At 37.1% G+C, this 72,089-nt stretch overlaps 1 protein-coding gene across 1 annotated transcript; it reads left to right on the top strand.

Moving 5' to 3' along the window:
- Window positions 1-13,902: 13,902 nt before the first annotated feature.
- Window positions 13,903-42,504, top strand: LOC121314183 (protein disulfide-isomerase TMX3-like). The gene is given in 17 exon segments (XM_041247194.1): window positions 13,903-13,994; window positions 14,130-14,181; window positions 14,779-14,818; window positions 15,760-15,883; window positions 17,913-17,958; window positions 18,378-18,458; window positions 19,864-19,963; window positions 20,265-20,342; window positions 20,718-20,784; window positions 29,869-29,904; window positions 32,621-32,639; window positions 33,849-33,941; window positions 34,204-34,257; window positions 34,908-34,964; window positions 39,271-39,400; window positions 40,518-40,586; window positions 40,859-42,504. Coding segments are annotated over 17 exon segments (1,356 nt in total). The 5' UTR covers window positions 13,903-13,963; the 3' UTR covers window positions 41,138-42,504.
- Window positions 42,505-72,089: the final 29,585 nt, after the last annotated feature.

Below are 72,089 nucleotides of genomic sequence, written 5' to 3'. Positions count from 1 at the left end.
TGCTCTATTTTCAATAATTCAGTTGACATTTGTTCTATGTGCTATGTGTGTTTATCCAATGATATTGCATTTTCTAATCACTTGATTGCACTCTCAAGTTTGCTAAATAGAAAGTATGGCTAAAGACAAGTGTTCGCATGGGGAAACTTTGCAATTGGGTTACATAGAAACATTCTTAATTTTAGAAAAACACTAGAACTGGTACCTAGAGTGATCTCATCTAAGCTGCCAGATATAATTGGGTCAGAGAGAACACAAAAGGAGTATGTAAATATATTCTATTTAAAGACTAAAACATAAGAGTATTTAACAGACTAATTGAAGAAAGTGATATACCATTATTTTCAGATGTGACTTGATTCAAGTGACTTTCAATAAAATCCTGTTTATCCTAATGGTTAATGCTTTCATCAAATAATTAGTCTAGGCCATATGTGTCCTATTTCTTTTTTTTCTAAAGTAATGAATTGTAAATCCCAATCCATTTCTTATGCTCTCAATCCACGTCTTATTCACCTGCCCTATATTTTTAACAGAATTTCGGTCAACAAATAAAAAAATACTAGGTGATCTCTCAGTAGATAAGGATTAAAATTAACCACTACTAACAACAATACAAGACATGGATTAATAGTTCATTATATTAGACAAGTTAAATAAACCTCAATGAAGGGTAAGGGGTAGTCAGTGTGATATGAACTTCAAACTGCTAATTAAATGGTAACCATAATTAGCATGGTGGGAGGGACTAAATTGTATATATATATATATATATATATATATATATATATATATATATATATATATATATATATATATATATATACAGTGGCTTGCAAAAGTATTCAGACCCCTGACCAATTCTCTCATATTACTGAATTACAAATGGTACATTGAAATTTCGTTCTGTTCGAACACTTAAACTCAAAATCAATTATTGTAAGGTGACATTGGTTTTATGTTGGGAAATATTTTTAAGAAAAATAAAAAACTGAAATATCTTGCTTGCATAAGTATTCAACCCCCACACATTAATATTTGGTAGAGCCACCTTTCGCTGCAATAACAGCTTTAAGTCTTTTGGGGTAAGTATGTACCAGCTTTGCACACAGTGTCGGAGTGATTTTGGCCCATTCTTCTTGGCAGATTTGCTTCAGGTTGTTCAGGTTGGTTGGACGACACTTGTGGACCGCAATTTTCAAATAGTGTCACAGATTCTCAATGGGATTGAGATCAGGACTTTGACTTGGACACTGTAGGACATTCACCTTTTTGTTCTTGATCCATTCCAATGTTGCTTTGGCCTTGTGCTTGGGATCATTGTCCTGCTGAAAGGTAAATTTCCTCCCAAGCTTCAGTTTTTTAGCGGACTGAAGCAGATTCGCTTGCAGTATTTTCCTGTATTTTGCTCCATCCATTCTTCCTTCAATTGTAACAAGATGCCCAGTCCCTGCTGATGAGAAGCATCCCCACAGCATGATGCTGCCACCACCATACTTCACTATAGGGATGGTGTGTCTTAACGCTTTGAGTTTTGGCCACATCGCAGCTGGGCCACTCTCATGCTTTCTGGCAAACTCCAGACGTGCTTTCAGATGCTACTTTTTGAGTAACAGCTTCTTTCTTGCCACCCTCCCATACAGGCCAGTGTTATGCAGAGCTCTTGATATGGTTGACTGGTGCACCATTACTCCACTCCGAGCTACTGAACTCTGTAGCTCCTTCAAAGTGATTGTTGGCCTCTCTGTGGCTTCTCTCACAAGTCTCCTTCTTGTTTGAGTGCTGAGTTTTGAGGGACGGCCTTTTCTTGGCAGTGCCTGGGTGGTTTGATGCAGCTTCCACTTCCTGTTTATTGATCCAACTGTGCTCACTGGGATATCCAAACACTTGGATATTATTTTGTACCCTTTCTCTAATCTATGCATTTGTATTACTTTATCTCTAACTTCTGTAGAATGCTTTTTGGTCTTCATTTTCCTTCAGATTCACAGCCTTACCAATGATCCTTCTACAGTGGGGTTTTTATCAGGAAAATGTGACAGCAACTTTAATGGTTTACGGGTGGAGGCCAATGGTAAGGTAATTGTGTCCTCGTTAGGGCAATTTCTTTCATCGGTGCAAACTGGGAGCTTCCACAGCACAGGGGTTGAATACTTGTGCAAACAAGATATTTCAGTTTTTTAATTTTTTTTTAAAATATTTCCCAACATAAAACCAATGTCACCTTACAATAATTGATTCTGAGTTTCAGTGTTTAAAAATAAAATATCAAACAGAATGAAATTTCAATGTACCATTTGTAATTCAGTAATATGAGAGAATTGGTCAGGGGTCTGAATACTTTTGCAAGCCACTGTATGTCACAAAGATGTCCAGGGTGGGGGACGTCAGACCAGAAACAGGAACCAGGAAATAAATGACAGAGAGGTGGAGTTTGGTGGAGCTGAGCAAATGGTCTCACTCAGCATTTAATCAATGAACAGACAGTCAGAAAATAAACAGTTGTAAGACAGACAGAAACGCAGGACACGGCACTGGTAGCCAAAATAAACAGACAAACAAAACGGACTAACACTAAACAAAACACGGTGAGCTTCTATTTTACTTAATACTATTACAATTACCTCCGTCTCCAATCCCGTTCTCCACTCACCAAACACACAACCCCGAGTGAGTGAAAACATGCAGCTTTTATGCAGCTGTACCGAGACTCGATTGCTAATCAATCATTCAACTGGAGTCGCGGTAGAACTGCATGTGAATTAATAAAGTGGAATTTCCCGTGCTCATATATTATTACATTTTACTTGCACGTGAAGTGCTGTGCAATCCTCGTGCCTAAATACAAATGTACATTTTAAACACTCATGTTACACAGACCCGTTTATATCCTGTGTACCAATGACTATACACCAACATTAACACACACCATAAAATACACACAGGGGCGGGCTCTTTACCACAACACATCACTATACTGGACTCGAATTTAACATGCAGACTATTTTTGAAAAGCAAAAAATGGTTCAAAAAGTGTGCCTTAAATTCAAAGGAATACAGTGTGTGGCTTACCATTCACTGCAGTTGATCTGAAAGGCATCTTAAACCTGAGATCAAAGAGACCAATGAATACAGAGAGCAGAGGGAAAGCAGGATCGTAGCATTTTATCAGGAGCGCTGGCTTGCTTTCAGACTCCTATAATATATACACATATTTTGTTTTCTGTTTTGTAGTAATAATATAATAAGAGAATGAGCATTCAGTTTATTAGAAGGGGTCTCTCTTGCCCCTTTAAGGATCTTGCCCCTTTGTGGAGGAACTGTCAGCCTGGAATGATTCGGGAGCTGAGGCCTACAAGCTTGTGGAACTGATCCCGCCTGCTACCACATTGTCAACGGTGCCAGAGGTCACGTAACCCTTCCCTACAGTCATGCTCGCTACACCATAGGGGCTGACATTCTTGCTGTAGGGATAACAGGTGTGCTGGGTAACTTTCTGGTGATTGATGTTTTTTGCAGGAGTAAGAGCTCCAGCGAATATGTGCATTATAAATCTGGCAATAACTGTCACCCAGGCACCCATATTTTCACAATGCATATTCTTAGAAAAGGGCTGTGAGGTCTATACGTCTTGTGGTGCGCTCTTTGGGATCTTCTCTTGTTGGTGACTGCAGTCGTTCATTACTTTGTAATCACACAACCACTTGCATCCATCGGTGTGATGACATGGAAACACGTATTGCTTACCCTTACTGGGGTCTGGCTCTATTCAATTGCCTGGAAAACACCTCATGCTAAATGAAATCAGTAAAAAATCATTAAAATGAAATAAGGCATCTGGTGTCTTTGATAAAAACATTTGTACATAATCTCCTGGTCACTCTTCTCAACTGTAGCACACACTGCTTTTGCTGGTTATGCTCACAGCCTGACCCCCTACATGAACTAAATCCCTGCTATAATTGTCAAGCATCTACCATCCATAACCCAGTCTTTTATATCATCACCCATCCAAAATACAGGATGGTGATGTCCAGCTATATCCCTTGCCTGGGGTGCTCCCAAGGGTTCCCCAAAAAGAGGTAGCTGCTCAATACGCCTCTCCACTGTCACTGTCTTCTGACCTGAGCACTGCAAACCCCTGTCTCTCCACAGTTGGCAGGTCTCTATTGAGGTTGGAAAGGATGAGGCTGAGGTTGCATAGGTCAAACCAGAATCCAAACTGAAATCAATCTATTGAGAAGGACTCTAGTAATGCCAATGATATCTCTGGTGAAAATTAACCAGTCAGAGAGTAGTTCTCTTTTTGTTACCGGGACCTAATTTGCATGCTTTGGTTACATTCTGTTATCTCATTATTAGTGATATTGGAAACATCTTGTGTCCATCTGTGCCACACTTTCGTGTGTGTTATTGCTTACATAACCCCAGCATCTCCATTACTGTAAAGAAACTGTTTTACTGGACTAAACAGACCAATATTAAACCACTCATTCCAAAAGTGTGTCTGTGTGTGTGTGTGTGTGTGTGTGTGTGTGTGTGGGGGGGGTAGCAAATTTATGTAAACATATCATACTCACTTGATAATGAAAGATAAGACCGCTTATTCTCATTCTTACCATTTCATGGCTGTTTTAAAATCAATAGCATTTTAAATTTAAATTTAGACTGACATAAAGGGGTTTTCAGTGCTTTGTATACGTTAGCTCCTGTGAATCTTGAGCTCTTCTGCCAAGTACATTGGAATAACTTAAGTCAAGAGATATTCAGATAATTTATCTTGTGGACTGTCTGAGAGCTTCAGGGTTGAAAAAAAAAAACCTCATGCTAAATGAACTCTGTATCCATGAAAGGCATTTGGTGTCTGATAAAAACATTTGTTTTTTTAACTCTACCCAGTTTATAAAGATTTGGCATTCTTTAGTCAGTGTGTGCTAATTTACAGTACACACATCACCACACCTGTCTCTTTAGTCTTTAATCTATTTATCAAAGCTTTAGACCATCAGACCCATAGGTATCCAACTGTATCCACAGTTTAACTTGAGTTAATTGAACAACCGATCGTTTACCAGATGCAACTGTGAGCAGCTAAGAGCTCAGCAGGCTCTTTTTGGTTTTAAAAGATAATAAAAGGTCATAACTCATAATGCTTCTTTAGAAAAGTTTTTGTTGTGGTTTCAACAAAGAATTCCTATGGAATGCAGACACATGTGGACTTCTTTAAGAGCTCAAATGAGAAATATGAGATTGGATTATTTTTTGGTAGTGTTTAAATAATATAATTTTGTTGGATACTCTCTAGCCCTCCCTGTATTCATTCATTAACCGAGTCAGAGCATGTTAGTAAAAGCTGTTGGGGGGATGTACTATTTAATATACTTTTCTGGTCCATTCAGTACTTTTTTTGTATTAGGCTTTCTTTGTAAGATTGCAACAATATAAGCATAATACATTAAATACTATATAATTGTCACGTGTCTATACTGCAAATAGTATTCCCAGAAAATGACTTACCTTACATGAAGCCAGTGTATTTAAGTATCAAAATGTGAGTTCACTTGTTATGGGGTTATTTTTATTGCAGGCACTGTAGTGGAATATCTTGTGGGTGACTCACACATTTCCTTGCATAAGATGCAGGCATATAAATAATATCCTACATTATGCTTATCCTAAAATTAAGTTAGTCATTGTGCATATTAGCACCTATGGATTATATTAGACATCAGTGTAAATTAATTAAGACTGTGCCAGTGTCTATTAATCTTGGCTTTTGTGGAACCACTGATAAAAAATAATAATTAAAAAAAAAAAAAAAAAAAAAAACATTTGTAAAACATAAAATGTAGCCTAAGTAGTCACATTTAATAATTTATTACTCCGTAAACTGATGAGGCAGTAACTAAAAACCATATATATATATATATATATATATATATATATATATATATATATACACACACACACACACACACACACACACAGTGCCTATAGAAAGTCTACACCCCCTTGAACTTTTTTCACATTTTGTTGTGTCAGTGTGTGACAGAGAGCTAGAGGATCTGAGGTGTAAATCTCCCTCCTGACCCAAGAGGGCACTAAGCAGAGGTACTTGCACACCTGTACTGAGACAGGCTGGCTTGTAGAGAGGGGCGGAAAAGGAAGTCAGTCATCTTGGTGCAGGGCGGAATGACCATATTAGGAGAGAAGATTGCTGTGATGAGCTGTGCTGCATTAGACAACTGGCAGGTGTGCTGAGTTGTGCTGATCATGGGGTGGAGTCTCCTGGTATATAAGGGCTGCCATTTTGCAAGTGCAGGGCTTTTGGAGGTAACACTGAACCTGGGTTGCTGAGCCGCGTGTTTGTTTGTTTGGTATGTGTTTTTAGTTTATTGTCAGGACTGGGGTCAGAGTGAGTCGTCATGACAAGGAGTTTCCACATTACTGCTAGCACTTTCACCTTTGACACCACACACCCTGCACAACTGAACTGGAGACGTCAGCACCTGAGCATCTGCACTTTCCACCACCCTGAAAATGCACAATAGAGCTGAGAGGGACTCGCTCTATTGGGACATATGATTTATAGTTTTTGCTGCTTTGGACTGCGTTCCCATAAATAAAACACACCCACTACCATTGCTGGTATTGGGGTTATTTGCACCTGTACCAGTGACTCTGTGACGTCTGTTTCACCACCACACCCACCGCACCGTCACACAGTGCCTCAGAGTTTCATGAATTTAAATAAGGATTTTTTTTCACTTATCTACACACCATACTCCACACTGTTAAGGGGAAAAACTATTTTATTTAGAAATAAATCATACATTAAAAATACAAAACTGAAAGATCATAATTGGATAAGTCTCCACCCCCCTGAGTTAATACTTGGTGGAAGCACCTTTGGCAGCAATTACATCTGTGAGTCTGTTGGGATAGGTCTCTACCAACTTTGCACACCTACATTTGGCAATATTTGACAATTCTTTTCAAAACTGTTCAAGCTCTGTCGAGTTCCTTGGGGAGTGTTGATGGACAGCAATCTTCAACTCATGCCACAAATCTTTGATTGGATTTAGGTTGGGTCTCTGACTGGGCCACCCACGGACATTTACCTTTTTGTTGCTTAGCCACTCCAGTGTAGTTTTGGCTGTGTGCTTTGGGTCATTGTCATGTTGAAAGTTGAACTTCTGTCCCAGTTTCAGCTTTCTTGCAGAGGGCAGCAGGTTTTCCTCAAGGACTTCTCTGTACTTTGCTCCATTCATTTTACCTTCTATCCTGACAGGTGCCCCAGAACCTACCAATGAGAAACATCCTCACAACATAATGCTGTCACCACCATGCTTCACAGCAGGGATGGTGTTCTTTGGGTGATGCACAGACATAACACTTTGCATTTAGGCCAAAAAGTACCACTTTAGTTTCATCGGACCACAAAACGTTTTGCCACATGGCTACAGAATCTCTTGGGTGTTTTTTTTGCATACTTCAAACTGGATTCAAGGTGGGCTTTCTTTAGTAATGGCTTCCTTCTTGCCACCCTACCATACAGGACAGATTTGTGGAGATCTTGGGATATTGTTGTCATATGCACACTTTGACCAGTCTTGGCCATAAAAGCCTGTAGCTCTTGCAAAGTTGCCATTGGTCTCTTGTTAGCCTCTCTGATCAGTCTCCTTCTTACTCAGTCATCCACCTATAGGAACTGGTGAATTTATCCTGAAATCATGTGAATCACTACAATTTAACATAGGTGGAGGCCACTGAACTTGGTGTGTGATTTTGAAGGCGACTGGTTACAGCTGAGCTCCTTTAGGATTGCTATTACAGGGGGGTGGACATTTTCCAACCAAGTTATTTCAGCTTTATTTTTTATTAATTTTCTACAAATTTCTAGAATATTTTTTTCACTTGGAAGTTGTGGGGTAGAATGTATAGATAAATGAAAAAACACAATTTTAATGCATTTTAATTATAGGTTATAAGGCAACAAAAGGTGAAAATTTTGAAAGGAGGTGTAGACTTTCTACAGGCACTGTATATATATATATATATATATATATATATATATATATATATATATATATATATATATATATATATACAGCCATAATATTTGAACTGAAAGGTACATTTGGGCATGTTTCTTTTGGTTTATGACTCTTTTAAAAATCTGATTCTCTGGAATACAGTAATTGCCCGAGGCCACTCCTGAGGCTTGTTAGAGTTGCTCATCCTCATCCAAGGTTCTGTAGTGAATGTTTTGTTTTCCACAACAGCAGTGCACAGTAGCCAATTGACCGCTCTAAAACAGCAATCCTCATAAAGATGCCTAAGCTGTAAAACAATGAAATGTCTCCTGCTTCAATCTTTTCAGGAACTAGGAAATACTCCACTAATCTCCACTATTTCATGTAGCTCTGACATCAATTTAATACAACAAAAATAAATGTACTAATCCTTTCCATCACTGATATTGTTGAAGATCTCCAAGATTATGTATGTAGTGTACTGTAGTATGCTACAAGATTCAACAATATCTGGAGTCACCAAACCCTGAAAACACATCTAGCAAGACGTTAGTCACAACCTTACAAACCATTCCCAAAGTTTTGTTTGCTAGGTGAATATATTGTAAGGGCTAGCGTTGCTGCCTTTTTTGGACTTGGATTAACATGGGGAGAAATTTTTCCAGTTTTGCTAAATGTAGCTTGTATCATTGACGGAAAACTGACTTTCGATCCTCAAATTCATTTGGTTGCTAATACACTCTCTCTCTCTCTCTCTCTCTCTCTCTCTCTCTCTCTCTCTCTCTCTCTCTCTCTCTCTCTCTCTCTCTCTATATATATATATATATATATATAGATAGATAGATAGATAGATAGATAGATAGATAGATAGATACACACACACACACACACGTACACGTTTTCTTACAGAACTGTAGCTTCAGCAATTCTGATCCTTATAGAGTACAAACAAAACTAAAATACCAGCACTTTATGTTAATGATATAAAAACAATTTAGGTCAAAATGTTTAGTACAGTACATTTTTTTAATACTTGACAATACGTAATTCCTCTGTTCGCACACCCTAGGCACAGGTGTCATTGTCCATCAAATCAACAGTACGAAGGTCACTCTTGAACTCAGGACTTACAGGATGTGTTGCAGTAAGAATAGTTCTGTAAAGAAAGGGGAACAAGACTAAAAAGCTAAAATATGCACAAGAACACAGAAATTGAACTATAGAACAATGGTAAAAGGGGCTTTGGACTGTTGATGGATGGACAACAACACCTGTGCCTTCTGTCAGTTCTGTTGTCAATTCAACACTTGTCTTCTTTCTACCCCTTAAGGACATTATCTTCAAGTATTGCTCGTCCTTATAATACAGATTTTTGGGTCTTCCTGTCCTGGGTTTGTCAATTATAAATGATGTTTCTCTGTGCTTGTTGATTATGCTTCGTATACCACACCCTAAAAATCGAGTGATGCAAGCTACTTTACTCAATGTTTTTCCTTCTTTATGCAAGTCAAGATAATAGTAGAAAACACTAGTGGAGGTTTTGAGTAAATTGTTGACGCTCATAATGCATCAGAGTAGAAAAATGCAGAGTAGAAACATTTTTTTTCTAAGGATGGAAATGTAGTATGTCTGGCAAGGGTCTGAAAAAAAAATGTAACCCTACTGTCTCAAATATTTTCTAGCATCTTAGACAGTGTGGTAAACGTTGTAATAAAAAGCTTGGTTGTGGGGTGGCATCTTTGACAAAAGGGTTCATAAGAAATAGTCAGAGCCGTTTATTTCATGTATCGGTTAAGGCAGGGGTGTCCAATCCTGGTCCTGGAGGGCCGGTGTCCCTCCTGGTTTTTGTTCCAACTGTGCCCTAAATGACTTAATTTGACCAATAATTGGTCCAATTAAGTAATTTAGGACACTGTTGGAACAAAAACCAGGGGGGACACCGGCCTTCCAGTACAAGGATTGGACACCCGAGTTAAGGGAAGTCTGACCATTGCAAATTTAAAATAATGTAGTGTCTGCACTGCCACCCGCTGGTAGCTTATCATAAATGTAGAATTATGCTGGATGTGTATGGGTTACATAAACTACAGTGCTCACATAGCACACTGTAATTCATAGTGATTACAATTTACAAATAACGCTATTGCTATGGTGGTAATGCTAAAAGCATGCTTATATGTAATTTTCTTTAAACTGTTATCTTTAATTAAAAATAAAGCCCTCCAGAACTGGAAAACAACTTTGACTTCTTGAGACAATATTTTTTTTAACACTGATCTATAGTAAATGCCCTGTCTACAGTTTCCATACTTTGAAATAACAAAATGCTAGAGGCTAGAAAACGTAGCTTAGCAACAGCTTATATTTCCATGTTTCTGTATATTCATTTGGTTTTGCTTATTCCGAAATGCTTCTGAGAATATTTTCACACTTTGTCTTTTTAGATAAACATCCTCACAGGCTGCTGCTGAAAGATAATGCACATTTGCTGGAGTTTGTTGTGAGTATGTCCAGAATGATACCAATATACTTTCCAAAGTCATTTGTACCCTGTTTACACTAGCCACTTTTAAGCCAGGTTTAGTTTTTTTTTTTTTTTTTTGTGTGTGTGTCTGTGTAACCGCAGTCGTCCCAGGTCTAGCCATCTCAAAAGAGGCCTGCTCCAGATGGGGGCTCTGTGATAGCTTTGGTCTGTTTTTTGCTCTACTGTGAACGCATTGGTCCCCAAGTCGGCTCAAGTTTGCCACGTACACTCGTAGGATATGCCCATTATCAGTGTCAAAAAAACAGACAACAGCAGCAAGAAGTGTGGGTTTTTACTCTGACAACAGAACCAAAGAATATATTTGACAGAACTCTAGGAGAGAAACAGATGCAGAAGATTCCAAAATACAGGCTTTTATATTTGTGCTATAATGTGAAAAGACATTTAAAGTGTATAATTAACGTGGAATAAATGTGAAAAAAAGCCTAGTTGCCACAAAACGTTGTCAGAAATATTATTTTTTACACATATCTACAAACTTAACCTGTGGTTGTATTTTGATGTGTATCAATATGAGGAAATGTTTGGTTTTGCGGGTACCTCTATCTAGAATTAAACGCAGTGCAGTAAAGTCAGTAAAATACACGTTTTCCTTCACAAGGTGAATACAATAAGAAGTAACATGCTTTTAGACCACAACATAGCACACTTTTATATGCATCAGGGTACTAACAATTATATACTGTCATTTGAAAACTAAAGTTGCAAGCTTGTGGAAGTGTAATCAGTTGAAATGTATATGATTTATTTGTCACAGTGTATCATGGTAAGTGTTGTGATGTGAATATGGGGAAGATGTTTTAGTCACCGTTTGCTCACCTGCTGACGCTGACGGTTGTTAAAGACAACAGGTGACACCAGACGCTAGAAAGCTGGCGAGATTCATCAAAACAACATGGACGCTACCATGGAGACTGTCAATGTGGAGTGTGGGGAGACCAAATTAAACATTTTAGTCGAGTCTGTTGGCAAATCGTTTAGTAGACAGAAGTCCTACTGAAACCTATTAATTTATTAACTGTTCTCTTCCATTTAAGTAGTCAAATCTAAAAGAAAAGACATTTGAATTGAAGTTGATGGAGTTTGTAAAGCAGACACTTTTTAAAAAAATTATCTAACCATGGTGTTTAATGTCACTGCAATTAAGCCACACTGCTTAGCTTAATAAGAAATACATAAAATAATAATAATAATAATAATAATAATAATAATAATAATAATAATAATAATAATAATAATAAATAATAATAATATAAATAATAATAATAATAAATAACACGTCAAAACGTTTGCATGAATTTACTATTACTATCTACGATTACTGTAGCGTATTGGGCTACAAACACTTTCTTAAAGGTAGTCTGGTAACAGGCGTTACTCAAATGAGAATTTGTTCTAAAGGGCTTTACCTGATTACAGAAAAAGAATGATTGATTCATTGATTCGTATTTCAGGTGAATGTTTAATAATTACCAAGAATCCATCTCCGCAATATTTCCGTGCCATCAATCATTAATGTAAACAAACGTACCATTATACTTTAAACATTACAAATACGCCTGCGTACTAATAATACAAACCAAAAATAGTATTTATAGTTTAACTCCAGTTAGTCTTTGTCAACTGGATGACTACTGCCAAACTCATTGACCTGATATTTATGGGTGATTTTTTTATTTTGATCGTTTTCGGCATTTTTAATCAGCTTGAGTAGTAAAAACGCACTGGATATTTGAGTAAACTGCATCTTCTTTTCAGCACAAACGTGACACTAGCTGACAGTGTGCCTCGTTCACCAGATTCAGTTTTATTGAACAAGTATGTTTACTAAATTGAAAGCAAAAGTGCACGAGTTGATGCTAATATTAGATAAGTGTATTGATTTGGTTATCAAACAACCAAAAAAGCCTTGTATGTTTTTGGACACTGTAAGAAATTATCTGACATCATAGACAATCCGTGTTTTTCCGCGTTATTTCGCATTCCTCGGATTCCTAGGATCCCTGTTAATTAAGCACATAAAACACAGAAAAAAAGTAGCAATTACAAATAGTGTAGTTGTATATTGTTACAATGGGGAACAATATCAGAGGTGATTGTGATGTCACAACATACGCTTCTGATTGGGCGGGTTTTTGTAAAACAGTAATTGGTAAACCTGATTGCCAGTTGCTAATGTTCAGTATGACTGGAAGTCTTTCTGGTGTCATTGGAATCGCATGTGTATTTTTGCGTTTCGGTCCCAAGCTATTTGAACAGATCGTCATACCTTTCACCTAGAAATTGCTTTCTTTCTGACAACAGCAAGTCTGTCACAGCTTTGCCTGTCGCCGCAACACAACGTTTCCATCTACAACTATAGGCGCCATACTAATGTCACCAAACTCTTCATTTTAATCCAGTCACTAGTGCATGTATTTCCGCCTCACTAGTTTCTTTGCTGCGGTGAATAAACTTCAAGGGGACATGGTAAACAACTGAAAATCGCAGATGCTTCTTTTTAGCTCTTAAACTAACGTTTCGCCTTTGTTGTATAGCAGAAATAAGTCATTTTCACGTGTAAGAAAAGAAAAAACGGGTTACTGTAAATTTACATAGAAGAAGAGTTGTCACTGATGTGTAAATGTATGCAATACCACCTGTTTCATTAAATGTCCGCACAGCACAAACCAAGAGGAGAATTTGAAAGTGTGCACGTAAAGAAACGGGTTTACACGGGCAAGTTGCCGGGACCGATAATACAAGTTTTCGATGCTTTTCTCCATTTCTAATAGCAAAATAAAATCATAATTTGCATTTAACAACGCCATTGAAGTAGAAACACACAACAAGTTATTTTTACAGTTCAACTCAACCGCAGACAATGACAAAGAAAACGTATTCACTGATAACTCTCTAGGGTAAACTGACGTAATGCAAGAGTATCTTTATTTAGTATATTTTTATTTACATATCCAGCTATGATCCTATTAAAATGAATTAAACAAACACAAAATTGCATAGACCTTTACCATCATTTGAAATTAGATGCAATTCGTATGTTTTATAACAGCTGACTGACCGGAAAGCTCGAGTCCACCAGTTCCTTTGGCAAACTATTTTTTCATCACATTTAAATTGGTAGCGCGTACATATACTGACACTTTGTGCAATTCTGAAATATAATCATTTTCTTTAGCACTCTATGAACCTGCTACACACCCTTCCTTGCTAAACAATTTCTGAAATATAAAGAAGTTACATACTAAAATATTCTGCCACAGAATTTCTACCTGCAGCCACTCCGGACAGCTCTTCCTGTGTCGATGACGCGACATCTGCGCATGCTTGGAAACTTGGTTTAGTTGTCCGTTTCCTGCCCGACGCTTCCTCCTTGGTAAAGATGGCAGTGAAGCTCACTTTGTTCTATGCAGGTACTGTGTTAAAACTGTGATTTTCTTTTCGTATGCCTCTTCTAGTTATGTGTATATACATCACTATTTCCGATGTTCCCTTTCATTTTTAATTTCCAGTTCCATTGAAATGTATTTTATCTTTAATTTGTGCAGTCGCTGTGTGCACCGTATTGGTCTCGGGTTTTGTAGAAGAGCTGGATGACTCGTAAGTAATTCGATTGATTATTATTATTATTATTATTATTATTATTATTATTATTATTATTATTATTATTATTATTATTAGTAGTATTAGTATTAGTATTATTTTAAGGCGTCTTGTGTGTGGTTCTGACTGGAGGGCAGGGGGAGGTGATAGGATGGGCGTCATAACAAAAAGACGGGTTAGTGGTACCCGCAGTGACGTGTTTATTTAAATTGTCGGTAGCGGCAAAAGTATTATTTTCAGTTTAGGTTACAGACATTTTATTTCATGTCATCAGGCCAAACCCACTGTTACAGTAGTTTTGGTGTTGGTTTCTAGCAGCTTGCATTTTTTTTTTTTCAATCTCAGTTACCTCGTGTTAGCAACTGTGATAATGACTGCAGCTTTATCACATAATTTACTTTGCTGCAAGTTCGTTTGACATGCTCTTGAAAATATTTCTGCTGGAACTACACACTAGTTGTTGAATAGCAGATTGCATCCTCACACACTCTGAAGCCATGGGTCAGCTGTTTCAATTTATGTTCTATTTAATATGATAATTAAATCAAATAAAATACACTGATTGTGTATTTTGTTTATGCTTTGTTTTTTCAGCTTTAAGGATAAAAGAATGGGTGATACTTGGATAGTAGATGTAAGTATACAGGCTATTCCCAATTTTATCCAAAGTAGATTTATTTCAGAGAACAGGAAACACGTTTTGTCGTTGCAGTTGTCCCAGGTATATTGGGCCTACTTTATATTATCCCAACAGGAACTCTACTCTGTCCATGTTTGTTTAAGAAATAATCGGACATGCGTTCATGTTTTTATACTGGTGATACTAATGGGACCATATCTATTGTACTGACATTTTCAGAGGAGATAGCTTACTGTGCTGTCAGGGACATGAGTATTGTGCAAAGGGGAAAAATCTGCTTTGAGGTTCATTTGAGTAAGTCTGGTAACTTAAAAACAACACATCAACAATAATAATAATAATAATAGAAGATTCAGTAAGGCTATATATTGTAGTTGAATATTTTCATACAATATACTATACTTTTACATTCCTAAATGTTGCTTCTGATTTTTTTAGAGTGGTCTTATGAAGTCATATAAAATATTAGATGCTTCAACCAGTTTATTAGCTACTGATAACATTTTTGTAGATTGTTAGCAACCTCATTAGATTAAGAATCTCGAGAGATGCCTGTTCATAAACAGTTCTAATGAAGTCTATGAGGTAAAGCCATTCTATTGAGAATTCTTAGCAAGAACCGGGGCGTGGTCTCAACTTTCTGTACAAAACTCTTATGTTATTATTCCAACTCTCCTGAATTTCAGTTACTGTACACTTAAGTATAATGACATCTTCCTAATCTGCACATGTGTAACTGGAAGAAACACCTGGCCTAGGGATGCAATCATAATACAATCATATATATATATATATATATATATATATATATATATATATATATATATATATATATATATATATATATATATATATATATATACACACACACACACACACACACACATATATACATGTTTTATTTATGCTGTGAACAAAATATGTCCTCCTTTTAGTTCTATGCACCTTGGTGTGGCCACTGCAAGAAACTGGAGCCAGTGTGGCATGAGGTGGGGGCTGAAATGCGCAGCTCTGGATCACCTGTGCGAGTTGGAAAGATAGATGCTACTGCTTATTCCAGTAAGGATAATTCTGTCTCTTTGAATCGTTGTATCTGTTTAATAACTAACTGCCCTCAAAGTTTGTATGCATCACACACAAGAATGTGATAACTATTCTTTCTCTAAATCCAGTTCTAGTGGATGTACTGACATGGATTGTATTAGTTTTATTATTTGGATTTAAATCCTGGCCCATGGAGGTTTCATAAGAAAATGAATTATTTACTTGGTTGACAATATATTGAGATACGTAAATGTAAATCTAAATTATAATTGTTAAATACACTGCTTTTATAATATTAAATAATTGTGACAGTTTAACAGTTTAAATAAATTAATTTTATATGAAAAAATAAGTATTTATCAGCGGTTCTCGTACACTAGTAATTGCCTTCATTTAAAATAAGTAGATTTGACTAAATGTCACATTTGGGAATTTATGTTCCATGAAGTAGTCACTGGGCCAATTTCTTAATATGTTTTTGCTGGGAATCGTCAATGTGCTGTAACGTATTCATTTCTAAGCCAGTATTACTCCAGAGAATTAATTAAATGGCTTGACTAAGGTAAGGTCCCTGCTGTGTAAAAAGGATGAGATTTGCTTTATTATTTAGTGAAACAAATGGAAGGGGTTAAATCCTTTTTAATGAGACTTTTAAATATAGTCAAACTTGTTTTTTGACAAAGCATATTGTGTCTGGTATTTTGTTAATGTAAAGTATGCACATTCAAGGTGGGAGAAATCACATTGTAGGCTGATGGCCATTTGGCCACTAGCTTTCAAAACATGGTGGCCAAGTGACCTTTTATGGTGGCCAACATTTCCAAACGGGCACAGTAAGAAGAGATGTGTATATGTTGCACACACATTGCTGTTGCACGCTTTGTTTTCATGTAATGGGTGTTTTTTTTTTAATTTTCTTTAGATTGTGGGAGGGAAACTATATACAGTACAGTCGATGTGCCAGGGAAGTATATTTGTGTATAAAATGCCAGGTAACTATATACATTAAATGCCAGTAAACTATTTACATTAAGTGCCAGGGAACTATTTTCTGTGTGCATAAAATGCCAGTGAGTGAAGTATAAATGCCAGGCGATAAAACTATATTAATCAGATGCCACGGAAGATAACTATATAAAAAAATCTAGGGAAGTGAACACATTTCTTTATTTTTTAGTTACTGTCATAGACTAGCTGGCTAAAATACTAACACTGTGTTAGCTCCTCCTCCTCCTCTTTTACATTCTCATTTTCAAGAATTTGGCAGTTGTGGATTTTCCAAATCCAAATGCGAATATATTTGACTGTTGCTTCAGTTTCTGTGACATTTTAGTTAGGGTAATTAAGAGATATTTTGAGTGTGTTTTTTTTTTTTTTTTTCCTGTGGTGTCTAAGCTGATCAGCCGAGTGAGCGAGTCAGGGAAACTCAATGGCCTGTAGTGCTGCAGCACTCATACAACACAGAGCATGTTGTGTTTTTTTTTTTTTCTTTAAAAAAAAAAAAAAAAAAAAGCTGTGTAGTTATTTTAACCCCCGTTCCACGAAAGGATTGGCTCAGAGATCAAAAGGGTGGTGCAGATTCACCTATCTTGCGTAGCAGTTTTAGCTAGGGATGCACGGATTTTGTGTTTTGGGGTCTGATTCAGAGTATCAATATTGCATTGCATCAGTAAATGGCAGATTATTAATACAATTGTAAACCATCACTTCACATTGTAATTTGGCACTTGACAATGTATTTAATTTTTAAACTGAAGACATCACAAATTTTACTTATTGTATGCATTTTGATACATTCTGCTACAAGTTAATTTAGCAAAACACTGGTAAATCAGTAGCATGTGACATGTTTACTAACTTTAAAAATGCACAATAAACATTCACTGATGGGTGGATTTTCATCTTCCGATTTTACCAACAAATGCACAGAAAGGTCAGCGTATACAGTACATACACATGCTATGCAAAAATGAGTAGTCAATTATAACGATATGCTCCTACTAGTATGTAAACATTCTGTAATGGTTATGCATTTGTTTTCTAGGTGTTGCCTCAGAACTTGGAGTACGTGGTTATCCAACTATAAAACTGTAAGTATAATTGTACCACAAGTGTTGAGAGTTAAAGCATTGAAAAACTTTTTTTTGTATATAGAATAAGTTGGTGTTTGTTGGTTGTTTATTTCTTATGCAAAATTCATGTTACACCTGAAGAAAAAAGCTAGTGTGTGTAGATAGATAGGTAATCTCTATCAGTTATTTTAATAAACAGAATCAACTCTGGGTCTAAGTTTGTAATTGGATAATTCAAATCCAGTGACAGAATGACTGGCAAATCACCCTGTTCTGTGGTGCTTGGTATAATGAAAGCAACACCACAAACTGGAAAATTGTTTCATTTATGTTTTTTTTTTTTAATCCCATATTGTACTTGTTATATAGCTCTATTTTATTTAATAAGTGATTGTAGGGTTATCCTTTAAAACTGACCATTTATTCTATTCCTAAAGGTTGAAGGGAGACTTGGCTTACAATTACAGAGGACCAAGAACCAAAGACGACATAATAGAGTTTGCTAATAGAGTAGCAGGGTAAGTTCTCCCTCTGATTTTGTTGTTTTTATACAGATTTTTGGTTAGTAACATTATATTTTGAAGAATATTTAAGAAATGATGACCTGAAATGGATTCTGCCCTACAGGAAGTCAACAATATGTGTGTTTCATGATTATAAATAAAGCAGCTTTGAAAAGGATCTTTATATATTTTTTTTACCAGTCTAACTTTTTCTTGTTTAGAAATATTAATGAACATGGTAATAATTGAGCTAAATAAACAGGGTGACATTTACATAGAAATACTCAAATAAAGTACATGTATTCCCTTCATACAGAGAAAATGGGTCAATAGTAATTTATGAACATAGGTTTGTCAATATAAATGAACAGCTGTAATGTTGAAAAAGATATAGCATCGGGGCTCCTGAGTGGTGCATCCAGTAAATGCACTCCGTGTGGAGTGCAGGATGTGCCCTACAGTCTGGACGTCGTCAGTTCGAATCTAGGCTATTCCTTTGCCGACTGAGGACGGGAGCTCCCAGGGAGCGGTGCTCAATTGGCCGAGTGCTGCTCCGGGGGGAGTGAGGGCAAGGTTGGCCAGGGTGTCCTCAGCACACCAGCGACCCGTGGTCTGTCCGGGCGCTTGTGGGCTTACCTGTAAGCTGGCCAGGGCTGCTTTGTCCTCCGAAGCTGTAGCGCTGGGTGGCTGCATAGTGAGTCTACTGTGTGTAAAGAAGCGGGTGGCTAACGGCACACGTTTCGGAGGACAGCATGTGTTTGTCGTCGCCACTCCTGAGTCAGGGCAGGGGTGGTAGCAGTGGGAAAAATAATTGAATATAACTAAATTAGAGAAGAAAACAATTTAAAAAAATGTCGACCACTAAATTAAAAAAGAAAAAAAAAAGATATATAGCATAGCTGTTCAGTAACAGTTTTTGTCAGGTTACATGTGATTCCATCTTGAGGTGAAATCTGATTTAACCCTAATTTTATATTTAAAAGAAAAAAAAAGTTTGCAGGGCTCGGTAATCTATTTTATTGTATGTAACTCAAACAGAATCCTGTTGCATAATGTATACTCAATCTAAATGTGATATTCTTGAAGTTAATCACATATAAAACAAATTTGGTTAACAAATTTACTGAAGTGAACTTTAAAAAAAATATATTTCTTTTTAATGTGAATTACATAACTTGATGTTATCAGCATTAAGCCTAGTACTAGGAATTTTTTTTTCTTAATTCTTATTGACATTCAGCTGCTGTAAATGATCTAAAATGCATTTAAAGTGGTGCTAACCAATACTGCAAAATCACATTTCTGAAATTACATCTCTTGCTCTGTCAGTATAACCGTAAGCATTTTGATCACATTAGCCTCATTGCAACCAATGTATTGTATATATAAAAATAAAAATCTTAATTATGTTCCCTTTCAGACCAGTTGTGCGCCCACTTCCCAGCCAGCAAATGTTTGAACACGTGCAAAAGAGACACGATGTGCTTTTTGTTTATGTTGGTGGAGAATCACCATTAAAGGTTTGTGTTGTGTTTTTTTATTATTATTATTATTATTTCTGCATCAATGTATATATGAAAAACTGTCCTTCCTAAAATAATAAAACTGGTAGTCAGCAATATTTTTTTAAAAGCTGGAATCGATTTTACAAATAATAAGTAGAAGAAACTAAAGTTTTGTGTTTGCCTCTTTTGGGTGAATAGCTTAACGTGTCATTGTTGCTGAATCGCTATCAAAACAACTGTGTGTTAGTTTCTCCTATGTTTTAAAATAACTTTTGACTGACGAAACTATGCCAATGATGCTGCACCTCTTTTTCAGGAGAAGTACATTGAAGTGGCATCAGAGTTGATTGTGTACACATATTTCTTTTCTGCTTCAGAAGAAGTTTTGCTTAAGGTATGTATGTCCGTATACAAAAAGCACTGAACTCAGTAACCTATCTCACCACAGTTGAAGTCTTTCAGTGTTGTGTTTGATAACACATCCTTTTTGTTGTTTATTTATCTTTAAAAGAAACACAGCATTCATTTTGTTTTCATGTTTGTCTGTTTTTAATGCAAAACATGGCAAGCTGGATTATATTCGAATGTGTTCTAAAACTCTGTTGCAGTTTCAGTGAGCATTATGTTTTGCTGTGTGAAATGTGCAGGAAGGTTGTTTTATTATTATTATTATTATTATTTAAAAAGCTGCCATTACAACTCTCCCAGTTTTAATCATTTTAACTGCAAGGAGGAATAGTTTGCTAATTATTTTAATGTTGTGTTCTAGCATGTGACATTGCAAGAGTTACCTGCTGTGTTGGTCTTCAAGGATGGAACGTACTTTGTTTATGATGGTGAGTTTATATTGCTTTATAATCCAGGGCTGGCAATGGCACTTGAAACAAGCAATGTGATTGGTTGAGCAAGGTTCCAGATGTCCGTATATTGGATGGATACGGACAGTTGGAGCCTTGTCATATATTCTAAATCACTGCACAGCCTCACAGAATTTAAAGTATCTATTGCCACCTTTCTTAGTTACAGATGTACACAATAATTATGAAACTGAGTGACCAGTTACTTGCAAAAATCCCAAAAGTAGTAAACAGACGTGCCGATTTGCATGAAGTACAAGTAAATGAACTGGAAGATAGCAAAAAACTAAACAAAAAAAATCACTGCCTTTATATTTGCTCACTTCAAATAATTAATTTTTAGTGGTTTGTAAACGCTACAGAAAAACAGACAGTTCTGCACGATATCCACCACTCTCTTAGACAGACCTTGAAAAATGACTGCAATCCGAGACGCTGTTGAATGTATTTTTTTATTCCTCCTGTCTGTTCTGCTCACTGTCAGTGACAGGAAAGAAAAAAAACAAAAAACTCTGTGCCGTCTCAACTCCGCCCCATGGAGCATCTTTTGAATGGCAATATACACAATAGTAAGAGTAAAGATGTACTTTTGCATGTTTTAATAAAATTAATTTACTCAGCTTAATTTAGTGTGTAGTTCAGTATAAATGGGACTACTTTCATGGCATAAGGATATTTAATTTAAAAAAAAGAAATGTTTTGCCCTAAACATGATTTATGCTTGCTTTCTTTTCTTCAAATCAATTGTTTTTTTTCCTGGATTATAAATGCAATAAGGCCCTTCAGGGTGTCCGTATTCGTTGAATATATAGACTTCATGGGGGTTCGAGTTTGTCTCGTGCCGCACAACGTCCAGAGGCGTCCATATATTGGACGTATACACACACACCCTGGTGGGCCGTATTGCATACTGGTACCAGTTTGGTGATGGGGATGATACGTGCAAAATCTGAGTTACACATAATTTAAAGATGTTAGAAGACAACAATGGCAGCCTGTGCGTGAATACAGGCAGGATTGTCATATTAATGTTTTATATATGACTACTTGTTTAACACAAGAAAAAATGTAAGTGTTGATCAAGCTCTTAAGAACAGTAACCGTAGTTCAAAAAAAGTATGAAAGAAATTACTTGAATTATTTCATATTGGTATGGGGAACATTTTTACTGAACTAAACTCAATTTTGCTGCAACTACATCATGGTTTGGTGAAGAAATAATAAATAATATATTCTCTTAAGTGAATGAACTAGATTTAAAAACAAATGTGTATACATGTTACACAAGGCACTGTCATAGAATTTAGTTGCTTCAATTGTGTTACTAGGTTTCTTTCAATACTACTGTTAGTGCCTCTATAGTGCATGTCACTGTACAGAAGCAACCAAGCAGCAGACTTGATACCTACATAATGTCATATCACCAAACGTGGAACAGTACACTGGACACAGTACTACACAATACACTGATCACAACACAATTTATATAATATACATGTGATATTTGTGCTGGTCATGATGGACTTCCATGTACTAAAAATATTTACTGTATTCTGCGAGTCAGTGCCCAGGCAGGTGTGAAGTTATCATAAGGTGGAGGTGGCGTTGACTCAGACGGGCAAAATTACAGCCAATATTGCAGAGGGAGCAGTTTTTACATTAGATAGATAGATTAAGTTTACAATCGGGCATGCTTAAAATTCAGAGGTAGAGCACAGCACTCAGTCACGATAAAGAATCAAGAAGTGCAGTTAACATATTTACTGACTGGTGAAATACAGTTCAAAGCTGCTGCAGTATGTCAACTGTTTTGCCATTTCTAATTTTTCACAAAACACACATTAAACCTAAAAGCTGCAGTGTCTAGTGCAAAACCACATAATGAAAAAAAAAAACACATTTGTAGGTGAAAAATGCTGAAATAAAAGTCGCTACATTTAAAAAAAAAAATGTATATAAACACATGACATTTTTGGTCCACTAAAATAAAGGCCTTTACATCATGTCTGCAAGTAAGAAATTGCAGTGTCCATTGTGAAACCACAACACGAAATAATAAATTAACATCCAAAGTAGCACTGTAGCATTAAAACGTTCAATAGAAAATAAATGGTTCCTGAGTTACAAGCTCTTGAAGTGTCTAAAATTAAAGAAAAAAAAAAAATAATCAAATATTGATTGTTGCGTAATTAATCAGACTGCAGAGTCTGTTTCATCTGATCCGAAACCAGCGAACTCCACGTCTGCGTTATCTGACCCAAAGATAACCCTAAGCCTGAATCATTCAATGCCCAGAGCAACTACTTCTAGGCAGTTTTTTCTGTTCACCAGAGCCGTGATTTTTCCGCTCGAGCATTATTTTGTACATTGTTATTACCAGAAGTCTTTATTACCACTTACAAACTGTCAAATTTTTAAACCCATAGTTGAGTTTGGCCCCTTAACCTGTGTGTGTGTGTGTGTGTGTGTGTGTATATATATATATATATATATATATATATATATATATATATATATATTTATATAGTATTATAAATATATGTTATTAATTATTAATAATTAACGTTGTTTTTGCTTACTCTTGTTACAAACAGTCAGTAATCGACTATAGTTTAACTAAATTGAGTGTAATCACATATATAGTTATTCTGTTTGTGACACGTGCACTTATATATAAATTTAATAATACATTTTTTATGTCTCCTAAGGTTTTAGAACCTATATCAATAGTTACGTGTAATCTTATTAGACCTTGTTTCGTTCGAAAGCTTGTTTCGACCAAAGCTGGACTTTTGGGGACATTGAAAACCCCTGTGTTTTTTGAAAATAAAATATATATATATATATATATATATATATATATATATATATATATATATATATATATATATATATATATATATATTTGCATTTGATTCTTTGTGCTTCATAAGCCGGAACTGCTAGAAAAGTGAATACCCGTGCTCCAAGGTGAAGTGCCCTACAGTTTAGGTATTGAAAGGGTTGTCTTTCCTCCAGGTTACTATTGTTTTCCAGCTGAGTTCAACATTGAATTGTCAGATGTCATTTGTGGCGTGACATGCATTGATACTGTAAATAGTGTGGACTTGTCGTTTATCTGTTAGTAATGGTGGCATCCATGCCAACTAAAACCGCAATACTTCCCAGTACTACTTTTAAAAGAAGCTCACTGCTTCATTTACTCATAAATAGGGTGTTTTCCTTCATCACTTCAGTGATATTTCCATTCCACATTATGTGGGGTGGAAGTTGGAAGTTAAGATTTTGTGCATCCAGCACCAGTCCAAATACGAAGGGACTCCAGTAGTCACTGTTAGAAAGTGTTACTGAGCAATGTAGCACTCTCAGTACAAACTCTATACTGTCCATGGGGTCAGAACATATTATATCTGTTTGTTGCACCTGGCCATTATCAAAAAACATTTTTCTTCGCCAGTAATCCAACAGGACATGGTTTTGACATTTGATTTGAATGACAAACACTGTGCTTTTTGCGTCGTCCTCGAGCACCTTGATGGACAAAATATCCAAGTCTTTTGTAATAGACATGAGATGGACCGCCGTTGTTTAATGCTAAAATGAAAGAAAAACAAAGTGGGAGCCAGTGTTAGTTACATTATTTAGTCTAACTAAAAAATTATTTTAATTGTTTGTCTTTTTTAGTTTAGATACCAAAAGTCTGAAATGTGTTCTACTGCAAAATATAAAAGTGCAAATTACTCATTTATGCCACAGTAGTAGCTTCAATCGGTTAGTCCTAGATACAGTTTTGAAATGTGTGTAGTTTTGACATTTCTAACACTTCTTGTACTCGCAATGGTAAGTCAAGGATAAGAAATCAATCGTAGACAAAGATACCTAAAATTTCTAGCACACCTTGTAATACTGTAGAGGAGTAGTTCCCAAACTGGTCCTGTGGACCCACTGTGTCTGCTGAGCTCTCAATTACTTAACTAACCCTTAAGTAAACTGATCATTTGCTTAATTAGACCTTTTTAATTGTTTTCAACTCTTAACTGTTGCATATTTCAAGTTAGCTATAAATATTGAATATGCAACTGTTTGTGCTGAAAACAATTAAAAGGTCTAATTAAGCTAATTTTGTTGCATTATACAATTGAAACAATATTTCAACACAAGTATCTCAACAATTTTAAAATTTAAACAAGACATTTATTGTGGCTCTGCTTCTGATTTTGAAACGTTCTCTAATCACATGCAGCCCTGTCAGCTGTTATCATAGATATAGACTGCATGCTTAACTGGTAGCTTGCACAAAATTGTGTTATACTACTGCATAAAACACTGGCGTCTGCACTGCCTTCAATTGTAACCATCTTTAGGGCTAGTAATTGTTCCATTCTTGGGAATACCAAATTATGTTTTTCAGAAATGGCTAATTCCATTTGTGCCCACTTTATATCAACGTATTAATATTTTAATATGGTATTTTGAACATAAATATTATATTGCTAGTTAAAATAAATACCTTTAATAAATATTACCACTATTCTTTTTTTTTTTTTCAGTCAGACTCTTGTTGCTGTAATAGATAGTAACACACCTGAAAACACTTCAAACCTGTCATAATGTTCATAGACATCACTTGGCTCATTGCTGGCATTAAAATAAGCAGGAAAACCTAATAATTATATTACAACAGTTCAGAAAACCAAATGTCCAGCAGAGTTGTGAGAATTATATTTACAGTCTTCCACTAACACAGTAGTTCAGTCTACAAATAAATGTATTTTGAAAAGACCTGTTTAGCTTATTGCTGGCATTTACAGTGACAATAAAAAAAAACAAATGAAATGGTTTAGTAACAGTCCAGCAATGTCATGTAAGAGTAATCCTATATACAGCACTCCACAAAATAAGTTTAACGTTTTACTGGCATTATAATAATAACCAGGATAAAATATGAAACACTGATAAAGGCATGTTGACTGATTTGTTGCTCTAAAACAGGTGGTTGACTGCTATGTATTACCTGATTGGTAATTTAAATAAAGCCCCTTTTTAATGTAAACGTGTAATTAATCCTCTCAATTATTTCTACTTACTTTGCTGTGTCTCCAGTGTCTTTAAAGAGAGGCGTGTCTCCAGACAGAATGTCTTTATAAAACCAATGGTGTGTGGTGTAGTGACTACATCCTTTACACAGTAAAGTGATCAAGTTCCTTTAAGGATTGTAGAACTAGAAAAATAGCTAATTTTAGCTCATTTCTTTGTCATCAGAAAACATAATTAAATTTAGAAACAGCCATGGTTTAAAATTGCTAATTTATCGCTTCATTTAAAGGCAGGTAGTGTGGAAAGAAGTAAACTAAACAATTATGAAATACGCAATTAAGTTACCTTACTTCGGGAAAGCTCCGCCTTGACATCAGGTCTTAGTTTTTCAGCGTAGAAAAATGCAGTGCTTTGCCGTTGTTGCCGTCTTATTTGCTTTCTTATTCTCTACGTGTGTACTGACTGGCATAATCGTAATGGGATTGCACTCGATACTGAACTAATCATCTTACCGAATTACCAGCGCACTAAGAGATACTAATCGCAAAATTTCTTATCCTATATAATCAGATCAGAACGCACTTCTTAGCTCCTGTCCTACTGAAGGTGCTTTTTTGTTTCTTTCGTTGTGCAGCTGACATTTCAGACTGGACGAGCACATGCTGAATAAATTTCTTACCTAAAAAAGATTGAATTGTTGATCGTTGTTAAATTTTTCATTTAAAATGTGTATTGGTTCGACTATGTACATGACAAAGACATTTTTGAAGTTTTCTTCAGCAAGTAGACTTCCTCGTTTTTTAAAAGGGAAATAAAACAAACACTGTCAGTGTGAGTGTTGTGATTTTTATGTATGTTTACCAGAGTATTTATACATCTAAATAATGCAGGAAGATTGTGCTTCATTGATTTTAGTATTCAGTTATACGACGAGTTAAAAACTGTAAAGCAGCACCGAGCAGCACTGTACAGAGGCAGAATCGCCAGACACCTTGTCCACCCTGTACCAGTAGATTCGCTGGTGCCTGAGCGAGCTCTGCACTAATGTGACGTGGGAGGGAAATCGGAGAATCAACTGCAAGACAGACACAAATATGCTTACGTTAATGCTTTATGTGGATGGTCTCAAAATAATAGGTTTACCTTGAGAGGCTGGAGTCTCAATTTGAGATTGATATTTATGATAACTTGCGAAAGTTAGTAAACGGAGTGCGAAGGTTGTTGCAAGTTACTGTGAAAAATGCGCACGTTTTAGCCTTGGAGGGAACATTGCCTATGATTCATGTAGAAATGGCTAAAAAATGGGGGGGGTAGGGGAGGCAAACTAAATTTTACCCCTGTATTTTTTTTCCCTCCGTGTATAGACAGTATTGTTCGATGTTTTGTCATTCGGAAGACACCAAGTCCGACCATGGAATAAAAAGAAATAAATAAATAAAACAAAAACAAAAACAAAAAAAAAACTAGAGTTGCTAACAACTATAAAGGCTTCCAAAGAAAACATGTTTCAATCATCACAAATCGCTGATACAGCTTGCTACGTTTCCTATAATTAGTTAATTGACTACTCAAGTTGTATCGGTGCATAGTCTTACGCTGAAGTTTAAGTGCACAGATACAGCTGACTTTGTCAATTTTGGTAAAAATCTTGGAATTGTGGGTTAGTAGCCAATTGAAATGTTGTTCATTTTTGACCCTTAGCAGAGGTCAAATGTCATGAGTAATGACTTTTTTTAAATTATTTTTTTTATAGCACATATGACTTCCTATATGTGTTCTGTATGAACTGTGACTCTATCTGTGATCCCTGAGGCGCAAGGAGACAGTTTTGTTTGAGGTTGCGTTGATGACATTTTTTCATAGAGCACATATGACTTCCTATATGTGTTCCATTATAACTATGACCCTATCGGCACACCCTAGGAGATCAAATTTAAATGTTAATTCCAATATGGCCGCCAAACCATGTGATCAATCTGATTTTGATTTTAGTGGTTATTACTTTGGTATGGGCTGCACAACTGTGCCAACATTGAAGAGCATATTTGCAACACTGGACTTGTTATGGGTCATAAAAGTTGTTTTTTGATGAGCAATATGGCTGCCAAACCATGTAACCAAAACACGCCATTTTGAAATTGACACTACTTTACATTACCTTCTACGATTGTACTCAGTTTCATGTCTCTAGTATATTGCATTGTGGATTTATACTTTAATATATGTAAATATAGCCAATTGGTATTTTGCTCGCTACATCAATGTTTTTTAACTAAAAAGCCGTGATTTTACAAAACTTAGAAAGGACCTTGTCAATCCTCAATTTTGGTGTCGATCAACATTGCGGTTTCAGACAGGATCTTTGAATATTTTGCGCAAATTCAAGGTGGCGAGCAAACCAGCTGTCCAATTGATTTTGTTTCAAAGTATTTATTTTTATAGGCCATTTGTGCGCTATCTGCTGACATTGTCAGATCTCCATCTTAAGTTGTTTTTGTCGACCCAAGAGTTTTGAAAATTGTGCATTTTTGAAACATTGTCCTGCTGGAAAAACCAAGAGTTGGGGAACATTGTCAGAGGAGAAGGAAGCAAGTTTTCTTCCAGGACAACCTTGTACTTGGCTTGATTCATGTGTCCTTCACAAAGACAAATCTGCCCAATTCCAGCCTTGCTGAAGCACCCCCAGATGAGTCCAATTTTCAGCTTTGCCCAACACCTGGTCGTCTAATGGTTAGAAGGAGACCTGGAGAGGCCTACAAGCCACAGTGTCTTGCACCCACTGTGAAATGTGGTGGAGGATCGGTGATGATCTGGGGGTGCTTCAGCAAGGCTGGAATCGGGCAGCTTTGGCATGAATCAAGCCAAGTACAAGGTTGTCCTGGAAGAAAACTTCTGCTTCCTTCTGCTCTGACAGTGTTCCCCAACTCTGAGGATTGGGTTTTCCAGCAGGACAGTGCTCCATGCCACACAGCCAGGTCAATCAAGGTGTGGATGGAGGACCACCAGATCAAGACCCTGTCATGGCCAGCCCAATCTCCAGACCTGAACCCCATTGAAAACCTCTGGAATGTGATCTAGAGGAAGATGGATGGTCACAAGCCATCAAACAAAGCTGAGCTGCTTGAATTTTTGCGCCAGGAGTGGCATAAAGTCACCCAACATCAATGTGAAAGACTGGTGGAGAGCATGCCAAGACGCATGAAAGCTGTGATTGAAAATCAGGGTTATTCCACCAAATATTGATTTCTGAACTCTTCCTAAGTTAAAACATTAGTATTGTGTTGTTTAAAAATGAATCTGAACTTATTTTCTTTGCATTATTCGAGGTCTGACAACACTGCATCTTTTTTGTTATTTTGACCAGTTGTCATTTTTTTTCACAAAATCAACCTTAAACCCTCCCTTTACAAAGTCATCAAATATCTTATTTTTATTTTTACAAGGTAAAATGGGTTCGTGTATGGATATTCATCATTTTGGTCTCTTTTACTATTAAAACGTCACCAGGAATTTAAAAAAGGTCTCGACACTAAAAAAAAAATATAGATATATATATTATATAATATACAATAATAAATCAATAATAATATAATATATATATATAAATTTTACAGAAACAACAGTTGTCATTGTTTGTGTGGCCACATGTCCTGTTTTCAACACAGCATTTTTCCTTACGGTATTAGAAATGTAGTGATTCAAAATTTAGTTTTGTTGAAGTTCTGATGCCACCTTTTGAATGTAAGCATCAATCTCTCTCTCTTTTCTACTTTCACCTGAAGAAGAGACCTCCTGAGGTCTTGAAAGCTTCTGATTAACCTATCCTTCGGGAGATATGCGTAGAATTTTAAACACATAATTGCATAATATTAAGAAAAAACTGTTACATATTCAGTATATTGTAATTTTACTTTGTATATTGTATTGTATAAGGGAATACAATTCTAAAACCTCAAATTTAAATATCGTTTAAACAAATAAGTATCCTGAAAAATACATATCTGGTAAACAAGTTCCCCTCTGCAGGCTACAGTGATTATTGAGAACTTTTTGCGTGGATTAGTGGTGGACACGCCTCTGCTTTTAACATTCCCCGACAGATGAGTAAAGAAGTAGTGACCACAAAGTACTGAAATAAAATTGTTTGACATCGGTGTTCTAAATTTAGTTACACAGAACGCCCCAAAACACCACTGGAGTTTAAAATGTACAAATATAAAAGGATTTTACTTTTTAAACACTGATGCTAGGACACTTTTAGATTACGTTTTTCGTTTATGTTCCCAAATATATAATTGTATTGTAATTTGCCACTACACGTACAAGACAAAGCTATTTTAAAGTGTCTCTAACAAAGTGGGATTTAAGTCCCTACCTGCCTAACGTTAATAATAACAACAATATTATTATTATTGTTGTTATTTATTATAATACAATCAACGTACTTTATATATTCATTATGTTTCCGCATAAAATTTATCAATATTTTTTATCACTCTTTATGGGGTTTACAAACGTAAAGTCGTCACATAGTTATATGTCATACACCAAAGAGTCCGTATGTAAAGTGACTTTGTTCACCATTGACAATCGAAAATCATAAAATGTACAGATTGTTTATATTTTACCCTATTCTTTTGTAACGATTCATGTTGAACAAAAAAACCCCACCAACACAGTTTCAAATCAAGAACTAGTTATTTTGCCCCAGTAAAAAAGGGGCCAGCTGGTGATCTTCAACAAATTAGCCAATAGTTATCATTTATTGTTTTATTAAACTAGGATCATATGTTCTCTCTGTACTGCTATATTTTTCAGAATTTTTCTTTTTGGTCTTTAAAGGCATGCAGTAGTTAAGCTATAAAGAACTACTGTCATTGTAATCCTTTGCATGTTTTATCATATAAAAAGGTCTGACAATATATACTGCATTGTAAAAATTGCAGTCAGGTGTAACAGAGGCTTGCTTTGTTTAATTTTTTCATGGTCCACTAAATGTTAATCTGATGAAATACTGGCTACTGTGGATGTGAGAAACTGGGTGGAAATTTTGTATGCTGCTGTATTATTGGATTCAAACTGTTAAGCTTTATGGTATCCATGAAATATATATATAAGCAGCTGGTTTAGACATACAAAAAACTATTTTATTCAAAGGAACAAAAGTGCTGCTCTAGAAGACATACTTGAATAAAAGTAGTCACAAAAATTACAGTTTATTCTAGTGTGACAGTTGATGTCAAAGTATTTTTGCACAATAAGAATTTTGATGTGAATAAATAAAGGTTGCCCATTATGCACAAGGCAAGCAGTGTACTTTTATTGTTTGATAGCACTGCATTCAGTTTAAAATCCTATTTAGCATTTTTTTTAATCAAAAGACAAACTCATTTTAGTAGTAAAAAGCAGAATTGTCTAAATTTTTTGTTGGTCTTGAAACCTGTTTCTTGAATCGGGCCATTACTATGCAGCATCATCTGTTGGCAATCTTTGAGAACAGGCATGTACACTTCCTTACACCCTTTTAGTAAGTAATACTAATACCAGTAGATTACAAAGGTGTGCGGCAAAGAGCTTATAATATACAAAACATGAACAAATACAGAGTGTAAATAGTATACTGTGCAAACAGGAAAATATTTTTGAGAGCATGACATGTACTGTAGCTCCTGTATTCTGTGAGGGTTTGTTATTTCAAAACTAAAATATAAATTAAGTTAATTGCTTCCTGAGACAGGAAGTCTGGTTTCCAAGGAGATCCCACAGCAAATGACCGCATGATAAAAAAAAAAGTTAAAATGCAATAACAGAAATTGAAAAACAAATACCTGTATTCGCTGTCTAGTCTGTGATTGCATTTACAGGAGCAGTAAAATGCTCAAACAAACTTGCCTGAAATCAAGATGTAAGCCATGCCACAGTAAAGGACCAGCATGTATGGATCATGATTATATTTGATCATGATTATACTGCCTCCTTTTAAAAAAAAAAAAATAAAAAAGTGGTATCCTAGTTTTAATTTGGCATAAAAAGAGCAGTGATAGGTTAATGTCTGGGACAGTGTGGGAAACCTTCACACTATTGTAAAACACGTTCACGGTTAACCCAGATACGGCTTGGTAAATCTCTTCTGCTAAAACAAAGTACGGTAAAACCTTTGAAAGCAGCTGTAAACGTTCTTTATAACCAAGACTGTGGTATGCTCTCCAGTGCACTAGGCCTGCAGCTAGCTGTATTGGCTGTTAAGAATAAAAAAGAGAGAAGAAAGCAACTCGCTGGTATTTAAAACAAGAGCCCTGTTCAGCACAGTTGCCTGGTTCAAGACGTGAAATTCAGAATTCAGTTGACATTTAAGTTTTCACATTTAAAAAAAAAAAATAAAATAAATAAAATAGTTTTTCAGCCAGGAACAAATAGAATTGTTAAAATCATAACTTATTCTTTTAGCACAGGAAAAGGTTTGTCATGCAGGAGGAAATTTGTTAAGTCATTAAGGAACAACAGACCAGGTATCGGAACCTGGGAATGCTATAACTCGCTAAAAGTATATCCGACCTTCTACCTTGTGTTTCTGTTGGAAATGTAAGGCATAGGAATTTGATTCACTGTTGAGGACGTTTTAAACCTAATGGATTATGACAAGCAAGATCAAATGCCTTTTGTAAATAAATTAGTGTTCATAATTTTATTCATAGATCAGTATTTTTAAATACAGTATGATTTCAGAAAGTTACAGGAGTGTTGCATTGGTACTGAAACTTGGTATATAAAACATGAGGATCATTAAGATTTAAAGGGTTTAATATGGACTGCCTTTTCAGATAAGAACAACTATTGCTATTGGTCTGCAGTTCTTAACATCCATGCACAAACCCGTCTTAACAAAGGCATGATCAGATTGCAGAAACATATACTTCTTCATTCTTTCCTATAAGAACGTATTTAAAGATTTTTATAATCCGTTTTTTCAGATTATTTATTTATTTATTTATTTATTTTATTCATTTAAAATACCTGCAAACCATTTTGGTCAAAGAAGATGGTGATTTACTTCTACCTGGATAATAGAAGGAAGATTTATTCCTCTCTAAAGTTCCTATTGATGTGACTACCTAAATTAAATAACTTGAACTTCATGTCCATTTATATATACCTCATGTGTTAGGTCATTTTTTTTATTTATGTTATATATATATATATATATATATATATAACACACACACACACTGAATTGTGTGCTGTAAGAATAATTGGCATTCTACTACACTGTATACAGTAGCATGATTTTTCTGCTAGAGATACACGTTTGGTTGCACACAAATTGAAACCAGAACGTGATTAGAATTTACACACTTGTTTACATATCCCACACCTGCTTTCAGTGCAGGTACAGGTAATCTCTTGTGTAGCTGTAGACTTCTATTTCCAATGCAATTATCCTGTTTAATTGGCCATGTTTCTATATTAGATACATTTTAAGCAAAAATGTGCCAATCAGATAGCAAATTCAAATGGCAAAAATGGCTGACAAAAATTGAAATAGGGCAATGTAAATAAGGCCCAATTAGTGTTTTAAAAAATCTGTATGATGTACTTCTGATGGTTTTATTTTCCTCAATTTTGTAGTGAATTTAGTCCTTGTGTTTTTTTTTTTAATATTTTTACAGAATTATATTATATATATATATATATATATATATATATATATATATATATATATATATATATATATATATATATGATGTTTTATACATTTGTTTTATTTATGTATGTATATTTATTTATTTATAACTGAACAAAAGAATGTAAAGTGACATTCAATTATTGTAAACCCTATAATGTGCTATGCCGCCTCTAGGTGGCAGACCTTGTCTATAGTCAAATTGTTGTTGTAACTCATGCTGAATGAGTGTCACATAAAACTAATATAGGAAGTATGTTTTATTATGTAATATAAAATAGAATAGGGTAGACTTTTTAAAGGTGTAGTGTACACTTTTTTAAAGTTATTTTAAATTATTGTTGCTCTCTCTATTTACAGGAAAATTGGTGGGAATTGCAGTCATTGATGATAAAAATCCATCTGAGGAGAGCATTAGGTAAATTGTTAAGAATAGCACTGTATGCAATGTATGTGTGTATTTTTGTTTTGGTAACTTTATAGCTCTGTACTGCAGTAGTCTGGAATGTATGCAACAAGAACCACATGGAAGACATTATTTTAAAGGAGATGAGCCATTTTAAGTATAGTGTACATAAAAGCCAGTGTTCTAAAATGTCTAGGGTGTTTTAACACAAGTTTAAATTTGGAAGACTTGTTTCTATTGAATGACAAGTGTTTTTTTTTTTTTTTCATTGCAGATTGAAATCACTAATTCAAACAGTAGCTAAGGACTATAGGGAGCACTTCAACAGGTAAGAGAAACTGCTCATAAGACGTACCTTGTAAGCACAAGTCTTTTGCAGTTGCACAGTAAAATACATCTGCTTGACTTAGTAGTATCTGATTTCTGGCAGTGTGGTTTCGGAGTTGGGTTAGTACAGACAGATTGTTTTTCAGTGCATTTACATCACGTGGGTTACTGCAGCAAACCATATGAGCTTGTTAGCAAGGGTTCAGAACATAACCTGATTTACTTTTTTTTTCAAAAAATGTTCCATACACAAAGATCTCAACTATTTTTAGAGTATGTATGTGTTTTGCCTGAAGCAGCCACTGGAGTCAGAAGTATGTCAGACAGTTGTTTCTGAAATCAGTCTCCGCATTCTTAATACAGAATTCCTATGATGCCATTAAATTCCCACTTCAATTAAAACCATTACAGTGAGATGTGCTGTTGAATTGTTCAGTTGTCATTGAATGTTAATTCAGTGTGCACTACAGTACATTGTCACTTCTTGCTTGTTGTTCTACTTGTTTGATTTTAACCAAATGGTTTTTGGGATAGACTTTCTGATAATTCAGTTGGATTTTGTACTGGTTTAAGAATTTAGTTTTTTACAATTATTGCTATTTCAGACTAAAAACATGCACATACTGTAAGCAGATTTCTTGTTATTTCCAGGGACTTCCAGTTTGGCCATATGGATGGGAATGATTACATCAACAGCCTAATTATGGAGTAAGTACTGTAAAAGAAATATATAAATGTTCTGTTTGTGAAAAAAGAAAAATAAGTCTCCCCTTTTTCTCACTATTTTGGTAGTACTTTGAGGCTGTATGTGTTTCCATGTACATTTTTAGCCTGAAAAATTCTCCTTCCCAATGCAAATACCTAATTAATATTAAAATGCGAGAGGTTGTATTTAAATGTTTGTGTCTGAGCTCCAGTTTCGCTACTTACTGAAACCGTACAGCTTTCTTAAACTTGGTTTACACAAAGTTTTTAGATTGTGTTAAAACACAAAGTGCCGCCTGCCTCATGTGGCCACCAAAAAAAATGCAATAAAAAAAGTGTGATGGGGAAAAGACATAGCGTTACACCAATAATAATGGAAACATTCCATAAGAAAGTGCTGTGCACTATCCTTGTAGTATTTGCTAAAGATTTGTGTGTGTGTGTGTGTATATATATTTATATATATATATATATATATATATATATATATATATATATATATATATATATATATATATATATAAATAACACATGTGGGTGACATGTGTCACAGTGCTCTCCATAAGTATTGGGACAGTGAAGTCAAAATTGCTATTTTTGCTGTACACTCAAGCAATAATGAAAATATGATTAAAAGATGAATGAGACAAAAGTACAGAATGTTGCCTTTCATTTTTGGCTGTTTCAACACACACATGTTTTACCAACTAAGAATAACTGCATTTTCAGAGTTCCATCCCCCCATTTTCTGTGAGCATAAGAATTGGGACATTTGGCTCACAGGTGTTTCTAATTAAGTGTTTTCCTGTTGCATTGATTGTTCACACATAAGAGCTGTGAATATGTAGTGTCAGTTCTATCATTTGCTTTTGCCTTTTGAAGTCTGCGTTTGGTGTCAGAAAGCATAATCCAACGTGAAGACTAGGGAGTGGTCTATGAAAGAAAAGCAAGCGATTTGGATGCTAAAAGAAAAGAAGAACTCAATTAGAACCATGCACAAAAGTTGGGCATAGCCAAATCAACAGTTTGGAATGTCCTGAAAAACAAAGAAACCGCTGGTATCTTCAGCAATTGGCAATGACCAGGTCGGCCAAGGAAAACAACAGCAGTTGATGACAGAACAACTGTGAAAAAAAAACCAGAGCTGTGAAAAAAATTAAAATAAAAAAAAACCCTCAAACAAGTATCTGTAAAATCGCCAACAACCTCCAGAATGCTGGGGTGAAAGTTTCACAATCTACTGTTCGCAGAAGACTTCGGCAGCAGAATTACAAAGGCTACACTGCAAGATGAAAACCTCTAATCAGCACCCAAAACAGAAAGGTCAGATTAGAATTTGGTAAAAAGTACAGAGATGAGCCAGTACAGTTCTGGAACAGAGTTTTATGGACAGATGAGACAAAGATTAACCTTTATGAAAGTGATGGGAAGGAAAAAGTGTGGAGAGAAAAAAAAATGAACTGCAGATGATCCAAAGAATACCACCTCATCTGTGAAGCATGGTGGAGGTAGTGTCATGGCATGGGCATGCATGGCTGCCTCTGGAACGGGCTCACTCATCTTTACAAATGGTGTCACAAATGATGGCAGCAGCAGAATGACTTCAGAAATGTACAGAAGCATCTTGGCAACCAGTGTACAAGGAAATGCCACCAGACTCATTGGGCAGCTCTTCACAATGCAACAGGACAATGACCCAAAACACACTGCCAACACAACCAAGGAGTTCATCAGGGGAAAAAAAGGGGGAAAGTTTTAGACTGGCCACGTCTATCTCCTGATTTAAATCCAATTGAACATGCATTTCATTTGCTGAAGAGGAGACTGAAGTCAGAAACTCTCCAAAACAAGCAACAGCTGAAAATGGCTGCAGTAAAGGCTTGGCAAAACATCTCATAGGACGATACCAAGAGTTTGGTGATGTCAGTGGGTCGCAGACTCGCTGCTGTTATTGCATGCAAGGGATTTGAGACTAAATACTAACTTTTATACTTATATTTGCTTTAAGTTGAATTGTCCCAATACTTATGCTGACATAAAATAGGGGGATGGAACTCTAAAAGTGCTGCTGTTCTTGGTTGGTAAAACATGTATGTATTGAAAACGGCAGAAATAAAAAGTGACATTCTCTACTTTTGCCTCATATTCATCTTTAATGATATAAAAACGTCTAGTCAAAATGTTTAGTACAGTACTTTTTTTAAGTACTTGACAATACGCACATGCTCTGTTCACCCATCCTACTGCTACGACTAATAATAATAATAAATATCTGAAATCAAATTCCACAGTGTTAGTGCAAGGCTCTTGCCAGTAGAGAGTGTGTGTGTGTGTATATATATATATATATATATATATATATATATATATATATATATATATACACACACACACACACACATATATACACAGTGGCTCTCAAAAGTATTCACCCCCCCTTGGACTTTTCCACATTTTATTGTGTTACAACAAGGAATCAAAATGGATTTAAGCAGGAGTTTTTGCCACTGATCAGCACAAAAAAAGTCCATAATAAAAGTAAAAAATAAAATCTACAAATTGCTCTAAATTACAAATACACTACATTTACTACATACATTACAAAACTACTGCTTTTGACCACTGACAAGTTTAAATGTTACTTTAGTGTACAAAACTTACAGTATATACTTCAGACAGACTTAATATCTGATTGGAATCTAGGGTCTCCGACCCTTGTCAAAGTCGGAATTAAGTCATCTACAATCTTGCGACGTTTGGCTTTTTTGGAAAGGCATACATCCTTAACAGACTGTCAAGCCTTTCACCTGCCATTCTAAAATACCTAAAATATCTCTCGTTGTGGTATATCAGCATCTCTCAAAATAATGTTTGAAATTCTTCTTTTTAGGTTCTCTGTTGGTTGAGAGGGCGGATGTACCAACAGCGTTGCTTTAGATTTTTTTAATCCTCCTTGTATTGTGGTACAAACTCAGCACATCTATAGCACTTCAATGTAAATGTATCCAATTTTGCAAATGCAGTCTGTATTTAAACTGTGAACAGCTGCAACAACTTTGCACAGGTAAAAGGGCTGCAACACGATGCGTCCTTTTATAGGAAATAGTGAAGCTGCACAGCTTTTAGCTGTCTGCGCCTGACGCATCGCATTCATCTGAAACAGAAGTTCTGTATGAACCAGGCTTGAGGAGTTTTCCACGATTCTGAAAGAAGCAGCATATTGTAAAGTATAACATCATCATTTCAATATACATTTTAACGTTTTTATCAACAACCAAAAATTGAATAATATACAGTGACATAAGATTGAGTAACCCACCTTGTTACACTTAGACTGGTATGACCGCAAAGATTTTGTTTGTGTTTTGTGAAAAATATAATCTTTGGTACTATCAACTGTGTTTACTTTTGAATGTTCTTCTGTGTTATTTGTGTTGTGAATAAGGTTGGTTTAGAAGAGAAAAAACAGCCCACCCATCAATCTCTGCATCAATCTAAGTAAATACCTGGAAAAACCCTCCAGTATTATGCAAAGCAACATGTCCAATTTAACCTGGTGGTGATTTTTACTACTATCTATAAACAGACATTCACATGTGTGTTTTGGGAGGTTTATTTTCTCCTTAAAGGTGTAGACCTAGAGTTTAAAAATCAATTTCCCTACTATAATAACTTGAAGTAACTTTGTCATGGCTATTGGTATTATTTAAAGTTTAACTTTATTTAGCTGTTGGAAGATGCAACATTTTAGTTTATTGGTTTTCATAATGGTACGCATTGGGGATGGGCAGGTAGAAAATGTGCACGGTATGATAACAGCAAACAAAAATAAGTGGTTATCTTAATGTTATGGTATACAGTTCATCATGCAGTAACTCACTAAAGTTGATGTAGTTGATGCATGCTAGATCATGTAAGAGTCAGTGCTATGTGGTGAGCAGGTGTTTCACATAGGCACTGTGTTTACATTCAAATACAAAAGCAAACTTTCACTAAAACCATATGGGACGTATTTTCTAACCAGTCTTTGATTCCATGTTAAAGCAATGTACAATGTATTGAGAAATTTGCAATGCTTTACCCAATTGAGATCAGAGACCACATGTTGCCATGCCAACACAGCTGACGTCCTTTTAATTGAAGTGAGATTTGCATTTGTTGTTGCAATTGAAATTACTTGGCAGTACATATTATTCCTTCATTAAGATGTTAATAAGAAATGTATATATCGTGTGTATATATATATATATATATATATATATATATATAATATATATATCATTTTAAAAACCTTTTATTTCATTTTCAGTGAAGTAACTATGCCAACAATCATTGTGCTCAATACATCCAACCAGCAGTACTTCCTTCCGAGTCAGCCTATTGAATACATTGAGGACCTGGTTCGGTTTCTAAACGAAGTTCTAGATGGCACAGCAGAGGTAGGCTTACACCTACATCAGATCTTTTACATCATGCCGTGTGTGTGTAATTATAATATAATATAAAGTTGGTTGGTTGTAATTTTAAATAATTGCCTATTTGACCTTGGCTTTCTAGCATGAATTGTACATGAGGCCCAGCACAGCGGAGTATAAACTGTGTTTTTTTCAATTAATTAATTTATTTTTAAAATTTTTTAAATTTAGTAGTCTCCCAATTTAGAATATGCAACTATTTTTATGCTCAGCTTACCGCTACCACCCCCGCGCTGACTCTGGGGGAGGCAAAGATGAACACACGCTGTCCTCCGATGCGTGTGGTGTCAGCCGACCGCTTCTTTTTACACTGCAGACTCACCATGCAGCCACCTCAGAGCTGCAGTGTCGGAGAACAGCGCAGCTCTGGGCAGCTTACGAGCAAGCCTTCAGGGGTCACCATGGCCGACCCAAGCCCCGAAGTGCTTTATTTTTTCTTTTGAACAGTAACTAAATATATATAAATAAAGGCTGTAACAGCAACTACTTAAACGTAAGGATTACTTTTTTATTATTATTATTTGTGAAGTAATATTGTTACCAAAAACTAATGTTAAAAAATCCAGCAACGGGAACTTAGTTACGTGTAAGGGCTTCATCCTTCAGTCATTTCCCGAAGCAAAGAGAATGTGTCGGTAAGAGTTGTTTATTTCTCCTTTGTTTGATAGAGCAGTTATTTCAGCCTGTCAATGTACATGCACACAACTTGAAACCATATTAAGAGGAGTGCCAATGAGTTGTAAGACTGATACATTTGTTTGCTATTAAGTGGCATGTGATAATCACCAAAGTGATATTATTGAGAGCTTGATTTCATTGACTTGTATTATATTCTGGCCGGGATATTCAATGTGATGATAATATGCAGGGCATGACATTAACAGCAGTTACATTTAGCATGTTTTCACAGTTTTTTTAAAACCGATTAGGCAAGACAAGGTGCGGATTTGTTTTTGTTGTTTTTTGTTTTTTTTTAAAGTTATTTTTCATTTGTGAGCTGTGTAATTGTCTCTTTGTAATTAAAGGTCTACTTTTTTTTCCTCTAATTAAATGTTCTATTTTTTATTTATTTTTTTGTCAGGCACAAGGTGGTGATGGCATTCTTCAGCGCATCAAAAGAGTTGTTTATGATGCAAAGTCCACAGTAGTTGTAAGTACAAACGAATCTCCCTAATTTCCAAAACAGTCTTTCACCATTTAAATGTCTTTCATGATTGTATCAGTATTATATCAGTAGTACATCCATGCCCAGTAATAAAGTAGAGGGTTTCATTTTGAGAGTTTTTTTTTTTTGTTTGTTTTGTTTTTTAATTCCAAGATAATTGTGCAAAAAGTAACATTCACAATATATTTGCTGCAGAGTTTTCATCGTTATGTGAACTACCCAAATATTTACATGCCAATATAAATATTCCCCCCCAGTCTGTCTTCAAGAGCTCTCCTCTTCTCGGATGCTTTCTCTTTGGTCTGCCTCTTGGTGTCATCAGCATCATGTGCTATGGAATCTGTACAGCAGACTCTGATGATGGCTCGGAGGAAGCAGAGCCCTTCAAGAAGGAAGGCCAAGATCAAGAACTGACAGACGAGGGAAGTGAGGAGGAACTTGAGGATGGCAATGACGAACAGCAGCCAGAGAGTGGAGCTGAGCACAGTGATGAGGAGCATGAAGAAAAAACATCAACAGAAAAGAAAACTGATTAACCAAATCACTCCCCCTAGGATTTTCTTTTTAAATTGAAAGGCTATTTTATTTATATATTCAATATCAATCAGGATCCAGTAAAGACTGACAAAGATTGGTCCAGTAGCTTTGTCAATGTATTTACTTGTCTGTTACAGAAACAGTAAGGTTAATGTTTAAAAAGAAAACTAAATAACGTAATTGCGGAGACAAATGCATGTACCATGCTTTCAATAGGGCATTGGCTGCAGTAAGACTAAACACTTGAGTTAAAAACAACAAATAGTACTATGCATTTAATCTTGTCAAGAAGTATGCAATGTAACAATTTGAATATGTTTAAATTTCAGAAGTAAAGAGAAAGAAACTGATGTTCTTTAGGGGTGCAAGTTAGCCGAGTTTCCGGAGTGTTGTTGAAATTGAGGGGGGGGGGATTAATAATTAGTTATTAAGCCACAAAACAAGCATCTACTTTCGGACCAAAGCAAAGTTTCGCTGGATTAAATAGTAAATGTGTAGGGAAGCATTAAACTGGGGTGAAGGTCATTAGATTTAAATAAATAAATAAATAAATAGATTAAGTTACAAGTTTTGCAATTTTAGTTTTGAGTGTTAGTGTTGCTTTTAACAAGTATTGCTGTGTCTGTGAGTACCGTTTATATACCTAGATCAGTCTTTGTGGTATTAGTCAGCACTAGTAGCCTAATTTTATAAAGCTTCAACATCAAGGCATCAAAGCTCTAATTGGAAGTACATTCTTTTAACTGCATAGTGCTGCTGAGACACAGAAAACCTGCTGGCCTGTTGCACGGCTGTAATACTATGTTCCATGCCTGGTTTAAACTTGTATTATTAACCACAATGTTTTTCAGCCACCTGCTGAGGCATGTTCTTTGCATTAATACAGGCAAAGATATTCATTATAAATAATGTAGATCTGTTTTTATATGCATTTCTTCTGGAATTGAAAAAAAGAAAAAAAACTTTGTTTTGGTCAGACAGCTTTTGATGCTTCTTTGTTTTTAAACTGATGTTGATGCTTGATGTTGCTGTTATTGTTATTATTGTTATTGACCTTGGTGGCACACCCTAATGCATGCAACTCTACAGTTAGTCACATTTCTTGAATTAAAAGGAAAAAAAAAAATCTGAAGCAGCTAAAATGTTCTATTTTTATTTAATTTTTTTCAGTTGAAATCACTGTACCTAGAATTATTACAAGTAATTAACAGCCAGTTTATAGATGGATGTTGAGTTACCACTGTATTTGTGGTTGTTGTTTGGTGCAATACAACAGAGATTTGTGAATCTTAGGGAATGTTTCTTTTTTTTTTGTTATGAAAGTCTTTCTTTTGATATGGGCAGTAAAGTATTTTAGTAGATTGCAGAAGACTGAATGGTTTATTACTAAATGGTTATTTTGCGGTATTTCTGCCGGTGTGAGATCTAAATTCAATATAGTTAATCAGGTGACAGTAAACACATTTTTTAAAATGTTTTTTTTCCCTGGAAGGCATGGGGTGTGTGTGTGTGTGTGTGTACACGTACACACACACACCCCCCATGCCTTACAGAAAAAAAAAAAAAAAATATAATATATACTTCAGCATATATATATATATATATATATATATATATATATATATATATATATATATATATATATATATATATATATATATATATATATATATATAATTACACACATATGATACTTTTCTCGCATCCAGTTGCTCATCTTTTTTTATTCTCCTGTTCTTACAATTTACTAAATATAAGTGGCTTGAGACATTTTTGCCAACCATTTACCTGTACAAGAAAACCTAACATTTTCTTAGCATTATTATTCTATCCCCTTTTTATTGTGTTAGCACTGAAGTACAAATACATGCCTTTTGTTTCTATATTAAATAGTGAAAGTATGCTATTGTGTTGTCATTTATTATGAATTAAACAGTCTGTTTCATTATTAGAAAGCTGATAATTGGGTATTCCCCTCTTGTAGGGATAAAGCATGAAAAGAAAAGGCAAACAGTTCTTCTCGAATCTGGGTTGAAAGTGGATCCAAGTTTTGAGGTTTGAAACCCATTAGACTGCACACCAAATATTTAGATGACCTTATAATAAGTTTACCGCAGTAACATATTTCTAGTATTTCCTTATAACAAGGAGCATTCGATGAGAGGTATGATTTAAAGAATGTATTTCAGTGTTTTGCAGCAGTCCTTGTGGTTGCTATTTGAATTTGGTGCAGCAAACTGTTTTTCTTGATGGGGATGAAAAAAAAAAAAGTTATATTTAGGCATGATGCTGACAGGAACAGTACATTGAGGAAACCCTTGCCAACACTTTGAAGCAGCTACACACAAGCACATATGGTACCATGCTAGGGAAAACTTAATAATAGCTGTTCATTGCCTATTTAGGTTTGGGATGCACTTTGTACATATCCTGATCCGCCTCCCACACTGTTCTCACTTGCTCGTCTGTTTGAAAGTCCAGCCCTGATCTCATCTTTGGGTTGTATTGCCGCTGTATTAGCCACACAATCTCTCTTTAAATAAGTCCATCTACTTGTTTATCACATCAACCAGTTCCCTAGTAAGTTTTCTTAATAGATACATAATTTTATATTAAATGATTTATTTTTAGTAATCTGTCTTCTGTACTGTCGTTTTAATAACAAAGCAGGCATCTATTTATGCCTCTGGGAAAGCATGTTGATTTTCAATATTTTTTCAAATCGTGGAAAATTGAGTTTTAATTTGACAGTTTGTCTTTTAATTTTAATAAAGTAAAATAGCATATTTAACCTTAAAACAATTTTTAATTCCTTCATACCTATAGATAATTTGTTTTCTTGTGTTCAGATCTAGATAAACTCACAATTGCAAACCATAAAAAATAATAAAATTGTATTTCTATTTACTTTAAAGATGTCTTGGAAAACGGCATATTAAAGTACTAAGGGTCCAGTTTCCTGCTTGCCCAGCTGTTCAGTTTGGGAGGGCGACCTGATCTCAGACACTACCCAGTGGTATGATGCCTCTTCCACTTCTTAATGATGGACTTCACTGTGCTGAGAGGGATAATAATCTCCTTTGAAATTTTCTTGTACCCTTTTCCTGCTCTGTGCCTCTCTACCACTTTATCCCTGACTTGTTTTGAAAGCTCTTTGGTCTTCATGGTTACTTTGTTGGATCACTATGTGAGTTGCAGCTTGAAAGTTTTTAAATACGTGAAGGAAATTAACTACAAGTTAAACCACTTTGAGTACACACAGGCTGAAACCATTTCACAAATTTTGTGACCTTTTAAACAAATCATTTGCACCTGAGCTGATTTAGGACTGTAGTAACAAAGGGGTTGAATACTTATGCAACTGAGATTAATCTGTTTTTATCTGTAAATCTCACTTATTTGTATTCTTTATCAATGTGGAGTAGTTTGTGTAGATTCTACATGTAATGTCCAATTTAAAGAGTTGTGTCGCACGGTGAAGAACTTATCTGAAGCAGCAGAAAGGAGCAGCAGCTGGCTGTGGTTGAGACGGAAAGATTCTGGATTGGGATCTCAAGCACAATAGAATGCAAGCAACGCTGATGTACAGGTAAGTAAGCTGGGCTGAGCTGAGTGGGGGATGGAAAGGGGTGATGCTGGGACGCCAGAAGCACTGTTTAGCCCTTGAGGTGTTGTGGGCTAGTCAACAAAACACCGAGGATGCAAGGTGCCCACTTGAAGACCCCAGAGATGTACTCTACTTAGCTCAATCCAGATGGTTGTCATGCTGATGTGCTGGGGTGACTGCACTGGGTTGATCCCCGGAGGCAGCATCGCAGCCGTTGTGTGTGCTGATCCCTGGAGCCAGCATTACACTTCAGCAATTAACACCAGATGGAAGGATATCTACATCATCAGATGGATAACAACACAAATGGATGGAGATGCAGATGGATCACATTAGTTTACTGCAAAGCTATGTCATAGTTGGTGCTTATCTCGGCAAGAGCTGAGTTCAATTCAGCATGAAGTTCAACATCTACTCTCATGTAATGGAAATCATGAAAGCGTCGTGGAGAACGCTCAGGTGCCAACAAACTGTGAAAACTTTGCAGGGCGGTGAATATTTCTGCAAACATAACACCTTTCATAGTGGACCCCCATCACAAAGTGATTTACAGAGGTAGGCTGTGAACTGTACATTATATGCAGTCACTTACAATAGGACATAGATTCAACATCTCATCTGCAGGATGTCGCACAAGGAGGTTAAGTGACTTACTCAGGGTCACACCATGAGTCAGTCAATGGCAAAGGTGAGATTTAAATCGGTGACCTTCAGGTTACAAGCCCTGGACTTTAACCACTGGACCACACTGCTTCCTATGGGCTTATTTCATTGGAAAACACTATCTACATTCTCATTCACGGTCTTCAAAAACATTTTCCTCCACAAATAAAGCAACCTGTCCATTTACTGCTACTAGTGCATCACCATGTCTCCTAGTTACGTAGTTCTGTTCCATAGCAGAAATTCCCTATTTTGAAGCATTTTTTTCATAGAGTAATAGTTTTTCAATGCCACCTAAGGGTCAATGGGCAATCTCGCTCAGATAGTGTGATAGTTTTGTTTGTTTTTTCAGCTTGCTTGTATTGGGGATTACCTTTCATAACATTTTTGATGCTCTTTTCACAAACAGGGATAGTTACTTTCTAGCACAGGCTTATATGAACACTAGAAAAACTAGTCTACTTTTATACTGTGCCTTTCAAATACAGAACATTACAAATCCACAGCAACATTTGACACAGTTGGTGCTGGCCATTCCTATTCATTGCCCAATGAGGTTTATAAACCTCCTTGTACACTTGCATTCATTGTATATGTCCGAAATGTCGACTTTGGAAGAAACAAACACATTACAACATTGTCATTATTTTAAAAAAATTATATACGGTACTACACTTGGCTAATGAAAAACATGATCTCAGTTATTATTGCACTTGTTTGGTCTTTTCTGCTGTCGTGTGAAATTTAATGACTGCAAAAGTCCCAGGAAGTGCAGCATAACAGATATCTGGGTATGCAGCTGTGACAGGCTGGCGAGTGGATTGAGGCTCAGAGGCAGAGTAAAGGCAAAAATAAAGTTCTTTATTAAATAAAATAATCAAATCAACAGGCACAAGGTCCAACAAAAAGAGATTCAAACAGAAATAATCAAAATGAACTTACAAAATAAACAGTCAGGTTCCAGGTATTCCTTTAATTCTAAACAAAAAACTCCCAAACAAAGGAAAACACTCCAAACAGAAAAACACCCTACTCTCAGCCAGGGCCTCTCCCCTGGCTTTTATCCCCTGTGGCTGGAGCCCAGTTAATCAATAATTATTCAATTAGAGCTCCAGCCACATTCTCACATGCTTTTCTGGCAGGGAGAAATTTAACCCCCTCCCTGCCAGTTCCAAACATGTTCATATAGACGGGGAGTTCCCCGTCACAGCGGCATATACTTGGAGAACTTGGTTTCAGTAGAATAAGATAACCATTATGAAACAGAAAAGCCATGCTTGCTAAGTCATGTGTTTCTTATATAACATTTTTATGTAACGTGGATCAATAAGGATGACTACAGATGTTATTGCCGTCAATTCATCTCCATGCAAACAAGTTACTTGTGTGCTTGTCTCGATTATTGCTAAAACTGAAAACATCCAGACCTTACAGATAATTCAGAAGTTCTCAAAAAAACAAAATATACAATCTATTCTTCACCACTGTTTTATTAAAGTCAATTTATCAATACAAGGTTATATACAACAACAAAAAAAAAATTGCAGGCTATTAAACTGTACCAGTCTAGAAGTATATTTCCAACAGTTGGAGATTGCTTTTCTGGTAAATACCTCTGAAGCAAAGCTAGAACATTTGCATTTTATAATGGATATCACACAATCTTTAGCAATCCAACACCTGAAACCTACCACAAGAAAATAAATATAGATATACAGCAGCTACATTAAAAACAGATGTTAGATGTATGCAACTTTATGGTGATAAAATAGATGAATTGAGTGAAATTCAAATCAGAACAGCCTAATAATAATGGCATATATTTTTAAAAAGAGCAGCATTTTCTTATTGTTATTCAGGCATTAATGCCTGGTGCAATGGTCATTTCCTGGTACATACTGTTTTTGACCATGGTGACAGTTAGGTGCCACGATCCAAAACTAGGGTCAATTATCTGAAGGGATGTGACCGCCACAAATACAGTCATGGCCAAAAGCATCACCCTATATAGTGAACTAATTTTTCTTCATAAAGTTGAATGAAACTTGCTGAACAATGTTACGTTAGGGTTACATCACGTTGCAGTTTTCCATATGCAGTGCCTATAGAAAGTCTAAACCCCCTTTCAAAATGTTCACCTTTTGTTGCCTCATAGCCTGGAATTAAAATGCATTAAAATTTTTTTTTCATTTATCTACACACCCTACCCCACAACTTCCAAGTGAAAAAAAAAATATTCTAGAAATTTGTAGAAAATTAATAAAAAATAAAAACTGAAATAGCTTGGTTGGATAAGTGTCCACCTCCCTTGTAATAGCAATCCTAAATTAGCTCAGGCGTAACCAATCACCTTCAAAATCACACACCAAGTTAAGTGGCCTCCACATGTGTTAAATTGTTGTGATTCAAATGATTTAAGGATAAATTCAGCAGATCCTGTAGGTAGTGCATTTCAAAGCAAAGACTCAACCATGAGCATCAAGGCACTTTCAAAAGAACTCAGGGACAAAGTTGTTGAAAGGCATAGATCAGGGGATGGGTATAAAAAAATATAAAAGGCCTTGAACATCCCTTGGAGCATGGTCAAGATGATGATTAAGAAGTGGAAGGTGTACGGTACCACCAAGACCCTGCCAAACTGGATGACCAAGCAAGAAGGAAACTGATCAGAGAGGCTAACAAGAGACCAATGGCAACTTTGCAAGAGCTACAGGCTTTTATGGCTAAGACTGGTCAAAGTGTGCATGTGACAATAATATCCCAAGCACTCTACAAATCTGGCCTGTATGGTAGGGTGGCAAGAAGGAAGCCATTACTCAAAAAAAACCACCTTGAATCCCGTTTGAAGTATGCAGAAAAACACACGGGAGATTCTGTAGCCATGTGGCAAAAAGTTTTGTGGTCTGACGAAACTAAAATGGAACTTTTTGGCCTAAATGCAAAGCGTTATGTTTGGTGCAAACCCAACACAGCGCATAACCCAAAGAACACCACCCTGCTGTGAAGCATGGTGGTGGCAGCATTATGTTGTGAGGATGTTTCTCATCCACAAGGACTGGGGCACTTGTCAGGATAGAAGGGAAAATTAATGGAGCAAAGTACAGAGAAGTCCTTGAGGAAAACCTGCTGCCCTCTGCAAGAAAGCTGAAACTGGGACAGAAGTTCAACTTTCAACATGACAATGACCCAAAGCACACAGCCAAAACTACACTGGAGTGGCTAAGCAACAAAAAGGTAAATGTTGTTGAGTGGCCCAGTCAGAGCCCCAACCTAATCCAATTGAAAATTTGTGGCATGGCTTGAAGATTGCTGTCCATCAGCGCTCCCCAAGGAACTTAACAGAACATGAACAGTTTTGTAAAGAAGAATGGTCACATATTGTCAAATCTAGGTATGCAAAATTGGTAGAGACCTATCCCAACAGACTCACAGCTGTAATTGCTGCCAAAGGGGGGTGGAGACTTATCCAATTATGATCTTTCAGTTTTGTATTTTTAATATATAATTTTTTTCGCAATAAAAATTGTTTTCCCCTTAACAGTGTGGAGTACGGTGTGTAGATCAGTGGAAATAAATCCTCATTTAAATGCATGAAACTTGGAGTAACTGACACAACAAAATGCGAAAAAAAGTTCAAGGGGTGTAGACTTTCTATAGGCACTGTACTTGATAAAACTGATCAATTGAAAAATGTAACATGTTCATCTTTTTCTTTTCTTTTTTTTTTTAATTGTCTCAAACCTAAAAATATAGGTGAGGCACAACTTTTAGTCATAGCTGTAAAGCAGGGGTCCGCAAGTGGCAGCCCAAGGGCAAATGGCAGACCATTTGAGGTTTAGTGGCTGCCGCTTTGAGCTTCTTTATCAATGTATTATGTTTAAAAAAAACAAAAGAAACCCAAAACATTAAATTGGTTAGCCGCCTCGGCACTTGCACATCCGGCTTCTCTGTTTTTGTTGTGGAGTGATTTTCTCACAGTAGCGTTTTGTGAGACAGTCACCCAACGATCCGTTGTCAAAGGGTTCCGTGCATCGGTTACAGGGTTAATCATGTGGTTTACGCACGAATACGGCAATTGCTACGTTGTCCCGACTCAGTCGTCTCGCTGGTTTCCACTTCAACGGGCGTTTAATTAATAACTGTTTTGTTTAATTTTTTATATACATAAAATATATATATATATATATATATATATATATATATAATATATAGATATATATATATATATTATATATATATATATATATATATATAGGGAAACGTTTTAATAACAGCATGTAATGTTATATGGGAGTAGATTACACCTGCATTTGTGTGCTATGGCTGCTTTTGGTTGGAATCCACATACTTATTTTTTGCTGGAATTTTGTTTTTCTTTGAGAATGACAGAAGCAACGGGCAGCTAGTAAATGTAAATGAAACCCATTTAAATAGTTATTTATCTTTGCTGTTGCACAGATTAGTGTTCAGCACTGTTTGAATTGTGTGTGGTTTTACATTGTAAATTCTGTGTGGTTATTGTTGACTGAAACGACGATAGCAACGGTATAGCTCAAAGATTTTTTTTTTTTTTTTTTTTTAAGTAAATACAGCATAATTGTACTCCATGCTGTACCCAATGTGTTTCTGTAAGTTTGTTGGTATTGTGCAGGTATTACAACCTGATAATTCAGTTAAATATTGTTCAGTTTTGTCGGTGGCAGCCCACAAGTCGTTTTGTGGGCCACCACACCGGCCCCTGGTTACACTGAGGTTGCCAACCCCTGCTGTACAGTATCAGTGCTAAGAGGAAGTTGATAACAAACATAAAAGGACATTGCTTCACTCCAGTTCACAACTTTTTTTCAGGACCAGCTATAACTTGCATTGTATTTCTGTATTGCTACTTAAAAAAAAAAAACTGTAGAGGGTGAAATTAACTAATTTGCTGTGCCATGCATACCTGACAAGTTATTGGTTTATTACAGTATTTGCTTTCTAATTTCAAATGTTCACAAAACCATATCCATCTGTGTGTTTCCAATTGCACTCAGAGGTTATATTTAGAGTTTGAATTAACCAATTGACATGCATTTTTTATATAATCATGATATGCAATAAAAAATAATTACACAGTTTAACAGACAATCTTGTTGAGACATAAGGGCAGATTAAATCAAAATTCTGTGTGGCACCTCAGCTAAATTGAGACAAATGTTGGTATTTAAATAAAAATTCACAATGCTACCCAGCACATTGGTTTTGTTTAACCTGCATTAGGTGGCTTATGTCCTTTTCAAAGACAGCTTTGAATACATCGTGTTTGAAGATTCAGGTTTAAAAAACAATAACACAACATATAAGTAAGCAAAAAGACCAGAGAGGGTGGGTGGTATTGGGCAATATCGACCGCCCAAGGGCATAATGAGGCCCGACGTTGCATAGGAAGGACCTTATGGACCCTGGAAGTTCTAGTATTTCCCAATACCGCCCACCCTGGACGGACTTATTCTGATAGAAAATGGGCAACTGTTACGAAAAAAAGAAAGGTAGCTCAAGGATATCTGTCCAGGTGAAACAGCACTTAAACTGGTAATTTTAATTCCTGGTTGTCTATTATAAGTTAATGTACTCCCCTGCCGAGGGTACTAGCTAATGAGATGCCAGGAAAAGCCAAATTTCTAAGTGAATATAAAATGGGCATTACACCATACCAGTGTAAAAGGCACAAAACTACTTCATTTTTGTACTGTAAAAAATGAAACCCTGTCTCTCCGCATACCAGTATTCTGTGTTGACGTCATTTAGGGGTTCCAACAAAATCGCTATTGAAATGAATGGTGTGGTACAGTCTACAATCCGGAACTTCTATATTATGGAATCTTGTCTTGTCTGTCTAAACAACATAAATATGACTGTGCCGTCCAGCATGAAGAATAAGTTTATAATCAAGTATAATGTAAATGCGCTCTGTGGGTATAGTGCATCTGAAATGATTGTTTACATAATAGAGAGTACATTTAAAAATGAAAATCACTGAATTACAAGTTATACCTGGAGAGTACTGTATGTACTGTAATACAACGTGTTTAAATTGTTTGTCATACATACATTTGGGTACTGTGTTAGATTTTTCAGCAGCTACCTCCATCGAGTACACTGTTTTGGTCCCATGAGATGATGGGTTAGACAGGTTTTACTGCATACTGTTGGATGCCACACATTCTGTAATACACTTTACAAATGCTCCTTTGTTGAGAGACTGCATGTAATATATTTTACAGTTTGTAGGCTTTGCATGAAATATTTCATATAAACATATTTACTGAGATAGTAATTGTTATCATTCATAGATTTATTTATTTATATTTTCATCCATTATTTGAGCGAAGTGCAGCAAAACCAAAGTGTCACACATTTTTTATGTTCATTTTTTCAGGAAAAAAAATGTAATATAGGAAAACAAATATTATTCTAAAATGTAAAAAATGTAAACCCAATCTAGTCTGTATATCTACAACAGCAAAAGGGCTTACATACTTCAGACATGTCAAGACTAATGCATTAGCATGCTATCTCACTCTGTCACGCATGCCTAAGTTTATCTCACACATTATGAGTTTTAAAAAAATCTTTTGTTTTTTTTTTTGTGTGTGTGTGTGTGTGTGTGTGTGTGTGTGTGTCTATATATATATATATATATATATATATATATATATATATATATAAATTTAAAATCCTTTTACTCAGGTGCTGATAGAGACCAATAATTGGAAAGACATGGGGCTTTGGTAACAAAGGAGAATACAGGCCTGCTCCTTTATGTACTTAATTATTATCTTGGGGAGATGAATTTGAGACATCTCACAGATTACATTGGCACTGCTCTACAGAAAGATGTGATTCATCTGAGCTGTGAATATAAAAAACAAAACAAAAGCTAAACTAGAGGCAACTTCCTCGCAACAATAACCAAGCCAGGAAATGACAGTGGCAGCTTGACTAACAGGTGCATTACTATCTTAAAATGACATTCTGGCAAATCTCAGCGAAATTTCTCCAATAACTTTTTTGAATGGGAAACCATCTGGCAAACCAGAATTGGCAGGATAGCTAACAAGAACAGAATGTACGCTCTACATTGAACCGCTTGTAGAGCAGCCATTAATGTCAGGTGCTGCAGCACTGTATGTATTCTTGCAATATGACAAATAAGTTGCATTTGTCTGTGAACTTCCAGCTTGTCAGTCTTTTTCAGCAGTGGCTCAAAGCATGCCTTTCTTCTTTTGCTTGACAAAGTTAACATCTGCAACATATTTCTTAACAACCCCCCTTTGTACTAGAAGAGACACGTGGAAATGTTAGTCAGTTCTACAATTACATCTATGTACTGAGCCAAATAATGATTTATCAAGACTGTCTTTATATACAGTACATACTGTACCATATCAAGCTGAGGTCCTCGGACTCTGGCCTTCTCGTTTTCTCCATGCAAAAGTGCACCACACTTGGAAAATGCTCGTTTAGCTTCGACTGTACCCAGGCCTGCTCCTCCCGCCAAGGCAATCCTGGCCGCCGCCCGTCTGTCTGTGGGGGTGGTCTCCTGACCTTCTCCCCATTCTCTTTAGCCGGCAACTCCCCCTTGTGGGGCTCCAGCCCCCAAATTCCCTGCAGCGAAAGTGCTGCAGGGGGGAGGTGGTCTCCTGAACCATCCCCCCTTCTTCATAGCCGGCATCTCCCCCTTGTTGGGCTCCGTCCACGGTATTTCCTGTGGAAATGCAGGGCTGACAGCAAAGCAGTTACGGCGACCCCAGGCGATGGTAGCAGCAGCGGGCCCTCGGGATGCGACGGCAGCAGCATAGGACCATCGGGAGTTGACGGTAGCAGCAGCGGACCCTCGGGAGGCGACAGTAACAGCAACGGACCCTCGGGAGGCGACGGTAGCAGCAGCAGACCCTAGGGAGGCGACGGCAGCAGCAGCGGATCCTCGGGAGGCGAACTCGGGAGGGGAGCCCCTGGCCATAGAGGTGGCAGCGGGAGCCCTGTAACCGGTAGCTCCCCAAGTGATGTGGAGCAGTGGGCAACCCCAGGCGATGCGGAGCAGAAGGAAACCCCAGGCGATGTGGAGCAACAGGCAGCCCCAGGTGATGCGGAGTAACAGGCATCCTTGGGCAATGCAGACGTAGCATCCTTGGGCGGTGCGAGGCAGGCATCCTTGGGCGGTGCGAGACAGGCATCCTTGGGCGGTGCGAGGCAGGCATCCTTGGGCGGTGCGAGGCAGGTATCCTTGGGCGGTGCGAGGCAGGCATCCTTGGGCGGTGCGAGGCAGGCATCCTTGGGCTGAACCATCAGGAATTCACCCTCTGCTGGTGGAGGTGGGAGCTGCAAGCAGTCCTCCCATTGCGGTGGAGGCAGAACCAGCAGAAATTCTCCCTCTGCTGCTGGAGGTGGGAGCTGTAAGCAGTCTTCCCATTGCAGTGGAGGCGGAACCAGCAGGAATTCACCCTCTGCTGGTGGAAGTGGGAGCTGCAAGCAGTTCTCCCATGGTGGTGGCGGAAGCAGAGGCAGCTCCTGCTGCTCTGCTCCTGGTGGTGGTGCAACCAGCAGGTATTCTCCCTCTGCTGGTGGAGACAACAGGGCTTCCCCCTCTTGCACTGGAGATAGCGGGGCTTCTCCTTCTTGCACTGGAGATAGCGGGGCTTCTCTCTCTTGCACTGGGGATAGCAGGGCTTCTCCCTCTTGCACTGGAGATGGCAGCGATGGCTCCTCTTCCTCTGGCACGGGAAATGGCAGGTATGGCTCCTCTGCCTCTGGCACTGGAAATTGCTCTCCATCTCTGGCATACAGGAAGTTGATCACAGCAGGGAGGCCCTTTCAGCATTCCTCCCAGGCTCCACCAGCCATCCCCAGATTCCCCCAGAAGAGAGGGAATTTGACGGCCTCTGAGCCAGTGGGACCTCTCCCCCCAATGCCAGACTCTCAGGCTCCACCATCTCCTGACATGCATGGCTCTGGCTGAGTGGGCGGTACCTGACCTCGCAACACAGGAAGCACCACCCTTCCTCATCCAGACAGGCGAGGCAAACATCCGGCGTGGTAGAGATGCGACGGGACCTGCGACCAGCCCCGCGCTGCTGTTGCTGCTTTCTCCTGCTGCTTTCTCCTGCTGCTTCTTCCCATTTTTTTTTTCAAACAAAAACAAAAACACTCCTGGTCTGATGCTTGGCGGCGCTGCCGTCCAGTTTCTGACACCACTTGTGAACAGGATGGCTTTGCAGGGGTGATGTCAGACCAGAAGAAGGACAAAGAACAACAAAGGTATGGCGGTGAATCTGTAACGCTACGACGTCCAGAGTTTTAAATAATAATAACAAACAAAAAGATTTAAACAAAACACAAAACAAAGGGTGCGTTGGCCAAACAAACAGACAAAACAAACGTGGACGAACACAACAAGTACCTTCAAGCACAAAATAACAATTGTTAATATAAGATCTCCTTCTCTACCGTTCTCCACTCATGAACACACAACCCAGAGTAAGTGAAAACATGCAGCTTTTATGCAGCTGTACCGAGACTCGATTGCTAAACAGTCATTTAATTGGAGTCTCGGTACAACTGCACGCGAATTAATAAAAGTGCAATTCCCCTTCCTCACATATTATTTTACCTGCACGGGAAGTGCTGTGCAATCCTCGTGCCTAAATACAAATATACATTTTAAACACTTGTGCTTGTAACCCATATTTATATCTCATGTATTTTATAGATAAACACCAGCATTAACACACTACATACAACATAAAACACTAACAGACATAAAGGGGAGCCACACCACCAACCACTTATAAACATATAGTCATAAATAAGCTATGTCATGGAAAACAATGACATGAGTGATGTGCAGTGGAAGGATAACAAACTCGCCCAAAGGCTCAATCATTATCGCTGTGACTGCTTTTGATACAAATATTGTTTGGTTTTTCATGACACGTTTTACCAGGTTTCTTTCTGGTTTTCAATGACACATATTGTGAATAAAATTTTAATATAAAAATGAAAGAATAAAACATGGTATCTTTGCTGGAGGGTTGCTAACATTATAGAAAACACATTTGATTTTCTGAATTTCTATTTAATAAGAAGACACTTCTAAATCTAGTTTGATGTTAAGATCAATGCTCTCACTGCTTTGAAAATCTCTTTGTATGTCATATCATTCGTTATTTTTACCAGAGACCATTCACTGTCAACTCTTTACTTTTTTAATCATGGAAATCATTAAACTGTATGCCACAGTCATACATTTATGCCTTAAACAGTACATTTAAAGTCTCTCTCTCTCTCTCTCTCTCTCTCTCTCTCTCTCTCTCTCTCTCTCTCTCTCTCATCTCTCTCTCTCTCTCTCTCTCTCTCTCTCTCTCTCTCTCTCTCTCTCTCTCTCTCTCTCTATATATATATATATATATATATATATATATATATATATATATATATATATATATAATATATTTATTATTTATTTTCTTTTTTTTAAATAATTGTAGAACTTGAGATATCCATACTGCAGAACAGAGATCAAGAAGGCTTACATTTGTATTACATGACACACTGCAGGTAGCATCTAGAATCAGTTGTAAAGGTCTAGGTAGTAAAATTAAATTAAGATAAAGTGAAATATTGAATAAGAAATGGACATAATTGGGGAGCCACTTTCTGTTGAAGGTATGAGAGGGTGTTTCACACAGGGATTACTTTAAAATAAATAAATACGTACATATACCAGTCAATAATACAATGCCATCGGTACATGTTGCTGTTAGTTACAGTAACATTGCTGAATTTTCCAGTTTAATTAACAGAGTGCTTTGAAAGCAAAAAGAGTAAGACTCAACTGTCAATCCACATACGCAAGTTAATTATTTAGAAACAAAGGCAGAATGCAGCATTTTACTGACACTCGTTCTGAACCAGCGTGGGATTGGAAATTCTCTTCTCCAGGTATTTATTGCACTTGCTACATGTTGCTAAGTGCTGGGATGAACAGCATGTGATCACTTCCTACTAAAAGTAATTCAGCAAACACAAAGAGCTGGTTTCACTTTCCCTGATTAACACCAATACTGTACTAGCATTCAGTACCTATCATACGAGAAATATACATCACTCTTTGCTGGAAATTAGATTTAAAACGGTATCAATTCATTTTGGAAGGGGTGCTACACATCACATTTTTCTTCCACATACAAACAGCTGCGATAAGCTTTTCTGAAAATTAAATTACTCTTAACTGGAAGGTGCAATAATAAAGCAGTTAATTTGTATTACTTTGTATTATTATTGAGAGAATCATTATACAGCTCTGAAGACACTATTTCCAGTCTGTTTCATTGATAAGGTCAGAGGTTAGAAAAACATGGCAGTGAAACTGTACATTTTTACTGGTCAAGGCTGGTAAAGGAACTTGAAATCCTGATTGATATGTATATAAAAAATTACATTGTACATGATTAAATTAAATTACATGATTTTTAAAGTGTATTTAAAGCATTAATATAATAAATCTACTACTTTTTAGGTCTTCTCTTAAGAAGATAGTTGGAAAGTAATCCTCAGATGAGCTGTTGCATTGAACCATTTGAACCCGTCTCCATTAAACTCAGTTGTATCACTGGTCTGGCTTTAGGAAAACTTAAGCATGCCTTTCACAGCAAGAGTGCCCTGATGGTGATTGGCTCTCCGAAGTGCAGCTGCTCACCCCTACACCCATAATACTTAGCAATCTGTGGAAAAGCCAAATAAAGCAACAGGCCACAAAATGGGTGTATGACGTATTTGTACAATTAATTTACAGATGTGTGACAACACACAACAAAGATAACAGGCAAGGACCCCACTCCCCTCTTCATCCTTCTCTCAATCTTCATTTCTTTACTTTGATGGCACATGTTGGATGCTGATATGCCTGTGGAACATATTATGAACATGTTATGTTATTATGGAAACAAAAAAGAGGCTTGTTGCTTGTATTTTTGCTGCAAATTGACTATGGTGATGCAGTATATGGGTTTGCATCACCATCAACTTTAGATAAACTGGACTCGCTATATCATGCAACATTGAGGTACATTACAAATACAAGATTTAATACTCATCATTGTATATCATACGATTTGGTAGGCTGGACTTCTTTGGCTTTACGCAGGTTGAAGCACTGGTATATTCTGGTATATAAGGCTATTCAATGTAAATCACCCTCTTATTTAAATGAATACCTTATAGCTTCCCATAGTAACCATAGCCTCAGATCTCATTCTTTTTTGCATTTTCAAATCCCAAATGTGTTGTAATTGTTTGAAATAGTTGACTACTTTTGTGTAGTTTGATTATTGTTTTAAATGCGATTTGCCCTTGTCTTAATTGTATTTTATTGTGTATTTGTTCTTGTTGTCTCTGATTGACTTGCTGCTACCTGCTCGTAAAAGAGGTTTTAATCTCAATGTGACTACCTAGTTAAATAAAGGATAATAAATTATATATATCCCGGTATTGACTGTTGATCTACTAAAAAACTATAAAACAAATAGGAAGATATCGCATAGTCGGCAACCAGTTTGGGATCATACATGTAGCCTACTAATATATCTGTGCACAGTTTTTGCAAAGACTTTTTGGGCACACAAGCCGTTGTCTTATATATTATAGATTATAAAACAACGACTCATGTGTCTAGAAAAAAAACTGTTTTTTAGAAGGGCTAGTATTCCGATAGTATCCTAATACTGAGTGGGTATTCGGTATTACGTTTTCAGAATACTGGTATCCAGAACCCGGACAGATTCATTCGGAATACTGTGTTTACATGGCATGGAATAGCTATTCAAATTTCCCACTATTCCTAATACAACTGGAATCCTGATAGAACAGGACTACTGGAACAGGTGCCTGGATAGCAATATGGGTGAAGTCAATTGCACCTACCACGCGCGACAGGTGCACAACCTCATAAAAACCCTGCATTATCTCTTGACTATTTGCTCTGGTACTCTATATGTTCCTCAGCACGTCACAGCAACATGGTTATGAACCTGTCAAGGTGGCGGGACACGGCTGACTGGGTGATCCCCACTGTATCACCTGCTACCTTCTGGAAGGTCCCGGTAGCCAGGATACACATACAGACAGTCACTACCAATTACTCAGACAAGGCATGACTGCGCAGGTTTGTTCTGGCCAGGTCATCATGCAATATGTGACATAGATGAGTCAACATGTCTCAGTTGAGACGATACCTGGACACGATTTACTCATTGCTGAGCTCCTCATACGTGTGCCGAAGCCGGTACACCATTTCAGCATATCTTCGCCTATGTCGGGGTTGCTGTTGCTGGGTGTGCCTTGCATCATTCACATCCAAATATCGATGGACACGCTGCATGCTACCCACGTTTCCCATTGTTGCCTGTTTGTAGTCAGTGCTGGAATGATAGTGTGCGCGGAGTTAACACAGTCCTTTTACAATCCTTATTCTGTGCGTCACAAACCTGGTTTTGTGCTTGGCGCATACCTTCGTATATACTAGGATCATGCATATTATCGGCCACTCCCTGCACTGCATAGTGCAGAATCGACTGTGATGCGCAAAAGGACATTTTGAATATGGCAACTTGGCACAATTTCGGCACAACGGCCATTTGCGATGCTCATACCCCTCTGCTCGGTGCGCAAACCTTTCAAAGATTGGGCCCAACATCTACAAAATGTAATCCTTCCTATAAGAGCAAAACAGCCAGATAGAGACCATAGTTTTTTGTAGGTTATTAATATAGTGTTACGTTCACAAATATGTAATTAAGGAATACATGGGGTAAGATACACAGATGCAAAAGAGCTTTATGTTATGTTTGGATGTGAACTCAGTTATTATAAAAGCAGTTTTAACTGCACTATAAGAAAGTTTATATAATCTATGAGGATTGCATTGTAAAAGGTTTGCCATTTTTAAACAGCCTATGTTTTTATTCCGAAGTCCATGGGGGATTTATTTTGCAACTGTAGATCAGGATGTTTTCCAAATACCAATTGCTACAGTAACATCCACTGGAGAAACCAAAGATACAACAAAATGGTTAAAAAAGTGAGCCATCCATGTAATGCAAACCTCAAGGCTTTCTCTTCATTTGTTTCTTTGTAGAGAAACACATTTGTGATACACTGGCAGCTATTTACGCTTGGAATGGAAGCAACTGCATATCTAAATTCACCAAATTCCTAAGCAGCCCTGGGGGGAAATATTTATTCATTTATTTATTTATTTGAATTATTTGATCTGTAACTTCAAACACTCCACCATAAACTCTGCAGTAATTGCGTTAAGAATGCCAAGAAGATACATGTTTGAGGTTCTAGGATGATGGAAAGATGCAAGTATATCTATTTTATTAAAACAAATGCAAATAATACATGATATAGGGCAGTATGGTCATGGCTCACATTGGCCCCATAATGCCATTACAGTAGCACTTCATTAAAAGGTGGAACAGAAATTATATTTTACCCAATGTTTAACCCCCTTAGGTTTTTAGGAGGATAAGCAGGTGAAGATGTTATTGATTCAGTTCTGTTTTCTGCATAACTTGGGTTGAAATCAAAGGAAAATGACATTTCTTAACCCTGGAGGGGTGGGGGGGGTCTTAATTGCACTGACTTGAAGCAACCTCTGGATCAATAACTTGAATGGACTAAAGTCATTGGTTGGCTGAGGTTAAAAAGGCAGCATGACGAAGCTAGCTTTTCTTTTTCTCAAAACCCTTAGTATATGAATTACTTTTTTTTTTTTTTGTTTTTTTTTGTTCCTGACAGAGTGGCTTTTCACCCAGTCCAAAAAAGAAGAAAATAGGTCAAATAAACCTTCTTTGTTTTTACATCTACCCTTTCTTTTCCAGTATTGCTGGACATTGATCATATAGTTAACTTATTCATATGCCTACCTCTCTCGTTACAGTGATTGAAAACTAATAAATGAAATACAATAGATTGAAAATACCTCATTGACTAGGACAACAGGAGTGTCTTGGAGATTAATAATGTGCATACTCATGGGTGTAGGGAATCTGTATGTCTGTTCATCCATCCAACTGTCTTTCTGTATGCCAGTTTATACAATGGCATAATCATAATCAGTGAGTAAATGGATGCTGTATGATTGCGTCAGTCTGTTAGAATACCTTTTGTTCATAGTGGAAACCCAGCCATACAAGTTATAGTCATCTAAAAAGTACCTACTCAAGACCAGGCTGAAAGCCTTTAGCTCTTTTTCTTGCTCTACTGTTATAGTTAATCAGAAAGGAAACAATTGTGTAATATATGTTTTGTTAGTTGCCATATAAGAGGCTGTGCTAACTGGAAAATAAACAAAGTAATATCTAAATAATTTATAAACTCAGGGAATTACAATACTTTTTGCCTTGTGTGTAGTAAGGTCTCCATGGAAACATGATGTCTGATGTCACACATTTTAGTTTACACACTGGTCCAGAGGCAGCTTGGAGCACAGATTGAAGAGAATGGTTTAATCCAATCAGCTCCAAGGTTGTTCAAATCAGAGCTGTAAGTGTAAACACACTGTCACACTGAGACTTTAACATCTATAGACGCACTTACCCAATTATGGTAAAACTTGTCTCTGTCTGTAGGTCACACTTAGTTTTTACAAATATCTATAGAAGCACTTATTCTTTGTTGATAAAATTTAGACTTGACATACTTTAACACAATCTCTTGGGTGTAACAGAGGTAATATGTCTATGTGTCTGTATGTCAAAGTTATGTTTCTACTTGTTCATACAGTGGATTTACCTGCAGTTCATGGTAGTTTATTTTTGGTTGTTATTGATAGCTCGAGTTTGGAGTACTCCCTTTTACAGGTGTCTAAGTGGTGGCTCCTGACACTCCCTGTTCATAAACTAAAAACCTTATAGCTTTCACTCCCCAGAGGAGCCCTCATTTATATAATTACCTGATTCTGCTAGTTAATGTCCAGAAGGCGAAAAGTTGTCATTAAGGCAAAAGTAGGGGAGGGTCATTGACTCAGGCAGGGGGAAGTTACACACATTATTAACATTATGTAGACTCCATTTACAATTAGGCATGCTTAACCCTTTGCAGTGTTATCCAGCGCTTGTCAGGCATGTCAGGTCCAATTTATTTTCACATGCACTGTTTAAAATATTTTTCAGAGTAAAACAAGTTTAAAAGGCATTGAATCGCAAAAGGACACTCAGTACTGTAGCTCCAGCCAAGCCCCATCCATCCCTTGTTCGCTGTATTTTTCTACATATCTCACTATAGACATTGCATACCGATAAATCCTCTCCTGATCACTCGTTTTATCACCAAACTCCTCAATAATGCGATCCAAGTCATTATTTTATTACTATAACATCTTAAAAAGCTCTGCAAATGTCTGCGATATTCTTTGAGCGCTGGATGCGAAAGCAGCTATCTCCTTTGTTTTTGCCTGTGTTATCTTTATAATGCATGAGGCTATCAGATACGTCCTTTTTTCATCTTCAGTCAGCTCCTATTGGTCTCACTTGGCCATTGAAAGGTTTTTTCTGCTTTTTCCAGAGGATAAACAACTAAAAACCCATCCTAAGTCCCACACTGTCCCTCTTCACCCTTTGTGGGTGGTCTTGAGGGAGGGCAAATCCATTCTCCGGTGATCTCGGGAAAGGGCCGCAAACCTGCGACTGGGAACCCAAACATGGGGACTGGGGCGACTGGCATGCAGGCAGGGAACCTGGTTACTGTGGAAACCAGGTACTGTGGAATCATCAGCGTTTATGGGGGAGGAGAAGATATGAACAACGTGGAGAGGCTGATATTTTCCCCTCAAGTAAGAAAATCAGTGAAAGAATATTCACAAACAGTAATAGGTGATGAGAATTACAAAACTCCATTTCCCAGAAACAAACAGGAAGTAGAGAGACCAACGACCTTTTAGGAACTGGGCCCGCATATGAAAGGAAGATGTACCGTAGATAGACGTGGGTGTAAGGGTTTGGAGTAAGCTTGCGTGACTCTGTAAAAGGAAAACTGTAAACAGCATTACAACTTTAGTCTAAGAAACAAGATGGCGGTTGATGGTAGAACGGAGCTTTTTGGATATAGTGCGGGAACCTGTGTGTATATGGAACCGTGCTTGGAAAACAAAAGTAACAACGTATGGGTCCAGCTGGAACAAGGGAGCCTACTGTTCAGACTGGACGCTAACCTTTTGTGGAATTACTTACTGCGTGGGTGGAAAGAACCTCGTACAGTGATTGCATCGTTTTAATCTTTATTAATTGCTGCTGTAAACCTCAGCAGGGACAGGGCTGGAATGCTGGAAACTACAGTAACTGCTTTAGTTAAAATTAAAGGCCGTGTAGGAACGAGACTGTGCTTAAAAAAAACTCAGCGGTATGTTTGGTTTTTAAAAGGAATCACTGAGGAAAATGACGGGCCTGACATTTGTTTGTTTATGAAGACTGTTTATTTAGAAAAAGGATATCTGTACAGAGTTTGGGGGAACCAACTGTGAGTGTGTTTCAAGCTGTATACAAATAGTGAATCCAAAGTTAGACGTTTAAAAACCCTATCCAGGATGGTGTTAAACTAGTAAAAAAAAAAGGGATACTGCAGCATAATACAGTACAACACAAAACTAGTAAATGGGACCTGTTGCAAGCATTATTGCCTTAATTCAGCACACTGGAGAAGGATTATGGAAATCAGGGCTACTACCGGTTGGGCGTGGGCTGCATTGAGGAAGTCTTCCAGCTGAGGGCGCTGGTACTGCATGAAAGAGAGAGAAATAGCGTCAGTGACACAAAAACCCTGCTTCCTGGGGCATTCAAGAGGGAGTAGCTAACGTGATACTTACCTGGCGGTTTCAAACAGAACCTGTTGAATGTTCAGGTAGGACTGGTCTCCAGGGAAAGACTTACCTGAGAGTGTGTGCTGGAAAGTAATCTGTGAAAAGAAAAAGGATTGCAAACTCTACTACGAAACGCTGACCTGAAGGACTGTGTTAAAAGGGCAGTGTTACTTACCCTGGACTGCTGTGTGGTAAAATTCCTACAAAATACTACACATCCGTGGTTGATCCTGGAATGGGAATTTTTACCTGTCATAAGATAAGCTTCTACAGGGCTAGACAGGGAAACAAAAGAGCATGTAGTTAGAGCCCAGAGCAGCCAGGCTTTCTTTTGTTCATTTGTGGGTTTATTTAATCAATTGTGTAAAGCAATAAACAGAACTTACTGTTTCGCCAATTCTGTCGTCCAGTCTCCTCTGTCTGAAGGCAAACATTGGCTACCACATACTCAATAGAACACTAATCATTCACTATATATACACACACACACACACACAGTGGTTTGCAGAAGTATTCGCAAATTATTTTACAAATTATTTATGCACAGTTTTTCCAAACAAACTTTTTTTTTTTTTTTTTTTTTTAATTCAAAGCTGTAGTGGTTAAACAGAACAGTGTTATATGATGACGAGGTTAAATGTCAGGAAAACAACATAAAATTTACTGGTTGCATAAGTATTCAGCCCCTTAAGTCAGCACTTGGTAGAAGCACCTGTTGCAGCAATTACTGCTATGAGTCTTTTTGAATAGGTCTCTACTAGCTTTGTACAGCAGGATGGTGACATTTTTGTCATTAGTCAGGGGAAAATTGCACCAGTTCTGATAAATTTGTTGGGGATTGTCAATGGACTGCAGTCTTCAAGTCTTGCCATAAAATTTCGATTGGATTCAATTCAGGACTTTGACTGGACCACTCAAGAACATAAATTCTCTTCTTGTTCAACCACTCCAGTATGGCTTTGGCTTTGTGCTTCGGGTCATTGTTCTGCTGAAATGTGAATATCCTCCCCAGTTTCAGAGTCTTGGCTGACTCGCACAGGTTTTCCTCAAGGATTCACCTGTACTTTGCAGCATCCATTCTCCCCTCTGTCCTGAGAAGCATCCCCATAACATGATGCTTCCACCACCATGATTGAAAATTAGGATGGTGTTGACTGGGTGATGTCCAGTGTTGGACTTGCGCCAGACGTAACGCTTGGAATTTAGATCGAAATTTTTGTCTCGTCTGACCACAAAACCTTTTTACACATGTCTGCAGTATCAGCTACATACTTTTTCACAAACTTCATACGTGCTTTAAGATGAGGCTTTTTGAGTAAAGGCATCTTTCTTGCCACCCGTCCATGCAGACCAGCATTATATAGGGACCAGCTTATTGTTGATGTGTGAACACTGACTCCCATCTTGGACACAGAACTTTGCATATCTCTCAAGGTCATTATTGGCTGCAGAATGATATCCCAAAACAGTATCCTTCTTGCCAGGCTGCTCAGTTTGGGAGGGCGACCTGATCAGGGTAGTGTCTGGCTGGTATGATGCATCTTCCACTTCTTAATGATGGTGTTCACTGTGCTGAGAGGGATAATCAGCACCTTTGAAATTTTCTTGTACCCTTCTCCTGCTCTGTGCCTCTCTACCACTTTATCCCTGACTTGTTTCGAAAGCTCCTTGGTGTTCATACTTGCGTTGTTGGATCACTATTTCAGTTGCAGCTTGAAAGTCTTTATATACCTGAGGGAAATACTCTACAAGTTAGACCACTTTGAGTACACACATGCTGAAACCAGTTCACTAATTTTGTGACCTTTCAAACAAATCATTTGCACCTAAGCTGATTTAGGGCTGCAGGAGCAAAGGGGTTGAATATTTATGCAACTGAGATAATTAGTTTTTCTCTGTAAATCTTACTTATATTTTATATGCATTTTTTTACTTCATCAATGTGGAGTAGTTTGTGTAGATTCTACATGTAAAGTCTAATTTGAAAGCATCTAAGAGTATTCTCAGGTGCCAACAAAATGTAAAAACTTTGCAGGGTGGGTGATTACTTCTGCAAACCACTGCATTCAAAGCAAAGATACTACCATGAAGATCAAAGGTTTCACAACAACTCCGAGATAACGTTGTAGAAAGGCACAGATCAGGGGAGGGGTATAAAAACATTTCAAAGGCATTGAATATCCCCTTGGAGCACAGTCAAGTCGATCATTAAGAAGTGGAAGGTATGCGGCACCACCCAGAATCTTCTTAGAGCAGGCCGTCCTCTCAAACTGAGCAGCCGGGAAAGAAGGGCATTGGTCAGAGAAACCATCAAGATGCCAATGACAACTCTGAAAGACCTACAGCGTTGCATGCCTGAGATGGGAGAAACTGTCCATGTGTCAACAATAGCTCAGGTACTCCACAAATCTGGCCTGTATGGAAGATTGGGCAAGAAGGAAGCCATTTCTGAAAAAAGCCCATGTAAAATCCGGCTTGGAATTTGCAAAAAAGGCATGTGGGAGACTCTTTAAAGATGTGGCAAAAGATTCTGTGGTCTGATTAAATAAAAATTAAACTATTTGGCCTAAATGCAAAGTGTTATGTTTGGTGCAAATCCAACACAGCACATCACCCAGGTAACACCATCCCTACTGTGATGCTTTTCACTGGCAGGGACTGGAAAGCTTGTCTGGGTAGAGGGCAAAATGGGTGGAGCAAAATACAAGCAAATCCTTGAGGAAAACCTGCTTCAGTCTGCAAAACCTAAGACTGGGATGGAGATTCATCTTTCAGCAGGACAATGACCCCAAGCACAGAGTGGCTTAAAAACAAGAAAGTGAATGTCCTAGAGTGGCCCAGTCAAATCTCTGACTTGAATCTGATTGTCCACCAACGACCCCCATCCAACTTGACAGAGCTTGAACAATTTTGCCAAGAAAAATGGGAGAATATTGCACGATCCAGATGTGCAAATCTGGTAGAGACTTACTCCAAAAGACTGAAAGCTGTAATTGCTGCCAAAGGTGGTTCTACCAAGTATTGATTCAGGGGGGTAAATACTTATCTAACCAATACATTTCAGTTTTTTTCCATTAACTGTTGTTTCACAAAGTGTCCGCCACTGTGTGTATTTTGTGTTGTATGTTGTGTGTTAATGTTGGTGTATAGTCATTGGTACACGGCATATAAACGGGTCTGTGTAACATGAATGCTTAAAATGTATATTTGTATTTAGGCATGAGGATTGCACAGCATTTCACGTGCAAGTAAAAAGTAATAAAATATGACCACTGGGAATTGCACTTTATAAATTCATGTGCAGTTGTACCGCAACTCCAATTGAATGATTGATTAGCAATCGAGTCTTGGTACAGCTGCATAAAAGCTGCATGTTTTCACTCACTCTGGGTTGTGTGTTCGGTGAGTGGAGAATGGGATTGGAGACGGAGGTAATTGTAATAATGATAGTTAAGAATAGAAGCTCACCGTGTTTTGTCTATATAGTCCGTTTTGTTTGTCTGTTTATTTTGACTACCAGTGCCATGTCCTGGTTTTTTGTTTGTCTTACAACAGTTTATATTCTGTCTGTCTGTGCAATATTAAATGCTGAGCAAGACCATTTGCTCAGCTCCACCAAACTCCACCTCTCCGTCATTTATTTCCTGGTTCCTGTTTCTGGCCTGACGTCCGCCACTCCGACCGTCTTTGTGACACTCTTCAAAGTGTTTAGTAGGTTGTGTTAATCAAAGGAAGAAAAAAAGATTTCAGGTTGTAACACAACAAACTGTGAAAACATCCAAGGGGGGTAAATACTTCCTATAGACACTGTATTATATGGATTGTAGCATAGCAACAGGAAGGCGTAATTAATTAAAACTGCCGAACTCCTCGTCTTCATCATTTGAACCTTCATCGTTGATTATGCAAACCATTTTCTGAATCATTAATGCACAGATAAACTACTTCTAGGCAGCTTTATCTATTCACATGATCCCCGATATGTCCCCTCAGGCTTTATTTGCGCATGGTTATTACAGAATGGAAATTAATCGTTCAAACCAGGCCATCAACTCAGCAGAATCCGATAGTTTAATCACTGTCCAGCAATTTTCCAGTGCTAAACAGCTGAGCACATTATTGCCACCTGTAGGAGTACACACGCAGTGCCACGATATATTTGAAAAGATTTGTTAAGTTTCAATTCATCTTAAGGTTCTATTGGATGTTGGAAAGATCCTGTGGTTTCTTTCAGCACCTAAAAAAATTACATTTTGTTTTCTGAGATTATATTCTTTTTATCATGGAATACCATGGTTACTGTGGCCGTCAAGGTTAAGCTTATTTGCATGACTAAGCGTTAGAATATTTTTTCAAGGGAATGACCTGAAAGAAGCCACCCTCCTATGAGACAAGGCCTCTAACAGCAGTCCCAAGTCAACCCAGGCCAGTGATGTAACTGCAAAGGAGGCGGTGAGGAGGAGGAGGAGGAAAGAAGCTTCACAGTAGAAGGATGGAGGCAAGTCAAAGCTTTTAAACGATTGGGATAAACCAATGGAGCTGTCATTTCGACTCTAGAATAGCGGCAAACCTTTAGGAATATAATACTTGTTTTCTATGTCAAGGTGGCACATAATATTTTCTGTGAGCCGCTCAAGCACTATGACAAACTGTAATGAGTTTTCCTACCTGGTTCTCAGTGCTACTTCTTATAAAAATTATAGGTACATACCAAGTTGATTCTGGTCATGGGCGGCGCTTATAAAAGGCTTGGAGAGGCTAAGCCTCCCCAAAATAAATTGCTCAAACCCTCACAAGAAATTGTTCTGACCAACACAAAAAATATTTGTGAGAGCTAGGGCAGCTGGAATATCAAAATCAACCCTGTAGTCAGATACTGGATTTAGGTACATTTCAAAGTCATTGGAAGAGACAATACTCAGCTTATTTAACATCAATTCTTCCCACTGACCTGAGCTTTCCATACCGCTGCAGGAGGCAACTCTGACCCCTTTTCACTCATTCCCTTGCCTGGAACATTCTCTTCACAATTTCTACATTTATTCGAATTGCTGTTATCTATGCAAACAGCTTGATCTGAATCTGATTTTACAGAACTTTCATAGCATACTGTCTTAACGCACCACCGTTGTGTGAGAATTTGATAACTGCATGTGACGCTACAATCAGAACATACTTCCTTTGACTGTTTGAACAAATGCCACCTTTCAGAACACTGTTTGTGGTGCCAGATTATGACTATTTCTGGAGTTTTTTCTTTATAATTTTCCAGTCAATGACTCCATTTTCATAAATCGGGGTCTTTTGAACTTCTGAAAAAGTGTCTGCAAGGAAAGAAGAAAACCGCATCTACCTGCTTATTGTACTCTAAATACGAAAATGTATTATTCTGATGAAAATGTATAGTTTTGCTTACCAAAGACAGTTTTCGATACACAAGCAAACAAGGCTATGGCGGTCCAAAATACAGGATTTAGTTGCATTTCAATGTCATTCAAGGAGACAAGGCGTGGCTGGTTTAACGTCCATTCTTCCCGCTGCTCTGAGCCCCAAATAGATATTCAAAAGTTTACCCTAAGAGTGCAATTATTTTTTTGCAAATATACTTTATGAAATACGTTGAATGCCCCTTGATTATAAGTACGATAGTAAGTGTGTGTTTAGATGCTTAATAGTCAGTATTAATAATCGTTTTAAATTGGAAATGGTGTCTGAAATTAATGTAGGTGTAGGACTGCAGAGTAGGTTAACAGATTTAAGGTTTTAAAAAACAGTGTAGCTTGTTATCCTTACTGTTTTTCTAATTTGCTTAAATGGCAGAACATGTTTTAAAGTACAAGCCAGTGCTGTTAAACTTAATTTATTTATCCACCTTATGTTGGAAAAAAAAAAAAAAAAAAAAAAAAAATTCTAATATATATGTAGCTTCCCTGAGTGGTTTTGAGATCTGTTTTGTGCTATAAATTATAAACATTCTCAAAAAGACGCAGGAGAATGAATCCGGATTACAGCTTTTATTTATGTCCGTCAGTCCGACTATTTTAACTCAACACAATGAATGAAACTTAGTGTTCAGACTCGCTGGTAACAGAGGAATAAGAAAATAAGTCCATGTTTTAAATATATACAGTGGCACTGGCACAATTTTTAAAGTGGGGGTACTGAAATCCACTGAACAAAACTCTAACCCTTGTATATGATGGAAGCAATGCAAAGCCATATATACCCCGGTGGGAGACCACATATATATATTATATATGTGTGTGTGTGTGTGTGTGTGTGTGTGTGTGTGTGTGTGTGTGTGTGTGTGTATATATAATATATATATATATATATATATATATATATATATATATATATTATATATATATATATATATAAAGAAGGCGCACAGGTTTTATTCACAAACACAGTGAGAACAGCTCACGTGACTCTGACAAGGTGCAGTGAACTGGAAGTCCCAATTATTCACCTCGCACTTAACTAATCTTCAGTGCTCAATAATAAGCAAACCCCGACTCCGGCTACTCGGCAGGCCATCGGCAGTTTCGTTTTCTTTATGGTCTGATCCTGGGTCATTCTCATACGGATCAGAGGATTACCGCAAGGTCTTTAGAACTGTTTGTCCGAGTAGTGTGGACAGTGTTCAACCTGTTGGCTTTGGCTTTGCAGCAGCCCTGAGGTGAATAAATGGGATCTTTTTATACCAGACACCCTGCTGGAACACACCTACCTGCTGATTACTTTCAGCCGGCAATCACACACAGCAGACAGGCTCTCCCAGGAGCATCATGTACTTCATTAATTCACAATAATTACAATAAACACACACTATTTGCAATACATTTACACAAATAAACCTGTCTCAGCTATGTAAAAATAAATATATAAATAAATAATTCAATCAATAACATAGAAATAAAAAAATAAAATGTTTTACAATGGAAAACAGTTTTATATTTTAGAATGGTTTTGTGCAAATTCTAGTCATTCACTAGGCATTTAGAACCTAGCCAACAGCAATTATAAAAAATAGTGCCCCTATCATACAATGCCAGTGGTAAGTACAGTTGAAGTAATTTATGATAAAAAAAAAAAAGAAATCATTTTCTGTTCTTGTGACGGGTCCATTGAGATGTGGATTCGGTTCACAGCTTTAAGGATTTAATTATTTAGTAGAGGCAGAGCTGCCAGTAATCGACTACTCGTATACTTCAACATTATTGGATGACTGAATAGTGGTTGTAGTGTCTCATTACTTCTGTGCAGAACCAAGCATCCTCACTGCAGCCACTAATGTGAGAAGAAGAGTGTCCTCGAGGCTACTCCTGTCAGCGTGAGTTACTTCAGAAATGTGTCAGTGTCCTGACTCTAAGGTAAAAATTATGTCAGATAATTCAACATTTTGGGGAATGAGCACCTACCATAACTTACACTCTACAGCATTAAATAATTTTTTGAATGACTCCTTAAGTACATTGTAACTATGCATAATAACATTGTAATGATGTGTAAATACACATGATTTTACTATGTGACTACTATGTAAATTCACAGTAATTAGAGACAATGTAAAGTGTTATATATACATACAGTGGCTTGCAAAAGTATTCAGACCCCTGACCAATTCTCTCATATTACCAAATTACAAATGGTACATTGAAATTTCGTTCTGTTTGATATTTTATTTTTAAACACTGAAACTGAGAATCAATTATTGTAAGGTGACATTGGTTTTATATTGGTAAATATTTTTAAGAAAAATAAAAACTAAAATATCTTGCTTGCATAAGTATTCAACCCCTGTGCTGTGGAAGCTCCCCATTTTCACCGATGAAAGAAATTGCCCTAACGAGGACACAATTACCTTGCCATTGGACTCCACCTGTGAACCATTAAAGTTGCTGTCACATTTTCTGGATAAAAACCCCACTGTTGAAGGATCATTGGTAAGGCTGTGAATCTGAAGGAAAATGAAGACCAAAAGAGCATTCTACAGAAGTTAGAGATAAAGTAATACAAATGCATAGATTAGGGAAAGGGTACAAAATAATATCCAAGTTTTTGGATATCCCAGTGAGCACAGTTGGATCAATAAACAGGAAGTGGAAGCTGCATCAAACCACCCAGGCACTGCCAAGAAAAGGCCGTCCCTCAAAACTCAGCACTCAAATTAGAAGGAGACTTGTGAGAGAAGACACAGAAATGCCAACAATCACTTTGAAGGAGCTACAGAGTACAGTAGCTGGGAGTGGAGTAGTGGTGCACCAGTCAACCATATAACACTGGCCTGTATGGGAGGGTGGCAAGAAAGAAACCACTACTAAAAAAGTACCATCTGAAAGCGCATCTGGAGTTTGCCAGAAAGCATGAGAGTGACCCAGCTGCGATGTGGGAAAAGGTTTTGTGGTCAGATGAGACCAAGATAGAGCTTTTTGGCCAAAACTCAAAGCGCTATGTGTGGCTCAAACCTAACACTGCCCATGCCTCAAGACACACCATCCCTACAGTGAAGTATGGTGGTGGCAGCATCATGCTGTGGGGATGCTTCTCATCAGCAGGGACTGGGCATCTTGTTACAATTGAAGGAAGAATGGATGGAGCAAAATACAGGAAAATACTGCAAGAGAATCTGCTTCAGTCCGCTAAAAAACTGAAGCTTGGGAGGAAATTCACCTTTCAGCAGGACAATGATCCCAAGCACAAGGCCAAAGCAACATTGGAGTGGCTCAAGAACAAAAAGGTGAATGTCCTACAGTGGCCCAGTCAAAGTCCTGATCTC

This window comes from Polyodon spathula, chromosome 4, assembly GCF_017654505.1.
Source record: "Polyodon spathula isolate WHYD16114869_AA chromosome 4, ASM1765450v1, whole genome shotgun sequence".
In the NCBI taxonomy this organism is placed as follows: Eukaryota; Metazoa; Chordata; class Actinopteri; order Acipenseriformes; family Polyodontidae; genus Polyodon; species Polyodon spathula.
Note: the sequence above shows the minus strand (reverse complement) of the source record. Positions and strands in the feature narration are given on the sequence as shown.